Source organism: Ceratotherium simum, chromosome 7 (genome assembly GCF_057802395.1).
Source record: "Ceratotherium simum simum isolate JZ-2026a chromosome 7, ASM5780239v1, whole genome shotgun sequence".
In the NCBI taxonomy this organism is placed as follows: Eukaryota; Metazoa; Chordata; class Mammalia; order Perissodactyla; family Rhinocerotidae; genus Ceratotherium; species Ceratotherium simum.
Genome location: NC_141906.1, coordinates 40,877,692 through 40,938,639, shown reverse-complemented (window position 1 = coordinate 40,938,639; position 60,948 = coordinate 40,877,692). Strand labels below are relative to the sequence as shown.

The 60,948-nt window shown below is 38.8% G+C and overlaps 1 protein-coding gene across 1 annotated transcript; it reads right to left on the bottom strand.

Annotated features, from left to right (window-relative positions):
• Positions 1–3,154: 3,154 nt before the first annotated feature.
• On the bottom strand, positions 3,155–39,650 carry CCDC83 (coiled-coil domain containing 83). Its single transcript, XM_087433545.1, is given in 11 exon segments — positions 3,155–3,332; positions 3,334–3,435; positions 6,211–6,413; positions 6,937–7,016; positions 10,851–10,974; positions 14,876–14,942; positions 17,352–17,443; positions 23,657–23,824; positions 27,092–27,254; positions 33,086–33,170; positions 39,534–39,650. Coding segments are annotated over 11 exon segments (1,239 nt in total). The 5' UTR covers positions 39,629–39,650; the 3' UTR covers positions 3,155–3,272.
• Positions 39,651–60,948: the final 21,298 nt, after the last annotated feature.

Here is a 60,948-nt window from a genome sequence, read left to right as displayed (position 1 = left end):
CATCCTAGTCATTCCCCACCACAAAGGTAACCCCTATTCTGACTTTTGTCATCAAGATTAGTATGCTAGTCCTGTTTTTGAATATCGTGTAAATGGAATCATACTGTATGTGCTCTTTTGTGTCTACCTTCTTTCACTCAATATTATGTCTGTAAGATTGATCTATATAGCCAAATATGGCAGTTCATTCTTTTTCGTTGCTGTATAGTATTTCAGTGTGTGAATATAGCATAGTTTATTTATACATTCTGCTGATAGTCATTTGGATTGTTTTAAGGTTTTGGCTATTATCAGTAAAGCTGCAAGGAACATTCTAATCCATGCCTTCTGGTAAACATAAACACTCCTTTCTGTTTCTTATTAGGCCAGGAGTGGAATTGCTGGGTCATGACATACATATACTTTCAGCTTTAATAAATACTGCCAAACATATTCCAAAGTGTTTGTGTGAATTTTTACTCCCACCAACAAATATATGAGAGTTCAGGATGCTCTGTATCTTTGTCAATATTTACTATTTTCAAATTTTTAATTTTAGCCATTCTAGTGGGTGTATAAGGTATCTCATGGTTTTAATTTGCTTTTCCCTGATGAGTAATAATGTAGATTTCCTTTTTATGATTGTTAGTCATTTGGATATACTCTTTGGTGAAGTGCCTATTAAGTCTTTTGCCCATTTTTTCCCCTAAAAGGGATAGTCCTATTTCCTACTGATTTGTAGAAGTTCTTTATATATTTTGAATATGATTTTTTTGTTAGATACATGTATAGGAAATATATTCTCTGGTGTGCAGCTTGCCTTTTGACTCTCTTAATGGTGTCTTTTAATGAAGAGAGATCTTAATTTTAACAAACTCCTATTTATCAATCTTTTTATGGTTAGCGATTTTTATGGCATGTTTTTTTTCCAGGAAGATGGGCGACATAGGGAGCAGTAGGCTTGGGGGGTGAAGGTGTGTGTGTTGAACACTGCCAAATCTACATTGACCCATGTACCAGATGTAGTTTTTAATTTCGAGCATAGGCTTTGAGGATCTATTGGGTGTGCAGAGGGGGACATGAAGATATTCTCTTATATTTCCTCCTACAAGCTTTATTTTACCTTTCATATTTAGGACTCTGATCCACTTTGATTTTTGAATATGGTATGATGTAGGAGTCAAGGTTCATTTTTTTCCCATACAGATATGCAGTCGCCTCAGCATCATTTTTTATTAAAAGGACCATCCTCCCCCACCCCCACTGAATTATAGTGGCATCTTTGTCAGAAATCAAGAGACTGTATATGTGTGGGTTTGTTTTCGGACTCTTTATTCTGTTCCATTGGACTTTTTATTTATCCTTGGGCCAATACTGCACTGTCTTAATTACTGAAATGTTACATTAAGTCTTGCAATTTGGTAGTGTTAAGTTCTCTATTTTGTTGTTTTTATTCAAAATTGTCTCATCTATCATAGGCCTTTTGTCTAGATTATAAATTTCCATAATAATGTTAGAAATAGCTTGTTAATTTCTCCAAAAAACTGCTGGAATTTTGATTGGGATTGCAGTGAGTCTATAGGTCAATTTGGAAAGAACTGACATCTTAACTATTTTTAATCTTCCAATTTATGATGATAGTGTATCTCTCTGTTTATTCCACATATTTAAGTTGTCTTTAATTTCTCTCAACAATGTTTTGAAGTCTTCAGCATAGAAGTCTGCTCCTATTTCACCAGATGCATACTTTGATTTTGATGTTTTTGATGCTATTACAAATGATATTATTTTATTTTTTCCCAATTGTTTGTTGCTAGTATAAAGAAATATAATGGATCTTTGTTGATCTTGTACCCTGTGACTTTGCTAAATTCACTTACAAATTTTAATACTTTGTAGATATTACTTTGGATTATCTACATACAGAACCTTGACATTTAGAAGTAAGACAGTTTGCTTCTTCCTTTCTAATCTCTATGCTTTTCTTTTTCTTGCCTTTGTTGAACTGGCTAGAACCTCCAGTTCTATTTAGCACTGCTGAATAGAAGTGTGATAGTGAACATTAGTGTCTTGTTCCTGACCTCAGTGGGAAAGTGTGATGTCAGCTTAGGGTTTTTTTTTTTTTTTTTTAGATATTCCTTGTTTGCTAAAAGTTTTATCATACTGTTGAATTTTATCAAATGCTGCATCTATTGAGATGATCATATGAATTACCTCCTATGTTCTCTTCATTGTACCTCGATTTTTAAATTTTGAGATAATTATAGATTCACATGCAGTTGTACAAAATAATACAGACAGATCACATGTACTCTTTATCCAGTTTCCCTCAATAATAGCATTTTTCAAAATTATACTACAACATCACAACGAGGATATTGACATTGATATAATCCACAGATCTTGCTCATGTTTCCACTCTGATTTTTGAACATTAAACCAACCTGAATTCCCTATTCATGAAATATATATAGTGCTGGATTCAATAAGCTAATATTTTGTGAAAGATTTTGTTTGTCTATTCGTGAGAGATACTATCCCATAATTTTCTATTCTTGTAATGACTTGCCATGTTTTGGTATTAAGACTATATTGGTCTAGGGCCGGCCCCGTGGCTTAGCGGTTAAGTGCGCGCTCTCCGCTGCTGGCAGCCCGGGTTCGGATCCCGGGTGCGCACCGACGCACCGCTTCTCTGGCCGTGTCCCACATACAGCAACTAGAAGGATGTGCAGCTATGACATACAACTATCTACTGGGGCTTTGGGGGAAAAAAATAAATAAAATAAAATTAAAAAAAAAAAAAAGACTATATTGGTCTCATAGAATGATTGGGAAGTGTTTCTTTTTTCTCAGTTCTCTGAAAGACTTTGTGTATGTTTTGTATTATATCTTTTTGAAATGTTTTCCCTGAGAGGGAAAGATGCGTAGTCAGCACTATGCTAAATTTTTCTTAGAAAAATTTCTAATTGAACTATTTCATATTGGAATCATGGATTAATCAGTGAATTTTTAAGTGGTAAGGAACCTCAGAGACCATCTTGGGCTCACTATCTTGCCTCTGAATACTAAAATATGGAAACATAAAGTGTGCTTTCATTTTGGTCACTCATGCCATGCAGGTAAATGAATAGCTGAATACTTGGAACTTTGATTTTAAGTGTAATTATGACTTTATAAATAACAACTGGTTTAAAAATGGACCTAAGTGTAAATAAAATGGGCAACTGATATACTTTAGTTCCCAAAGAAAATTTATAAAGAAAAGTTGTTGTTTTACTTTGCAGCTTTCAGTCTTAGAGAAAAGACTTCCTAATTTTATACGTGATGTGGCTTTCTGGGCTCCTGACATCTTCACAGAAGTGTGACTGGATTTTCCTTCTCTTGAAAATGAATGGGCATTTTCTTGCCCTCCACACTCATGAGCTTCACTTCCAGGGGTCCCAACTTTACATAATCCTATGGTAAACAGACACAGAAGAGAACAGGAGAGGTTATTCAGCAAGTTACCAGCCTCAATAGATTAGGTTTTCTTTATTATGGTTGGCCTTTATCTGACAGATTTCATTGCCCTCCTAATTGCCTGAATGCTGTATAGCATGTGAAGTATGAGAGCTACTGTAAATAAAAAACCACTCAGTAAACTTATATACCCAGTGGGGCATGGTAGGCAAGATCTCCCAAAGAGCAGGCAGCAAGGCTGGCAGGCTTGTCTTTTGGGAGCTTGGGTGGGGGCACTAGCTGGAGTGGGGAGATATATCTCCTGCAAGCTCTTTGGTAAAAAAAAAAGTGTTGGCTGTATATATAGCAGCCTTCTGCTGGCCAGGATATAACCACAGCAGAGTTTTCTATATTATTCAGTGGAAAGGAAAAGATCTGCAAACATCACTTTGACTACAAATATTCTAATATTGAGCACATTCTCCACGAATTTTGTACTTTTCACAGGACCTCTGGCTACTGTATAGCTAAAACTTACCACATTCTGTTAAATTAACTATAGTTTAAGATATCAACAAACAGAATTAGAAGTCTAATTTATATGAAATCCCACAGCCAACCTCAAACTGAGTTGAAACAACTCAGGCCTTACCCAATGTGCCTTCCTCTTGGAAGCCTCCTCAAGTCATAATTCTCTCTATTGAATTCCTTCAACTCTTCAGCAAACCTCTTCTGAGTGCCCACTATGTGTCAGGCCCTGTACCAAGTGCTGGGGTGCAATGATAAGCTCACAGACTGGTCAGAGAGACAGATGCAGGGGTACATTCCTCTTGTACAGTAATTAACGATTTTCTTATCTGTCTTCTACTAGCATGTAAGCAATTTGAGGGTAGGGCCTGCCATGTAGGCATCTTTGACATTTCATTTCTTCCTGCTCTTCCCTTAAATTCCCAAGCATCTAACAAGCATGTTGTGGGGTTCTCAATAAACATTTATTAGAATTTAGGAGAATCAAAGAATGAAAAAGGAAGGAAATGCTTTATTTCTCAAAAATGCATATAATGGTATTTAGTTTTAAAAATATATAATTATAGAGCTACAATAAAGGTAATAGGAGAAAAACAAATCGATAGATGTCTACCACATATTTCAGAATCCTCTGGAGGAGACTTCTGAAGTAATACACTGTTATCAGTCTGTTCAAGCTGTCATAACAAAATACCATAGACTGAGTGGCTTAAACAACAGAAATTTATTTCTCACAGTTCTAGAGGCTGGGAAGTCCAAGACTAGGGTGCCTACATGATTGGGTTCTGGTGAGAGCTCTCTTCCTGGCTTGCAGATGGCTGCTTTCTCACTGTGTCCTCACAAGGCAGAGCCTCTTCTTATAAGGCCACAGTCCTATAAGATTAGAGCTCCATCTTTATGACCTCATTTAACCTTAATTAGCTCCTGAAGACCCTATCTCCAGATATACTCACATTGGGTATTAAGTCTTCAACATATAAATTTGGGGTAGAGGTAGACACAATTTAGTCCATAGCATACACAATGTCATTTCCACCACATCAAAAGCTTCCATGGAAAGTAAGAAGGTCTTTCATCCAACCAAATGGTATGTAGTTTTGGAATTCTGTAGACAATTGTCCATTAGCCTGAGGTCATCATAACATAACAAGTGTCATGATTCCAAGATACTATTGGGGGTGTTTGAATGCTATAGAGACTGGAACTTTAGTCTTTAAATTGTCACTTGATGGTAGCAGGAATGAGTTGTACTTAGTTAAAATGGTTTTTGTTGATTTATCAGTTTCTTCTGCTTTCTTACATCACTCTTTTTCCCACCAGACTTTAAGTTCTAGGAGAACTTTTAAAGGTATTGGTAGTACCAAGAAGGAAAATAAGAGGGGGTGGATGTGGGAGTAATTGCAATGTAACAAAAGGTTTTAAAATTCAAAGGCTTGATACCCTAGATTTCACCTAATAGTACATGTGGCAGTTTGTACTTTCCAAAGATGGCCACACTAATAGATATCCTATCCCACATGCTTTTCTTACAATGTGATACTCCTTCCTCTTTCAAGATGCAGGAGCTACATTCTCTCTCCTTGGACGGAACTATGTAACCACATCAACCAATAGAATTTGATGGAAGTGATGGTGCATGATCTCCAAGGCTGAGTCATACAAAACACTGCAGCTTTCATCTTGGTCTCTGGGATTGCTGTGCTCTGGGAGAAGCCAGATACCATAACAAAGGGACAATAAAGGTGCCCTGTGGAGAGGCCCATGTCAGGGGGAACTGAGGTCCCCAGCTTAGCCAGCATCAACTTGCCAGCCATGTGAGTGAGCCACTTGGAAGTGGATCCTCCTGCCCCAATCAAGCCTTCCAGTGACTGCAGCCCCAGCCAACATATGACTGCAACTGCCTGAGAGCCTGACTGAGAACTGCCCAGTGGAGCCCTTCCTGAATTCCTAACCAACAGATGCCCTGAAACAGAATACATGATTATTGTTATAAGCCACTAAGTTTGGGGATAATTTGTTATGTAGCATTAGATAACTTACATGGTATACTAGCAATGGAGGTCTATAAATGAATATATGTAGCAAATTGGGCAAGAGTAGGAGTGAAAATAGTATCCAATGAATATTATCCAGTGAATGGTGGGCAAATTTTACTAATAATTGCAAAGAGAATTTTTCAATATCCATATTTTAGATTAATTTTCTCCATTAATTAATAAAATAGCACTCTCTTAGTAGTCAAAATTTTTTTCTCATGAATCATACCTTGAAATCCAGCTCATCCTCATACAGTAAGTATTTCATATCAGAGGTCCCAAACTCTATACATGAGCTCTCTCCTTCATCTGTCTTCAGATACTGGCCGTATCCGATGCTATCCTCATGACTAAGATGTAGAGCACTGCTCCCAACTGATGAGATCATCGTGTCTCTACTTTTTACTTCTATGGGTTGTGATTTTGACTTTTCTGGGATGAATGCAAAGAAATTAATTATATATACATTTTGGACAGATAAAAATAAAACTACAATACATACCTTGTCACATTCTTAATTTGAAAGACCTTTATATCAGAAATGTAGAATCTATGTATTAAAGTGAGAGTCAGTCTCATTTTTAGAAACTCTAAGCTGTTATTTCCTTCTGTCAGCTAATCAACTGCAGTAATCATATGGGAACTCACTTGTGTGTTGTATTTTGGTTGGCCGGCTAAATTGGAACCCAAAACACGCCAGTGTAGACAACACTCTGTCCCTCTCCACCAGTATCTATTTAATTCACCGTGAAACATAGTGACTTTGATTTGAAAATAGGACTAGAGAAAGGAGATAGGTTAGGACAAGCACTGCAAGAAGAAGAGAAATACAGAGGAGCTGGCGTGTACCTATTCCCCGAATAGCTCTTGGATATGAGGTGCCTGTCTATAATAGATGCTCAATAAGCATTTGTCAAATTGAAAAAAATCCATCATCATTACAATAAAATAATACCTATATATGTTTCTGGTAACTCCAAAGGCATTTCTTCAGGTGGCACTTCCTGTCCAGCAGCTTGGGTAAGATATAGTCGCCTAAATGAACAAATAAGGAAAGCAGTCTGTCAGTCAACAAAGATTGTACTACCTGCTCTCTAGTGTCTACCTCGCTGCTAGGTGCTGGAGACACATAATTGAAAAATGAGACTTAGTTTCTACCCTTGAGGAACATAAGACCCAGCAAGGTGGCAGATAGGCTTACAGTATTTTAGGGTGATGGGGTGTACTATGATGGGTAATTAGCATTGTGTGAGAAGTGTTTTGGGGGGAGAGAGAAGAGGCATCTGATTAAGCTTTAGGAGATAAAGGAAAGTTTCCAGGAGGAGGTGAAACCTGAGCTGAGTCTTGAAGAATCAGGGGCTGTTTGCCAAGGAAGAACTTGGGGTGAGGGAAGGCCATTCCATGATAAGGGAATAACACATTTAAGTCCCAGAAATGAGAGTGACATGATACAAGTTAGGTTGCTGTTGTAGTAATCCAGGTGAGGAATTATAGTAGCCCGAATGGGATGGTTTTAAAATGAAGAGAGAAAGAAAGACAGCGAGCAGTAGGAATCCAAGATGACAACTAGGTTCAAGCTTTCACAGAGCAGCATGTTTTAGCTACAAGCCCGGTGAGTTGTATGTCTGCTGTTGCAGCTCTCGTGCATGTATTTAATTCTGTGCTCTGTTTTTTAGATGCCCCCTGAATTTTCAACTAGAAAATATGATGCCTTGAAAGCTCCATATGGCTTTCCCATGAAGTTTGCTTGAAGATAGCATGAAGCAATTGGACCTTTGCAGGTATGCAAACAACCCCTCATGCTTAGCAGATCAGCAACCAAAGTGAATCCCTTGGGTTACAGGCTGTCAATTATTTAAAGAACAAGCATGAAGCATTATTTAAAATGCTTACGCCTCCAGCAAATAATGTAACTACATACAATATTTATATTTGTAAAACTCTCTGAAGACTGAAGGTAGTAAAGGTTAGTTTCACAGGTAGCTCTGGTCTGCAGGTAGACATGTCTGAGACTGTAGAATTCTCTTCCTTCCTGGTTTTACCATTTTGAATAATTAAGATCTTATGCCATAAGCTTCATAAATCTGGCTTCTCTCTTAATTGTTATTGTCACTTTTGTACCACCCTACGGCAACAACTCTTGATATTTAATGATACAGAAAATATTTTAAAGAACATTATTATATGAAGTTAGTGTTAGGTAGATTTGTAGGTGTTGGCCCACCAGCCTCAGTTCTGGGGCACTGCCGTCCCTGGGCAGTCACCTCTGGATGACAGTTGCCTCATCTCAGGTATCAAGCAAATACTATGACGTTCTGTGTGATTTGTGAAGGGAAAGAGTTTGTGGCGCTCTGAATGGGAAATATAGTAACTCTGTTAGCTAGAATACTCCATTTTTCATTCAAATAGGAAAATAGAACTTTTAATATGTCCACTGGGGACAGTTCATGTCTATTTCTCATCACCTCACTAATATTAAACAGGACTGAATTCTCAACAAAGAGGTGGAAAGGGCAGTTACCCTTTAAATATATACAGTATGTATTATATTTCTTTGACTTGAAAATGGGTACAGTAAAAGCTCCTGAATACACTCAAAGTTATCCCTCTGGATAAGCAGTGTAACAGATAATTGAGGGTTTACATATGTCTTTGTTTCTTTACACAGATCTTTCTAAAATGTCCTTAACACTTGTCTCAAGGAGTTTACAATCTAGCAAGGAAGCAGACATTAAAGAAGTAATCATGAGTGTGATAAATGCTGGTTACAAAGGAAAAGTTCAGGCTCCCATGGAAGCCTACACCAGGGCACCAAACCCAGTTCTTATAAATGTCACCCATTTCTTTTCCCTTGGAGAGATTTTGATTTCATCTCTCCCAACTCTGAAGCAAGACTAAGCACTCATATCTCTCAACGAAGAAAACCACTCCAGGGGCTGGCCCCGTGGCATAGCAGTTAAGTGTGCGTGCTCCACTGCTGGCGGCCCGGGTTCAGATCCTGCTTGTCAGGCCATGCTGTGGTGGCGTCCCATATAAAGTGGAGGAAGATGGGCACAGATGTTAGCCCAGGGCCAATCTTCCTCAGCAAAAAGATGGAGGATTGGCATGGATGTTAGCTCAGGGCTGATCTTCCTTACATACCCACACAAAAAAAGAAAACCAATCCACAAAGCATTGATGAACAATGTGGATTTTACTGAAGATTTTTGTGGGGAAGACAGGATAGTGTTAAATTGCATATGGCACAGCAAACAACTTAATAAAAATCCCCATTAAAAGTTTCTCATCTCCCTTCCTGCCCTTGCCAAGCTCTCTCTGGCCAAGGAATTCCCTTTTGTTATAATTAGCACTTCACATCCATGTCAGCGCCAAATCAAATACAGCAGACTGCACTGACTGAAGCAGGAAGCAGAGTTGGCAGTTTAGAGGGTGGCTCTTTCCTAAAGTTTGGCCGGTTCAGAAAAGAGGAAAAGAGGTCAGGGAACAGCAGGTAGAGCAGTGGTTGAGGCCATAGCACCAGCAACAGCTGGCAGAGATCAGACATGATTACAAAGAAGGCAACAGCAGCAGCAGATGGCAAGGATTAGAGGCAGGACGGAATGTGGAAGCGGGAGACCTGATCATAAAAGGATGGCTGGCAAAAGACAATATTGCCTACTAGGGGGACAGTGGGACCCTCAAGGGCATCAGCTTAAGAGACTGGAAATACAGGAGTCCATTCAGCCTGATGATTCATTCAGCCTGAGCACCTACATCATCTACATCAGTATCTACTTCTCCAGGGCAGCACATGTAAATCGTGGAAGGGAGGGCAAGGCAGCCTCTTTCTCTATCCTGCCTCACCCAGCTTTCCGCCTATCAAGTAATTGCACTATTTCCCATTTTCTCCAATCTTGTATCTGACACCCATCACTTAACCCAGCAAACAAAAACCTCACAACTTACCTGTATCCACCCTTCTTGGAACACCTTAGAAAGCTTGTAAACAACAAATACTTTATAATGCCTCAAATAGTATTTTTCCATGCCACACAAGCAATAGGAAATACTTGGGTGCAAATTTTTTTCCGGTCCTTCCACCGTGTTGAACTTCTTTGCTTTAATTCCTAGACCCAGACATGTGTCTCCCATCTCACACATGTACACCCTACAATTGTGTGATTTGCTTTCTTTCTCTTCCTAAACACGCTATTTAGATTATTTCTTATTTCTGACTAGTTGTCCAAATTATGAATGCCACTTTGAGTTTTAATTCTATGTTCCAGGGTCCCAGTTTCCATCAAGATTAGTATATTGAGACTTCTTCTGTCAGATAAGAAAAAGAGATAATCTAAAATACAAAGCCACGTACACATTTGGTTTCTCTTGCGCAAGAATAAATGTGACTCAGAATGCCAGGCTATTTTCTCTGCCTATAAGGTAGTTCGACTCTTTCATTAACTACCAAAGGAAACAATTCTATAGTCCACAAGGTAACCAGAGGCCCAGAGCACCTCCAGGAAGCTACCACAAAGTTGACCACTTCCTCCTTTGTGCTAAGTCCGCCCTCAAACATCTTTGGTGGGACTGTTAATATTTTCATGCCCATTTCCCCTACGGCCTGGAGGCTTCTGAAGGTCAACAGTTGTGATGGTCATGTTAAGCATTTGCTATGATGACTACTGTGCATTGCTAGAAAAAGCAAGTCAAAGTTTGCACTGTACCAATGGTCAATTGTAATAATCTTATACCTTTACCATGACTATTTTGTGAGTTCCTTTCTTTTCAACTATTGCAATCTGGCTGGAGCATTAAAGAATTAAATCATCTTAAAAAACAACAACTTTTTACAGATATAAATGTTTACAAAATACTTTCTAGATATTTCACCTGGGTATTTTGAGATCCACAAGTCTACAGTTGAATAGTTGATCAATAAGCACCAAATTTTCTTCTTCCAGTTCATAAATAGCATTTTCCAATTCTTCAACTTCCTTCCTGTGATTTGCAATCTGTTTTCAGAGGAAGAGAATGGATGTTGGTACCTATGGACTTAGTTCTGTTTAGTCGTCTTTAGGAAATTCAACCCCTAAAAGTGCATTCGCCTGAGGGGAAGATCTATCCTGTATTATTTGTTACTGGGTTTGCTTTGTCCTCCTCTCTAAGAAGGAAGGGGTAGGACTCTTCTAGATCATTTGCAGAACTTGTTTGCATGGTTAGGCAGTTATTACTGAATGGCAGGAGTTGTCCTTCCTTACCCTTCAAAAAATCACTGGACTTGCATATGAGCTAGAGGCAGAGATAAATAAGAAAATAAAATTAATTAATTTATCAATGTGGTATATGAGGATCTACCTAAGGTTAACTGTAAACAACACAGAAAACTAATAAGACTGGAACAAATACTATATCACAGCATTTTTAAAAAGAGAAGTACAGGGGCTGGCCCAGTGGCGTAGTGATTAAGCTCACGCACTCTGCTTTGGCTGCGCGGGGTTCGTGGATTCAGATCCCAGGCGCAGAGCTATGCACCGCATATCAAGCCATGCGGTGGCAGGCGTCCCACATATAAAGTAGAGGAAGATGGGCACGGATGGTAGCCCAGGGCCAATCTTCCTCAGGAAAAAGAGGAGGATCGGCAACAGATGTTAGCTCAGGGCTAATCTTCCTTACCAAAAAAAAAAAAAAAAAAAACAGAAGTACAGGCCTAGTAGTCCTTTCTATCAGCCTCTATAATACAATTACATTTTCTTTGAGTGCTGGGGTGGTTCTGAGAAATATGTTCATTCATTCATTCAATCGTACTGCATGTCTATTATGTGCCAGAAACTACAGTACACTTTAGGAACAAAGGATCAATAAAATACAATAATCTTCAAGGATCTCTTAGCCTAGTGAGAAAGATGGGGATAAAAACAGAATACAGTGTGATAAAACTGTAACGGAAGCTGCTGTGGGAGGAGACAGAGGTTCACCCTGCGTCTGCCAGGTGTGAGGGGTAAGGGAGGATTAACAGAACAGATGATTTCGAAGGCCAAGTAGAGATTCTCTAGGCCGACAAGAGAGGATACATTCTAGGCAGAAGGGAAAGACAATTTAGTTAAAACTATTATAAGTCAGGGACCTAGGATCCTGAATTAAATATATGCTCTTGATTTTCCCCTGCCAGATCCAAGCTAGCTTTACGCCTCCCCACACTTGAAACTCTGATTGCTAACCTCTTTGAATCCTTTTGTCTAGTTTTTCTGGCTTTCCGTTTGTTAGGTTATTCTAAGTCATTTGGAAATTTCAATTTTCTTCATTTTCCTAATAAGCATGCTAAATAAAACCAGATAATGACAGTCATGTATAGGAGGTCTCACATCCTTCCCAGAGATCTAAGTTTTTAGTTATTGTTGAGAGATAGTTAAATGGAGAAATATTTTCAGGAGTTCCATTATTAAATATCCCTTGTTACTCATTCTAAACCTTCCTCAAAGAAATTAATTGACATACATTGTTCTATTTCCAGACAATTTTCAACTCTTGTGATAGTACTTATAACCAGAAATGGTTTTAATTAATTTTGTGAGAAAATTTAATAATGTTAAAATGAATATTTATTGAAATAAAAAGAAATTAAATCTATTGAATTTCCTTAAAACGATTTATCCTTTCTTACTAAGCTCCTCTTGCTGAAGATTCAATTAAACTTGACATTTTTTCTGTCTTTTATTTCCACTGAATTATGAGAAGTAAAAAATAAAACAAAACAAAACATAATTTATGGCTTTAGTGGGAAGGATCAAGGCACCAAAACAACATTTCTTATCAGTCAAATATAAATTTTTGTAGTCATTTTCTTGAAACCCAATATCTATGACAACTTACAAGATTTAAGATTTGAATTAAGTTATTATCGTTAGGATCATACTGTTGTATTTAATAAAAGCAAAAGAACAAAATTCCTCTCTAATATTCTTTAACTGTTAAGCTCACCTTGAGTTTCTTTTAATTAATACTTATTTTTTTAAATTGTGGATTCATCTTGATTAGTTTTTGGAAATAGTATGGACTCCTATCCGCCACAACTTTATAAAGGCAATTTAAAGATAATTGTCAATATCACAGAAAGCATATTAATTTTTAAATTCCTTGTTTTCTAGACTCACCAACTCGATTCAGTCAAATAGGGAGCAAGAAAAAAAGAAGAGGAGAAACTGACAGTGACGTTTTTATCTCAGGGATCTGAGCAGATTGTGAAAAAGGAAATGCAGGAAGAGAACATTTAAAGAGAAATTTAATGAGTTCTGCTTTAGGTATGCTGAGTTTGAAGAGCCTTTGGGACATCTATGTGGAAATACTGTCAGGCAAAGAAAAATACACCTCCAGAGCTAAAGACACACACAAGTTAGTGCTGAGGATGTACATTTGAGAATCACGTACAAATAACTTGCTAACAAGAGCAGTGTGTAGTTGAAGTGAATTCTCTCAAAAGATAGTTTTCTTTCTTGGATGGCATCTAAGCATAGGCTGGGTGGCTACTTGTCTGGATGTAAAAGGAATTTCAAAGTTGTGAGTTTTGCACATCCTCGGTAGCACTCTTGTAACATCTAGGCCAAAGATTATCTGCCTGTTTCATCCAACAACATGCTCTCACATCTTCACCCAACATCTAAGCTGTATATTTGATTCATCCCTCCAATGAATATATCTATACTCATAGACATTCTTTCATTCAATAGCTATTTAATGAACATAAATTATTCATTAGGTTTCATGGATATATACTCAAAAAGGCAGAGCATGCTCTGTGCAGTGAAGAGAAAGATGCAAAAACAGATAATTTCAACATATTTTAGCAAGAGTTACACTGAAACAAGACAGCACTGGGGAAAAAGCACTGAAGACTTCCTTGGGGGGGTTACAAAATGATTCCTCAAAAATTGATAAAGTCCGTGCCTGAAGGATGAGTTGGCATTTTCCAGGCAGATGTGGGTAAGGAGGTAAGGAGATAAGGGCAGAGGGACTAGTATGTACAATGTAAGGAAAACAGGCAGTACCTCATAACAAAGAAGGTCTAGAAGTCTTGCTGAAGCAAGAACAGTACTGCAGCACTGGTAGGGAGACAGGCGGACAGCTAAGTCTAAGGCAGCACAGGGGGTCCACTATTCCTGCATACTCTCCAGAAGGAGGTCTGAAGACAGCCTGAGGACCAAGCTGGGATGGGATGTAGAGACTGCAGTGGGCAGGGACATTTTGACCAGTGGCAAATGGCTGTAACTCTGGGTTTGATGTTGGCTGCAACACAATGTCCAAAAGGCCAGAGCAGTCCATTTCAGAAGTCACCAGTACAGGGACCAGACCAAAACACTTCTCCACAGCAGAAAGTGAGAGGGAGCCAGGATCCACAGGAGACCTCCTAGATCTGAGCCCTCTTTAGTAACATGCCCCACAAGAGGGCATGTACCCCTACCTCCCTATACACCAAAGGAACATCTTGGAGAAGAGCAAGGGGAGGAATGGAAATTTAGAAGATTAAACATTTATCCAAAGAAGACCACATCATTGCAAAAAGGCAACTTAAAACAGCAGAGAATAAGGTTAGAATGATACTTTAGCCTTGCTCCCACCATCCAGAAGGAAGTAGGGTCCTAAGAAAGGCCAGATCAGTTTTAGGGCATAAAGAAGCTTCATGTATTTGAGTATACCGTGTGAATTGTGACCCCAAAAATGATTTCTGGTTATTGTTGAAATTATTTATGGTATTCTTTGAGTAACAGCTTGCAATAAGATTAGGACTCCACTTGATTTTTATTTTACCTCAGTCAGTCACAGTTCCATGCTTTTCCCATGACTTCAGCTCACAAACAAAAGTCATTTCCAGCTCAAAAAAACAAGAAAGAAGAAATTGTTTTTAAAAATTCCACTTATCTCTTTCTTTAGCCAGTCATTCTCCCAGATCTCTCGACAGCTGCTCTTGTCAATGAATCTTACAGCATTCTAAAAGAAAGTTTCTGTATTAAGGAAGAGTTGTCACACGGTGATCCTCAATTTTATCAGTGCTGATGCACGATCAACTAATCTCATCATTCATTTTAAATTATGTTTTGCAATTACTTTGGAAACATACCTAAGAACTTTTGGTTCAGTTGTTCTTTCTTTACTATCCTACTTTATTGTTTTTGCTGATTTACACGCCTAATACAGGCAATTTAGAGACTAGACAATGGCTGTCCATTCAATCTGGCCTCTATTGTGACTGAGTCTGACTGCCATGGTGAAATCAATCACTAAGTTGATCTGCTCCACAATTAAGATGGCTAAACAGCAGTGCTCAAACATTCTTCAAGTTTATGGTCACAGACATAATCCAACATATAGCAAAAGCATGAGTAGATTATATTACTACATTTTTAATTTGAAAGATTTCTGCATGTCAGTGATAACAATATACATGTTACAAACCTAATAGCAAATAGTTTCAGGATAGCAGGCTGTAGCTAGACAGTCTCCTAGAAAAAGAAACTTTGACGAAGAAAACGGGAAAAGCCTTACTTTGTCAGAAGGCTCATAAAATGTAAATTCATTTTCAATTACTTGGATATTTACAGTTTCACCCAAAGGAAATTTATAGTGGATGACAGATCATATTTAACTGTGAGGTACATTTATGTGGATACCATGTTACAAATTCAATATTTAGTAACTGAAGCACACAACCAAATGAAGAGAAATTAGGAAAAATCTTCTAGATCATAAACATAGATAGAAATAATTTAAAAATATGTTAAGGGTAAATTTATCTAAGTCTTTCAAGTTGGAAGCCTTGCAATAACAACTCTTTTCTCTAAATCATGCTAATTAAACTAAGAGTGGACCCACATTTCCTAGGAACCAGGAACTTTTATATTCTAGCTACAACTGAGAATTCTCAAGTTTCCTCAAACACAGAATTTCATTTGAACAAAAGTTAAGAAGTTGCTCATAAATGAAGTTAGTTGGCTAATGGCTTAATTCACCAATAATGGAGCAGTGGTTTTCAACTTTGGCTACACATTAGAATCTCCTGGCCATTTTGAAAAATCCAGAAGCCCAGGCAACAGCTCAGGCCAATTACTTGAGCATCTCTGTAGGGGGGACCCAGGCACCACCTGGGTTAAACAAATTTCTCAGGTGACTGCAATGTACGGCCCAGGTTGCACAACAGTGGAATACAGGAAGTAAACTATATGCTAAAATAGCCAGATGAAATGAGGAAAATTCATTCACGCAAGTGTGTGTTCAGCCTTATGTAGAGAAAAGAAAATGTACAGTGTAATGATTAAGAACAAAGATCTGAAGGGGACATCTTGAATTGAACCTCTATTCTGCCACTTGCTCTGCACAAGTCACAAAATCTCTCTGTGCCCCAGTCTTCTCATCAGCGAGTCCTTATAGGATTGTTGAGCGACTTAAGTGTAAAATGCTAGGAACAGTATCTGGAACAGTCCTCACTATATATTGAATATGTATACTTGAAGCATATTTGACTACATATGCATTTTTAATCATCTTAACTATAGTCATATCACTTAATTGTTGGTTTCACCATTTAGTTATATTCAGTCACAAAGTGGCCACATTGCATGGGCAGACAAACCATTAGTCACTTCTCCATAATCCTCTATATTTGTGTAAATCAGTAAAAATCGTGTAATAGGATAGTAACACTGAAAGAACAACTGAACCAACAGAGAAGCAACGAAAAATAGCAACTGAAATTCAGTGAAGAACTTTAGAAAAGACCAGACACTTGTGATTCTGAAGAAGGGATGTTCCAGACAAAATCCCAGTGGGGACCTCACTGATTTAGAAGATAGTCTGGGGAGAGGGGAAGCACAGTGACAGGGAAAGAGACTCAGATATTTTGTGCAAAACAGAGACCAGAAAACATGTAAGATTGGAAATTTTATCTCAAACATTTTTTATATCCCCAATTTTTAAAGTTCTAGCAATGTAAACTGTACTCTCTTAGGTTTGGATATGTAAGAAAGTAATTTTTAGATAAATTATATTTCATTCATCTAAAACTTTTATGTAATAATTTGTTGTAGCCATTATTATTATACTTAAAAACAACTGAATAATAATTTACTGAGCTCTTGCTCCTTATGAGGCACTATGCTACCTAAATCACCTCATTCAATCCTCATACTATTCTTTAAAGGTTATTTAAAGGTTATTATTGTAGATTAGGAAACCGAAGCCCGGAAAAATAACAAATTCAGTCTATACACCCAGTAAGTGGTAGAGCTGTGATTTAAACTAAACTGCTTAACTTCAGAACCCAAGTTCTTAACCATTATAATATAACACAAGAAAAAATAGGGGAAAAAGTTCTGTTTTGTTTTTAAGAAAATTGAAATATACCTCTGTGGCCCACTCCTTCTTTTGGTCCAGTTGCAATAAAGTGTCTCTGATTATTCTCTTTCTAGCATCTTCCAGAGTGATTTTATACTGTTCTTTAAAAAGAAAATGAGAAGCTTTCACAAGGCTGATCCCAGGGAAAACTATGATGTTAGTAAATCTTATCTTCCAGGATCCTCACCTCTCCTTTCTACACATTTTTTTTTCCCTGAATTTTCAAGGCACATTTTTACTGAAGCATCTAGTACCTCCATTTAGAAGAAATGCACCCATAATTTACGAACACCTTAATGTGAATTAGTTTAAGATGATATCTCTCCCATGGATATTTGTATTTTCAAGGGATTGTCTCTCCAAAGGGAGACTTTCCAACACTGTAGTACTTGTGCGGCCGCCCACGCTTCATATCACACAACTTCTTTTTTTTTTTTTTATAATTTTTATTTATTTATTTTTTCCCCCAAAGCCCCAGTAGATAGTTGTATGTCATAGTTGCACATCCTTCTAGTTGCTGTATGTGGGACGCGGCCTCAGCATGGCCAGAGAAGCAGCGCGTGGGTGCACGCCCGGGATCCGAACCCGGGCCGCCAGTAGCGGAGCGCACGCACTTAACCGCTAAGCCACGGGGCTGGCCCTGTATCACACAACTTCTGATTCTACAACAGAAATATAAAGAAGATTTGATTGTCTGCTTGAATAGCATCCTATACATCTGGTTCCATCTAAGTAAATTTCCAATATTCTTGGCATGCGTTCCCTGGGTCAGGAAAGACAGAATGAGAAGAGCACAGAGTGGAGTAGGGGGCTGTGAAAGTCAGGTGACCTGGTTCCGAGTTGGGCTCAGAGCAAGAAGGAGGACAGAGATGAAGAAGAGCAGGATTCTCTGTCCTCTCCAGATTTCCTTAGGTTACAAATGTCAGAACTGAGAAGGCAAAGGATCATAAAAGTTTAGGTTTTGAAAGATGCTTAGAGATCATATAATCAACATCTCTGTTTAAGGAAAGCAAGGCGCAGTGACATTAAGGCTGCTTTAGAGAGTGGAGAGAAAAAGCTGGATAAAGGAGTCCAGTTTGTGCCTGCTTCTATTCAACAAATCATCATCAAGCTATTTTGACATGTATGACACTATTTAAGGCACTGGGAATCTTGCCTGCCCTTATGACATGAACATTCTAGAGGGGAAGCCATACAGTAAATAAGTAAATAAGCAAATAATATTTCAGGTGGTGATGTGATGAAGAAAAACTAAAATTCTCTATTTTAGATAGGGTGATCAGAAGTTGTTTTTTTTGAGGAGGTAAGATTTGAGCAAAGATTGAATAAAGTGGTCAGCCACGTGCAACAGGAGGAAACTGTACTACAAATGAGTTCACCCAAGAGTAATCCAAGTTAGCTGTGTTTTATGATAACATCTATGTTATATGTCCCCATTAGTTGTGTTTTATTTATACTATCTGAAGGATAATTATTTGGAAGTCAGAAAGTATTTCCCCATACAAATGATGCTGAAAATATGGTTGCTAGATATTTGGACTGGTCCACAGAGACCCATTTAACTTATTCTGTAACTAAACAATAGTGTTGTACTAGTAGTGCTGTGGAACATAACTGCTATTTAGAACACTGTTCCAAAGGGGAAATATTCCCCACAGAGCAAATCAACCAAAGCAGAACTCTAAGACATTAGGCTACAGGGGAGGAGATCACCTGGTCTGGTCTTTCAATAGACCGAAGCCAAGCCACAGCTCTGGAGAGGGGGCCAGGGAGTTAGAGAGGAGTTACTCAGCCCTCAGCTGTACTTTGCACCGGCAGAACTGCTCCCCTGTTAGATGAAAACTCTGAAAGCGGAGTGTAAACATTTCTCTTCCATATCTTTCTATTACTGAAGTCCCTGGGACACAAAAGATAATGAAAAATATTTTGAAGAAAATTAAATTTGGCAAACTCCAAATCTGGTGGGCAGTGATCTGAGGCTTCAGCACCAGGGTAGCAGCAGCAGATGATGGCGCTTCAGTGGCAACTTTGGTGAGGAGAGGAAGGGGGAGTAAAGAGAGAGAAGGGGAGAGCTCTCCCAAGTTGCGGAGCGGCCAGGAACGGGGCTGGGAGAGGTCAGTTTCCGCCCTAACAGAGTTGGAACAAGAGTGTCTGAGGGAGGCAGTGGTTTATAAACAAGAAATTTCACTAGGTTTGGGGAATAGCCTAACTTGACACCAGGAGAATAAGAACATGGAAGTCTTCATTATTTTAACCTGCATATGCTCATCTATATAACTGGTATTGTTCTTACTCTTATTCAAAGTAATCACTCGAATATTTTAATCATTCCAATCTCATTTCTGATGGAATTTCTTTTTCAATTCAGGACCTACTTCATGAGACAAATGCTGGCTATTTATCCGAAACTTCTACCCAACAAAACACAACAATCAATCTAAAAGTTGCAATGGATCAGGAGATTAGCTATAATGGATTTTACATTCTTAGCATCTGAAACCATAAAACCTGGAGTTTGATAACATTAACTATTAATGCTTTGCTGTAAATCATAAAAAATAGATTACCAAATATGCTCTGACTAAAGCTGTAGCTCTTTATTGCCATATTAACACTGCAAAAGCAAAAATAACATCCAACTCCATTCCAAATTCCATATAAAATTCTATGGACTCTTTCTTCTTAAAAGAAAAGTAACTGGCACAAGGGAAGATGTGAAAATCTCATTGTTTTCCTTTGTGATTGAGATGATGCTTTGAGTAACAACCATTAACCATTCATTTGTGAATATAGACGAAGAAACTGAGAGTATGTAAAAGTCTCCTTCTCATAAAAGTTTGCGACATTGCAAGTGGGAGTGTAAGAGATTATGACTTCCTGCCTTTAGACTCCTGGCTGCTCACATGCCGGGTCTAATGTGGTCACTTCTCAGAAGCCGACTGCAAAACCACGCTGGCTGGAGCTTGCTTTGCGTTGTTCTGCCTTCCCCGTTGTGTCTGGCTCTGCTCTGGTTTACTCCTCCACAGCTTTTTGGGGGTCTTGTCCACTCTTCACACTCTTCTGGGTGTCACACAGCTTCATCGTGCTGATCCTCTCCTGTGGTGTGGTCTCCTTTCAGCTTCCTCTGGAGAAAACTGAGCAGGTGCAGGTGGAAATACCGACCATGTAGCAATCTCTTCAGGCCCAGTGTGTGTTAGAGAGCCATCCCTAATTCATTGAATCACAGAGCGGATCAGGAGAATGGGGTAAGTTTATAGGAGATTGCTCGTCCTATTTTAAAAATGCAAAATGAAGAAATGCTGAATAAACTATTTTAAAAATTTTAAACATGCCAGAACAATAACTATTTTAAAAGTGTGGTACTGGTACACAAATACATAGACAGATCAATGGAACAGAACAGAGAGAGATCCAAACACACGTGGGAAATTAAAGTATGATAAAGTCAGCATTTCAAATCAGTAGGGTAAAAATGGATTATTTGATAAATGATGTTGGGATGACTAGAAAACCATCTGGCAAAAAATAAAGTTGGTTTCCTACCTCACAAAAAACCCCAAACAAATCAAAGATTTAAATAGAACAATGAAGCCATAAAAATCCTAGAAGAAAATATTGGAGAATTTATTTATAATCTTAGAAATCATAAAATCAAACACTGATAAACTACAAAATTTCCTCGTAACTACACCCCACAAGCAAAAGACTAAAGACAAAAGGGGAAAGTATTGCACCTTCCATCACAGTTAAAGAGCTAGTTTCCTTAAAATGCAAATAGCTCCACAATACAATAGAAAAATGGGCGAGGCATGTGAACAGATGGTTCACAGAAAAGGAAATTCATATGGTTCTTGAACTTATGAAGAGCTATTCACTATCGCTTATAATAAGAGAAATGGAAATTAAAGCTGCAATGAGATTCCATTTTCTACCTGTAAGTCGGGCAAAGAACAAAAAGTTGGATAGCATCCCCTGTTGTTGAAGACAGGAAAACAGGCATCCTCATGCACACAGGGGGACGCGAACTTGGTACAACCTCTATGGAGGGCCAGGCCTATCAAAGCAAAAATAAACGGGCTGTTTGGGCCAGCCATTCCTCTTTAGAGATTTACAGAAATACAAGGATACTCACTGAAGTAAAATGATATGTGTAAGGATATTCATTGGAGCATTATTTATAATAGTAAAAGACAGGAAACAAAATGCTGATGAGTATGGGACTTGTTAAAAAAATTATAGTACAACAAAACAAAGTAGCCATTGGAAGAATGAGGAAGTACTAATATGTACAGATCTATAAGGACGTCCATATTACTACACGAAAAAGCAAGTAAAAAATTGTATCTGGGGCTGGCCTGGTGGCGTACTCTGCTGTTTAAGTGTGCGCACTCTGCTGCGGTGGCCTGGGGTTCGGATCCCGGGCACGCACCTACGCACCGCTTGTCAAGCCATGCTGTGGTGGCATCCCATATAAAGTAAAGGAAGATGGGCACGGATGTCAGCCCAGGGCCAGTCTTCCTCAGCAAAAAGAGGAGGATTGGCGACAGATGTTAGCTCAGGGCTAATCTTCCTCACACACACACACACAAAAATTGTATTTGTAGCATGCTTTGTATATATTGATATATGCATAGATATTTCTGAAAGGCTACACAAGGAAGTGGTGATAGTGGTTTTATGTGGAGAGAGGATCTGAGTGGCTGGGGGATAGACAGGGGTAGTTGAGTGTCACTTTTATTCTCTCCTTTTCTTTTGGGGAGGAGAACATTTTGAAAAATTGGAACATCAAGCCCAGACTGATTTGGGGCCAAATTTACACTACCATTGTGGTACAGAGGCCCCGAGCTGAGAAACTTACACAAAAATTGGTCCAGAGGTGGGATGTCCAGACAGGGCCCCAGCAGGGGACAATGGGAATGACCCCACCTGAACCGCTCCACAACACAGGGCATCATCACCAGCTGGACTTAGAACTGTCACCCACCCACAGTGTTCTTTCGGGCCAGATTTCTCCCATTTATTCTGTCCTATGACTTTGCTGTCTCTGTGTTTCTGATGTTCTTTTAAGCCACTATGTTTGCCTCAGTGATAGGTGGCCTCACAGTTCCCAGATCTAGTCCTGGTAAGCTTCATCACGCCTGATGCCATCTTGCTCCACATCCTCTCTACTTCCCATCTCATGTTTGTTCTCCAGTTTTTTCTGACTACAATTTAGCATTTATTGGGCATTTCTCTATACAATAGTCCTTCCTTATCCAAGTTTCATTTTCCATGGTTTCAATTACCTGTGGCCCAAAAACATTAAATGGAAAATTCCAGAAATGAACAATTTATAAGTTTTAAATCGTGAGACTTCTGAGTAGGGTGATGAAATCTTGAGCCGTATTGCTTCATCCTGCCTGGGAAGTAAACCATCACTTTGTCCAGCGTATCCACACCATTTATGCTACACACCCGTTAGTCACTTAGTAGCCATCTCTGTTATGGGATCGACTGTCACGGTACTGCAATGCTTGTGTTCAAATAACCCTTGTTTTACTTAATAATGGCCCCAAAGTGCAAGAGTAGTGATGGTGGCAATTAGGATATGCCAAAGAGAAGCCATAAAGTGCTTCCTTTAAGTGAAAAGGTGAAAGTTCCAGACTTAATAAAGAAAGAAAATCATATGCTGAGGTTGCTAAGATCTGTGGTAACTTTTATCACAGTATATTGCTTCAATTGTTCTATTTTGTTATTAGTTATTGTTGTTAATCTCTTACGGTGGGTGCCTAATTCATAAGCTAAACTTTATCATAGGTAGGTATGTATAGGAAAAAATATAGTATATATAGGGTTCAGTACTATTCGCAGTTTCAGGCACCCACTGCGAGTCTTGGAACACATATCCCGCAGATAAGGGGGGACTACTGTAATGGTTGTTGAGCCTGGCTAAGTTGTCTTAGCTTGCCTCAGGTGAATTCCTTTTCTACTATAGCCCCGTCAGGACCCGCCTACTTCAGTGGAATTCCCCAGACCCAGGTGTGGGAGCATGCAGACACCACCAACTGAATGAAGCTTCTTTCTCAAAGTCCGTTGGTTGCAAGTCTTCTGCCCCTACCCCCGAGTCCCTTTACTTCCCTTTCTCAGTTTCACAGGTAGTCCTGGGATAGTTTCTCTACTTCCTCCTTCCAACCTTTACCCTTAGGATCATAGCTGCCTTGTGCTGACAGCAGAGAGTAACGAATGATTCAGGGAGTACTCATTTTTTTCTTCCACTAAATGTCTGCCCTCTAGAGATTTTTTACTGAACTTGAACTAGCTTTGTTGCAACTGACCTGACATTTTCTCTGCATTCTCTTTAACTGTATTGATGTCATTTTGTAAGGAGATAATGAGTTTAGCATGTTGTCCACTCCCTACATTCTTGTACTCTTCCCAATATTCCTTCTCACTGAGTTTCTCAAGAAATAGTTTCTCAGCATTACTTATTTGCATGCGCATATCTGTTGAAAGAAAACCAAGACACCATGTCATTTCAATTGTCCTTGCAACCATTAATTGTTGCAATCTGATTTTATGAAGTTAAGGTCTGATATTAATGTTAACTCATCAATATGATTTTATATCTACAATTTAAGGAAATTTAAACTATTCAAACTATCTATCCCTCGTGATTCAAAATCTAAGTAAAATTAAACTTCCAATTATAAAATAGATGTGTGGTTTTGGTCTGTGATTGAGAGCTATAATAGACAATTAACCTATATGCCTAAAAACCCACAAGTTTTAATTATTCCTGTGACAGCCTGATAAGGGTCCTATTTTGTACAATATATTATATTACATATACTTTTTATTAGTAAATTGTCATTTTTCTGGCCATTAAGTCTCTGGGCAAAGTGATTTCAACTTATATCCTTCTGTGGTTCTTGGCAACCATTTTTGTAAATAAGTTGTTTGATTCTATTATCTAAAGTTCATTTGTGTAGGCTTCCCTTGTGTGAAATGATAGCACATGATAGTCATAACGACATGTCTCGCCCCCCCCCCACTTAGTAAGACTTCAGAATGAAAGATAAGTTCCCCAGTTAAATATATACAAATATTGAGCTATCTTAACCATACAAACTTTCAGTTTGCCCTGGTGTATTTGCTAACTATGATATTCTACTCAATCTTTAGGCTGAGTATTATGCTGTTGAATATTTTGGAAAAGGAAGAATTACAAAGAGCCAGGTACAATGAACTTAATGGCTATTTGGCTCACTGCCACACACTATCTTGTTTGAGAACTTCTTGAGGGCAAGACCACGTCTTATTCATCTCTGTAAATCCAGCATGTAGCACAGAGTCTGGTAACTAGCTGATGCTCAATGAATGTTTATAGAATGACTGAAGCATTCCAATCAGGCCAGAGGAATGTTCTTCAGTCCAGAGGTCCAGAAGGATTCCAGACATGTCTTTTTCCAAAGATGTACATAAGATAACATATTTTTAAATCCCTTAATAAATGGCACTTGTTATTGTCATTAAACAATTAGTACTACTATAAGTCAGATGGTCAACTGTCCTCTTAATTGAGCAAACTGCTGCTGTTTCAGCCATGTGCCACATTCAGCTTAGGCAGGGAGGGTTGGTTGACCCCAGGGAAGACTCTGAAAGAGAGGTGGATGTAGTGGCTGTTGTCCTACTTTCCCAGAACCCCTCTCTCTTTCCTTCTAGTAACAAACTTCCCCTACCCTTTGTCAAATAAGTAGGCCAATTACAGTGGCCCCTTCTCTTGGCCATAGGGATTTGTCCAGGGGTGAGCATGTGCCCTAAGTTAGGCATATGGTCAGAGTTCTTCCCTAGAAATATTTTCACTGAAACTGGTGGAAAACATATCTCCTTTGCCTCCATTTTGAGGTTAAAAGAATGTAAAATCAGAGGTGTCTACGATCAGAATTCCAGACTCATTGGGACAACAGCCTCAGAAAAAGGAGCCATCTTTCAGAGGGAAGACAGCAAGAAGAAGAGGGGTAAGGGATGGGAGAGGACAGGTAACAGGGAGAGAGAGGGAGTGGGAGAGGGGACTAAAAAAATGAAGCTGAGATCTGACAGCATGTAAGGCTCTGGGTCCAGGTCAGCAGCACTCTGCCTTTTCTGTTTGGTTATATGAAAAAATTAACATCCTCTTTATGCTTTAGTCTAGTTTGAGTTTCATCCTTGGAACCGAAAGAATCCTAACTAAAAGTTGCAAGAAAGGAGTTACATCAGTACTCCCTAGGTATCCCCTAGGATCTTGTCAAAATGAGAGATTCTGTCTCAGTAGGTCTGGATGGACCTGAGATTCTGCGTTTTAACAAGCTGCCAAGGGAAGCTGTGGCTGCTGCTCCACAAACCAAACTGAGTTACAAGTGGCTACCTGGTACATAACATAACTGCCTCAGAAATCCCTTGCAGACACATCTTTCCCTCTCTTCCTCAGCATCTGTGGGCTTCTTTCTTCCTTGGACTACCATGCCTGCCCAGCCTTCCTCTACTGTGCTCAGTCACCCAGCTTGGCCCCAGTCTTATAACATATCCCAGCACTCAGCCCCAACTATAAAGGGGCACACCTCCACTAACTGGGCCCTTTCCCTTTAGCTCACTTTAGTGAGCACATCTGAGTATCCACTTTGGTTTCACTCCCATCTCAAGGGACTTATAAAGTATTTCTTTCAAACATAAGCAGAATTCTCCTGGAGAGGAGCCCTGCAAAATACAGTAGCTGCCACCTCATGACATCACTATTAGCTCATGACATCACCACAAAGAGACTTGAGTTGGAGGAGGTTTGGAGGAACAGTTTTGGAGACTCCTAAAAATGAAGTTTGCTGATTGATGTTTGGCCTTGGTGACTATTTCATTCAAAACAACACATATCTATGAATAGAGTGACTGCTCTATGCAAAGAGCTTGGGTAAGCAGGCTCTCTGAAATACTTGGAGAAATTCAGGAAAATCTAGTCCCTTGTTTGGCCTCTCAGCTTCTAATCCTGCTTCCTGATAGCACTCAAGTCTCTTTCCCATGTTTTCCAGATTCCTAGCAGAGATGATGTTTATGGAGATTCCGGCAAAAGCGGTTTTAGAAATCTTAGCAACAAGTTTAGAATGAAGCAATAGGAATTTTTTAAAAATATATGTGTTAGAACTGTGTGTGACTCACCCCCAGGATCACAGTACTGCCTAAGCCCATGGCAAGAGCATGTCCTGGGTCTTTTATCTTCCACACCTAGCATCAATTCTATCCATGTCCTCCAAACTTCCCCTTTTCCAACTGTAATCCCTTTTCCTCCATCTAAATGGGGGCTTAGCTCCCTTAAAGATATTGGGGGGAGAAAAGCTTCATGGTTATATTCACCTTATCATTCTCAAGTCTGAACTGAGGCTAAAGTCAATGAAGCCACCAAATGAGAGAATTTCCGAAAAGAAAGAACAAACTCCCACAGTGAGGAGTTCAGAGTGGTATCTAACAGGATCCTCTCTGGTGTTAAGAGTCAGGTGGTTCGGCCTGTCTTTGTTTTTGATCACTGCCCTTAACCCTCCTCCTCACTTGGTTTCAGTATCTCTGCCCACTTCGTTATCTCCCTCTCCTGTCCATTTACCTACATGTGTTTGTGGTCGTGGTGGTAATGATGTCACCCAAAATATGTTTACAGCATTTTGAACATATTGGGAGACAAAAGCATTAATACATTCAAGAAATAACTTGATACAGCTTTATGATAATTTTCTAAGTTCTTAAATCACCTTTCAAGTTTTGTTCCTTGTCTCTTTCGAACTTCCATTTTTCCTTCATTGCTTTTTCAACATCCTCTCTTGTTACAACTGGTAATCCCTCTGACTTCTCTTCACTCAGTTCCTTTAGTAGGTTCCGGATGTGCCAAACCTGTTCATCCTTTAAGCGTCTATTCTATCATGAAAATCAACAGTAGTTAACTACATCTTCTCAAGTATTTACATTTGATCTTCTTCAAAACAGAGTCACATACTGAGGCTTGCAAAGTGACAAAGAAACACTTAATGAAATAAGTTATACAATAATATCTCTAACAGCTTATGGAACATGGAAGACTCAAAATAAAATTAAACCCATCAACACAGTAACCACTGGATAGAAAGTCACATTTAAAAAATTATGTTATTAATCTACCAGTCTATCACTCTATCATAGGATCAATGAACATTAAAATTAGAACTTGGAGGTCAATTTATTCAATCTCTCACTGACACCGTTCTTCTCTAGCAATCATCATTCATATAGTCAATATTTATGGAGCATCTACCATGTGCCAGGTAGGCTTCTAGACACTAGGAATATATCAGTGAACAAAATAGAGAAAAAGTACTGCTCTTGTGGAATTTATATTACTCTTTACTTTTCTGACAAATGACCCTAATTGTTTTCTTTTAGGGTAATGGTTACTCACCATTCCAATACTTCACACTTGAAATCTGGACTGGGTTCCTCTTGTGGCTATCTCACCTATGTTCCTAAGCTTCTTATTTCATCTACCTATCTATCTATTTTTTTTTTACTATCAAAACTCAACAGTAAAAAAAAAAAAATCCAATTAGAAAATAGGCAAAAGACAAGAAGATAATTTCACCAAAGAGGATATATAGATGGCAAATAAGCACATGAAGAGATGCTCAACATCATCAGCCATTAGGGAAATTGTAAATTAAAACTACAATGAGATATCACTATTAGAATGGCTAAAACAAAATAGTGACATCACCAAATGCTGGCAAGGATGTGAACAGACTGGATCACTCATACATTGCTAGTGGGATTGTAAAATGGTACAGCTACTCTGTTAAAAGGGATGCCAGTTTTTTATAAAACTAAACATTAGCTTCCTATACAACTCAGCAACTGCACTACTGGGCATTTATCTCAGAGAAAAGAAAGCTTAGATTCATGTAAACACCTGTATATAAAAAGCTTCATTTGTCATAGCCAAATAATGGAAACAACTCATATGTAAATAGGTAAATGGTTTCAATAGGTAAATGGTTAAACAAACTGTGGTACATTCATATCATGGAATACTTCTCAGCAATAAAAAAGAACCAACTAATGATACATGCAACAACCAGGATGAATCTCCAGAGAATTATGCTGAAGGAAAAAAGCAAATCCCCAAAGACTACTTACCATATGATTCCATTTACATAACATTCTTGAAATGACAAAATTATAAATACGGAGAACAGATTAATGGCTGCCAGGAGTTAAGGAAGGGGTGGAATTAGAAGGGAAGTGAGTGGCTATAAAAGGACAAGAAAAGAGATGCTTGCATTAATGAAAATGTTCTATATCTTGATCACATCAATGACAATATTGTCAATGTTAATATCCTAGTTGTGATATTGTACTCAAGTTTTGTAATAGGAAACTAGGTAATGAGTACACAGGATCTCTCTGTATTATTTCTTAGAACTGCATGCCAATATATAATTATCTCAAAATAAAAAGTTTAATTTAAAAAAATGAAGGTCAATCAATATTAGTAACTGATAACCAATTTATTACTCTTTAATCAATTTTCAAATATTCCATTTTCTTTAATGAAATAGATTCGTGTTTTGTTTTCTTGTAAATAAACTGAATTATTTTGGCTTGACATAAGTTATTTTAAAATGAAATATTTTTAGAAACTTGAATAATAGCAATGGAAATATCCCTTGCCAAACTATTGCACTGCTGATATTTTTTCCAAATATGGACTTTTCCACTTATTTTTGTAGAAGTGGAAAATTCCTTTATCCAATATGATCTGAATACTAAATAAATCTTTATCTGATTTTAGTTAATTTTAGTAAGGCAACAATGGCCTCTAAATTCATTTCTAGCTCAAAAATATTTACTATAATACATAAGCAAAAAATTTCCAAACATACTGATAATTTAAAAACTATTATATGCAATTCATAAAGAAAGAATATGTAATATATAAAGAAATTTTCCTTTTACTTTCCATACTTAGCACAATATTTCTCAAAGTGAATCTAATCCTCTTAGATCAAATTTTTAACGCAATAACTATTCTTTTCAAACATGTGCTTTTTTCATTTGTAAATTAAAACAGCATCACATGTCCTAAAAATATACTTGAATGTTGCATAAACATTACTAAATCATATTTGGCATTATATATAAATTTAATAACATCTATATTAAACTTCCCAAATCCTGTATGAATTTCAGGTGAAAGGGAAATGTGTCTGACAACATGTTCAAAATTCACTATATCTGAAAAATTATTTTGAGTGATATACTGAAATAGAATTTAGTTAGATATATCCACCAATGTGCTTAAAAAAGACATTTATCCTACAAAGTAAAGTAAATGATTATTATTTGAGGTAAGAATAATTATCACATTATAAAATAGAAGAAAGTCAATTCAGTAAATAAGCAACAAAAAAAGGATTGATTTTGTTTTGTTATAAGGCCATCACACAGGCTTTTAACTTGTTAAGACTCACAAGAACAAGAACAAGAAGTTGCCAAAGTAGTACACAGAGTTTCCATCTACTATTCACCCAGCTTTCCCCAATGATGACATCTTATATAAACATAGCGCATTATCAAAACCAGGCAGTTGAGGTTGGTACAATGTTAACTTGGATTACACTAGTTTTTACATGTGCTCGTTTTTTAAATATATAGTATTAAGAAATTTTGTCACATATACATATGAGAATTATCACCATATAGATGGTATTTGTAGCTATGGCGTTAAGTAAGACCACCAGAGAGTTCTTAGTGAAAGAAAAGAGTTGAGATCAGAAACCTTGTAAATACCAGAATTAAAGAGTGGGTCCAGGAAAAGGCCAATGAATGAAAAACAAAAAGAAATGGTCAGAGAAGTAGGAGGAAAACTAAGGGAGAGTAATGTCCTGGAACCCAAAGGAAAAGAGAGTTTCAAGATGATGGGAGTGACTGCTGAAGGGATGAGGGGTAAAGGAAAGACTACAAAGAGCCCATTGGACCTGGCTAATTGGTCATTAATAACTTGCTAGAGCAGTTGTGGTGGAACAGTAGAGGCGAAAGAATGAATTGGGAGGTAAGGAAGTGGATACAGTGAACTATGTAATGTCTAATGATGTAAGTGGAGCAATAAATGCAAACAGAGAGAAAGAAAGATAAATGAGGTGATAGTCCACACAAAACTAAACACACACAGGAAGAGATGATGAGTGGGAAGGAAGAAGGGCATTTCTGATTTTGACATAACTGAAGAGAAAAATGTGTCTTGCTATTTGAGTCATGTTTAATTTAGCAATTTAAATAACTGTGACCTCAAAAATTTTTGCTTCCACTGGTGTTAGTGTGAATTTATTCAACAAGTATTTATTAAACAGCTACTCATGCCGGGTCCTTCCAGAGAAACAAAGATAACTTTTTAGTTACCTAGATTTGACTGCTGCTGCCTAAAGAGCTTTCAATTTAGTAATGGAGACATATTTTTACATAGCACTCCAGCTTAGATTAGGAGAATGAAAAGGAGCTAGCCAAGACAAGAGCATTCCAGAAAGAGGAAACAGCCTGGGTAAAGGTACAATAACAAGAAAGAGATTGAGTTTTCTAAGACTTAAAAGAAGCAGTGGTAAGCAAAAGGTGGAATGGCTGGAGACAAGGCTGGAGAGGTGAGTAGAGGTCAGATTTTGCAAGGCCTTGAAAACTTTAGTAAGGACTATGGATTTTATTTCCTGTATAATAGGAAGCCACTGCAAGGATTTAAGCACTGAAATGTTTACAGTATTCAAAGGGTAATTCTGGTGGCACTGTTGAAAATGTAGTGGACAGAGGAAGGATGGGTAAGAGACGATGGTGACTTAAATAGTGCCAGTATCAGCATAAATGGAAAGAAATAGATACATACCATTGGAGGTAGAGTTTGCCTCTCCATGCTCCTCTCTGCTGGGCCCACTAATGACTCCAAGAACAGATTTAGGCATATCCTATTCTTGAGCTAATCCTCATGGAAACAAGAACTTTGTTTCTGGCTCCAAATGATGGCCAATGGGAAAGTGATTCTCAGTCCTGATCTGTTACCCTTTCTGATACCAGCTCAAGACAAGGTTGACATAAGGGAAGCCATATTGTAGAAAAGAAACCCTATTGTAACTTTGAATGACCTCTGACAAACTAACCCAGCAGCATATGCACCCTCCAGGAGATCTAAATGCTATGTTGATTTTACAACCCCTGCTTCTGCATGTATCTCCCAGCTGTGATTAGATGATAACTTTGTTCTTTTCAGTTCCTTAGGAATGTGATGACCCCTGAACAGAGAATCTATGCTAATAGCCATCATCAATGAAAACTGAAAGATCTGGTGTGGCGACTCCCAGTCTGTAACATCAGAAGGTCAACATTCCTAAGCCCCTCCCCTATAACCCACCAGCCTATATAACTGCTGTAAGACTTTGTGCCCCTTAAAATGGTTTTTTTCAGACATTAGTCAGCCATCTTCCCTCTTGCTAGCAAGCTGTAATAAAAAAGTCCTTTTTCTCCTACCACCTTGCCTCTTTACTATTGGCATGTCTTGCAGCGAGCAGAAGGCCCCACGTTGGGTGGTAACATTTCCACAACCAAATGGAAGTACCAAAGCTGACCTAGGAGTCCCAGTGCTGACCACTGGGGGATGTGCATTGGTCCCTTGATGGCAGCTCACTCCTCTTACATGCTCTGGATCTCATCATGTGGAACTTGTATCTAAGCACCTAGGCCAAATTTCCCCTTTCCACTCTCATCCATAGACCTGAGTTTCTGTTTTAGTCCCTATTATAAGTGACTAGTCCTTGAGAGTCATGACAATGTCAAGGTCACAGTTATGTCATCACCAGGGCTTGTCTTGCCCAATAAATATTTGCTGAATGAATGAACAAATTAGCCCTATGGAGATGATAGGAATCCTCATTTTACAAGAGGGAAACTGAAGCTCATACCAGTTTTGGTCAAAATGACATCAGCAGTAAGTTGAATAGTCAGGATGCAGACTCAGTTCTCTGACTCCAGATTCTGTTAAAATTTGTAGATACAGTCTTTTTAGACAAAAGACATTTAAAACAGATAAGTGTGGAAGTTTCGGGGTCCATATAAAATAAATGTTTTTATAGGAGACACCCTCAGTATTTCCTTATTCATGAGACGCCTTAAGGGATAAATTGTGTTAATTATCATTTACTGCTTCCAAACTTTTTCTCTGTTGGTTTTTAGTCCTGATAGTTATATACAGCATCCCTTTGATATTTATTTTAATCTGATTTTATAAAAACAACATACTGTCCTAAACATTAAATGCCATTTTAACAACCAAGATTGTACTTTTCAAATAATATTTACATATGCACACTCTGAAAATCTAAAAGAAAACAGATACACAAATTAAAAATAGAGAACCAATGTTTTATAGTTTGGTTAAATAAGAAATTAAAAGATAAATGTGGTTTTGGAGCTTTAAAATTTTGAACATAAGACTCAATGTCCTCATGATCTAAATAACATAATTGAAGCTGACTTCCTTTGACATTATAATTAATGTAATAGGAACAGCAGTACACTCAACGCACGTGTACAAAAACACTTAAATAGATTGTAAATTAATCAATTCCAAGCACCAAAGAAGATAATTTCCTAGAGTACATTTCATTACAATTCACAATTTTTAAAAGCATTCATGTAAATATTTAATGACTAGATATAGATGCTTTAAACGTGATACTCACTCTTTCATGATACTTTTGGTTCTTTTCTCGAAGTTTCTTTATTTGTGCCATGTATCGTTCTACTGCATTTTCCTTTATCTGACAGCTGATAATAAACAAAGATAAGATGTGTTATAATTACTTATCTTAGGAAAAATTAATGAGACAAAATTTAAAAATTAAACTAAATTATTTGAAATGAAATAAAGTATTGAATATATTATAACACTCTTCAGGATAAGAACCTTTCTTAAGTGATTTTGTGTTTCTGAGTATATTTTACTCAGTAAAATATATATTGGAGAGATAACTTCAAGTTTTTTTTTTAAATCAATATCCATTTGTATTTCATAGTCATGATTTTAATACTTTCTAATTATCTATAAATAATTCAGTTTAAAGAGAACCTATGAAAGGGCACACAGAAAACATGCTTTCTAGAATTCTAAAAACATTCAGACAAAAATGACAAATGAAACAAAGACTTGATAAGGGCAAGCACATCCTCTTGAGAGAGTAAGATAAACTAGGCACAACCATTGGTTCACACTCATTAGCATACCTTCTCTTCTATAAATAATAAAATCTTCTTTCCTGACACAAAAACATTTTAACACCCAACAAGTATTTGTTGAGCATCTGTTAGGTATGAAAAAGAGATAGAAAAATGCAGAAAGACTTTGGTATAGGCCATTTGATAGCTATTGAAGTGTTAAACATATCTCTATTACCCAGTAAATCTTAACAGCTTGAAATCTGAGACCAAAATAAGGCAATGGAAATAGCTCTACGAAACCTCCTTGCCTCAATTAAAAAAACAAAACAAAAATACAGCACCTCCGTGGTGTGGTGAACTGAGGAGTGGTTGAAGAATGAAAAACTCTGGTTTTCAATCCTATCCCTGCCACTTCTTACCTATATGATATGAACTCAGGCAAGTCAATTCTCTGAGCCACAGTTTCCAAGCTGTCAGTGGAGATAATGATACCCAGCTCTACAAAGTTTTATAAGGATTAAAATAAGAAATATGTGAATGTTTCTAGCATAAAGTAAGCGCTTAGTAAATTTCAATTGAATTTGAATCCTACATCCTCAGCCTTCCCCCAAACATCATTTATATTTGTGACATTGTCTACTTAGTAGAGAGAAAAATAAGGCTCCTTCTTGCCAAATGATGAGAAAATGCAACATAAAAACAAAACAAGCAAATCTTTTAGTGGCAAAAAAGCTCCGTTTGGATACTGTGAAACTTGGATTTTAGGCCCGCTTCTTCACTAACTGCCTAAGGACCTATTTAGGCCTTGGCTTGCTCTTCTATAAGAGAGAATTGAAGGAGAGGAGCTCTATGGTTCCTTTTCGGTTCCAAAATTCTGCAATTTAAATTGATCAGTGTTCCCTTTCATGCAGTCACATATAACATAGATTTAATGAGTTGCTGCTATGTGCCCGGCATTGTTTTAGGCAGTGTACAGTGACAAACAAAATCTTCATGATCGTTGCCCTCAAAGAGCTTACGTTTTACTAGACAGTAAAGAAGTAAACACATAGACTTATTATTTACACATTCTGATAAACGCTATGGGGGAAGTAACAGGATATGAGAAGAACAGTAAATGGAAGGGATTACTATAGATAGGTTGGTCTCCACACAGTAGTAAAAAATAAGGCTATAGGTAAGTATAAACCATCCTTTACTTCTTACTAAAGTACAAGTGTGCAAAAATTTTAAAGGAGTGCCTTCTACACCTTTCATTTTTAAGGATAAAAATAAAAATATTACAAATGAAAATTATCCAAAAAGAGCTTATGCAAATATGTGCTAATTACTCACATAATTTCCACAATTATAAATATGGTAATCCTAATTCTCTGCATGGGTGGAGCAGGCAAATGAATCTCTAGTATGTGGTCTCCATTGGTTGGGACTGAGTCTTTGGGTGGGCTGGTTAACAGACTGACTCCCTGCCTTCCGCTGACAGCCTACCTTGGTGATGACTGAGCATGCAAAGATCAGACTGGAGACTATATCCAGCCCCAACCCCAGATATTGCATGGGACACACTTACACTAAAAAAATTATCTGTTGTTTATCTGAAATTCAAATGAAATTGGGCGTCCTGTATTTTTATTTGCTATATCTGGCAACCCTACACTTAAGCCTACCACTCCTCCCCTCAGAGCAGTGAGGAGCAAACAGCCTAGGGCTTTGTCTTGTGTTCCTTCTGCAGCAAGCGGTTCAGAAAGATCTGAGTGGCATCAGCAAGACTCAGGGGGAATTGTGAAATGCCCTAAAGGTTTTGGTGGCTTCATTGCCACCTGTCTGGATTATATGGTAGTTCCAGGTCTAACCTAGCCTAGCCTTTCCTGGGAATTCACTTGAATCTCCTCAGGCCTCGTAAAGAGATGGATTTACCAGGAAGCAGAGGAGGCTGAACTTGAGAACTCCACACTATCAGCCATTGTGGGAATTCAAGCTCTACTGTTCTCTAGATACTTTTTCCTTTTCATATCTCCCTCATCTACTCAGTGCTCTAGTAACCACATGTCACACTAAATGCTGAAGTGAGTGGGATGATAAAGCAACAAGGTACAATATACTAAAGTGGTTTGCAAAGGATATAGCACGATTCTAAAGCACAACGATATGAAATTCTTAGCAATACGTGTCACCTTTCCCCTTCCCTCCCTGTATTATTAAAATGTTAGTAATGTGTCAACTGTCTCCCTCCATGCACTTGCATTGAAAATTCTGAGAAGGAAAACAAATTTGGATTCTCCAAAAAAATCTATACTTTTATCTATTTTTTTAACCTATAATCATATCCACACCCATTTCTATATCTATATCCATACTCATTGTAGAAAACTGGGGGAAAAACAAGTACCAAGGAAAAAAAATAAAACCACCATTACCTAGAGATGATCACTTTACAGATTTAGCATTGGCAGTCTCAGCTTTTCATAAACAACCACAGAGGTTCATGACGTTATTTTCTTGGGATAGAGTTCCTATATACACAGGATTACCTGATTAAGGGGCAGGTCTGCTTTATAGTTATTGCTATTACTGTCAAAAGTTTGAGAATATTTGAACAATTTATACTTACCAGTGGGTACGAAAGTGCCTGTTTCCACATGAAAAGATGTTCAACATCACTAACTATTAGGGAAATGCAAATCAAAACTACAATGAGATGTTACCTCATACCTGTCAGAATGGCTATAGTTAACAAGACAGATGTTGGTGAGGATGTGGAAAAAAGGGAACCCTCATATACTGCTAGTGGGAAGGCAAACTGGTGCAGCCACTATGAAAAACAGTAGGGAGATTTCTCAAAAAATTAAAAATAGAAATACCATACAATTCAGGTATCCCACCACTGCATATTTATCCAAAGAACTTGAAATCAACAATTCAAAGAGACTTATGCACCCCTATATTCATTGCAGCATTATTCACAATAGCCAAGACTAGAAGCAACACAAGTGCCCATCAACTGATGAATGGATAAAGAAGATGTGATATATACATACAGTGGAATACTACTCAGCCTTAAAAAAAGACAAACTTATCCCATTTGCAACAACATGGATGGACCTTGAGGGTATGATGTTAAGTGAAATAAGCCAGACAGAGAAAGAGAAACACCACATGATTTCACTCATATGTGGAAGATAAACAAACACATGGATAAAGAGAACAGATTAGTGGTTACTAGAGGGGAAGGAGGTGGGGGGAGGGCGAAAGGGGTAAAGGGGCACATATGTATGGTGACAGGTAAAAATTAGACTATTGGTGGTGAGCGCAATGCACTCTATACGGAAACTGACAAATAATAATGTACACCTGAAATTACACAATGTTATAAACCAATATGACTTCAATAAAATAATTAAAAAAAGAAAAAAGAAAGTGCCTCTTTCACAGTAGGCATTTCATCACTGAGCATAGTACTTTAAAAAATTTATCTCCTATATTGATAGGCAAAAATATCTTTTTGCTTTCATGAGTGTGATTTGGGTCTCAGACAAGATCCAATATTATTTATTCAATGAAGAAACTCTGAGCTCACACTATACACCCGGCTGTGCAAGAGATACAAAGAGGAGTAAAATACAGTCTTCACGGAGTGCACAGTTTGTTTTGAGAAAGCCAAGCAGAAATTACTCTCCCTATTTTTTCCCCTACCTTAAATATTCCCAGTGCCTTACCCACATAAAAACACAAATCTCCAAACCACCCATCCAAGTAAATTTGACTTTCAAAAAATCTATACTTTTAATCTCTCTGTATTTTTACCCACAACCATATCCACGTCTATTTCTATATCTATATCCATACTCACTGTAAATACTGGGGGAAAAACAAATATAAAGGAGGAAATAAAAACCATCATTACTCAGAAATGATCACTATAGCTTTAACATTGGCAGTCTCAACTCTTCACAGACAGCCATAGAAGTTTATGACCTTATTTTCTTGGGATAGATTCAAAAAAAGTTCAGTTGTTCAGAAACCATTGACTACATACTATGTGCTCTCAGCTCTTTATTAGGAGCTCAGATTGTAGAAGAGAAATACAAGATGCTGCCTGGGGACCCTTGGACAATCCTTCCTCAGATGGTGAGGGGGGTGTCTTGGCTATTTGTCATGCGTCAAAAGTTCTGTCACCTGGGAACACATGGAATAAGTAAAGTGTCACCAGCAGAGCATTGTACAGCAAGGCCTTGGCTATTTCAGTCCATGAGATTATTTATTTAGTTTTTACAAAGGAAAGAGAACAAAAGCACGGGATGTTCAATTTATATCTTGCACTAGATCATGAGAATTTTTAAACGTTTGCTTCTTTGTAAACCTCTGGTAAAGAGGAGAAAGGCTGGCCTCTGGTTGACCCAGAAGAGAGAGAAACAGTTATAATTGGATGTCATCACTGTAAAACGTGGGAGCAAATTAGAGACCAGGTTGTACTCACAGAGCCTGACTTTTTGTCCAACTCTCCCAGGATGAGATTAGAGAAGTTTTCAGTTATGTTGAGAAACGCACGCAGGTAGTAACTTAATGTTATCTCAAGTAGAAAATAAAAGGGAACTTTGTTAAAAGTCTCTTCCTATGGATGTTTCTCTCAGTGTTCTGATCCTTTCACTCACTGCCTTCTAAAAAGAACATATGAATGGATTTGGAGTCTCTCAAGAAGGAGACGGATTTTCCTTGAATGTTGTTAAAATCAATTCTCTTAAACTAAGTCACCAGTATCACGGGCTCCTCACTTTCAACCTTGTCACCCTCCAATAAATGGTTTCTTATTCCCAAATCCCAAGTGTTCTACAGGGCTCTGCTTTTCTGACCCTTGCCTAAATCACCAGAGTCTGCTCTTGCCCTCTCTCCCTCACTCTGCCTTCTCTCAGTTCCTGGACTCTGATAAGCTCTTCATCCCTGCAGTGTCTTTTCCATAAGCCTCTCTCTCCACCACTCTATGTCTCCATAACACCTGTTCCTCTTCTAGAGATCAGGTCAAACATCCTTTCCTCAAACAAACTTTTCCTGATCCCTCTGACTATATCAAGTACTTTAGTTATATGGTTACACAGTACCCTACACTTCTCTTTCATAGCACCTTAATTATAGCTATGTAATTTTTTTAAAAAGTTTTAGTTGTTTAATGTCCATCTTTCATGCTTCATCAGGGCAGGGACCATGTGGTCCTGTTCACTGTTGTCCTGCAGTACCCAGCACTGGCCTTGCACTTGGTAAACATTCAAGTACTTGTTCAATAAATGCATAAATGAAGTACATTCTTATTTGGGAAAAGACTGACATGTTCATTCACTCCCTAAGAATTATACATTAAAACACCTACTCTGTGCCAAAAGTTGAGGTTCAAAAGCTCTCAAAGGGCTTACTCTCCATTAGTTGGATAAAAGACAAACACAGAATAGGTATCACCTCTAGTTTTGTCTCCAGCTCCTGGGAGTGAGACATTAAGAAAAATTCTTCTTATGAAAAGTAATTCTCTCTGAATCATTTGGTTTTGATCTGTAGCCCTTTGGGGATAACGCAAATTGGAATGTCTATAAATGAAAAGTTAAATAAAGAAGAGAAATTTCCTCTCTTATCCTTCTATAAATGCATGCTAACTATTCTGTTGTATTTTAAAAGGTAAGCCAGCAAGCTGTTGTGTATATACGCGAGAGTGATCAATAACACAAGGAAGGGAGGGAGGGAGCCAAAACCACATTAATGAGTGCTGTTTCATAGCTACCACTTGGACTATGTTATAGTTAAAGTTTCAAAAACTTTAAAAAATATGCACATAGCACAAGAGTACAGTTACGCCTCCAGTCCACTTCCCATCCAGTTCCCCTGACAGCTTTTGGGTGCATCATTTTCCTTTTGGAGTTATATGAGTCTTAACAATGATTGCCATTTACATATGGGAACTTTTGGATAATAATCATAATCTAAGCTTACTGATAGTCTAGAAGTGCTTCACTGGTAGGCAACTTGACTTCTTTTGGTGGCCCATTTTGAATATCCTTTTTATTTGCTTTCGCCGTGTTTTCCATTGAGTTGCTTAGCTAGTAAGACATAGACCTGTTCAGAAAAGAGACATAGGGAAAGTAAATAACTTCTGTCTTTGCCCCTCTACTTGTGTTTACCCAAGATAAGGCACTGCTGGGACTTAATTTAAAACTGGCTTTTCCGTCCAGACTGCTTCCATGTCCCTGGACCTAACACCCACCACATGCTGGGACATCATGCATCAACTGGAGCCCTGAGTCTGGTGAGTTCCATGTTTAGCCCAGGTACAGCATTCCCCCACCCAAACTTTCTAAGAGACTCACTCCCTTATGTTATCCATCCACATCTGTTGCCCCTATCAAGCTTCCTTTACAGCAAGGACTGAAGAATTTGACTCATTCTATTTCCCCATAGTGTACAGAGTGCACTGCATATAGCAGAAGGTCAATAAATGTCTCTTATTTTCTAAAAACTAAGACAAAACAAAAGCACAACTTTCTATGACCACCAAGAAACCAGGATCCAAAAGAATTAGGTTTGGCCAGGTTTGGTAGAAAGAGCAAATAAAAGCACATACTGAAGTGTGTTTTAAACAGTTAAGAGGTTTACAAATGCAAAATAATAATAATAATGTAGTATTATTAACAGTAACTGTTTACCAGCTATTAATTGCTTTTGCATCTAATAATAAAAAATTATCAAAAATAATATTTTTAAAGAGGAAAATCAGCCCCACTAGTCATAGATTTTTTTTCTTTCTTTATTTTTGGTGAGGAAGATTGGCCCTGAGCTAACATCTGCACCAATCTTCTATTTTGTATGTGCGTCACCGCCACAGCATGGCTTATTCACAGATTTTTACAGTAAGCAGGAATATTTCATGGATTTGATAATGGTACTAAAGTACTTCTTTTCAGATTACAGTCTTCCTCAACAGATTTTTATCTTTTAATTTCCACTAATCTCAAAAAAATAAGTGCTTAACCTTCTATCAACATAATAGCAGAGTGTGGTGGAAAGAACATAACCTTTGTAATTATTTGTTAAAACGGCTGGAAACTCCACGAGAGTGGGGATGATCTAATTCTTGTGCATTACTGTATTTCCCCACCTAGCACAATAGATGTACAATAAATCTCTGTCAAATGAATAAATGAGTGAATGGACAAACGAATCAGGCAGACGTGTTTTAATCCTACATCCACCACCAATTACCTATGTGACCTTGAATAGGTTACTTAATCTTTTTGAGCTTTAGTTTCAACATCTGTAAAGTGAGAACAAAAATCTTATTCTAAAAGCTGTTGTAAGGATTAAATAAGCTAATATTTAAGGTACCTGGCATAATGTCTGACGTATAGAAAGAGCTTAATAAGCATTATGCCCCTTTAGTTGTAGCTCCAGATCATGTTTCTTCAGATTGCAAGTGGCTGTAAAGCAGAGCACGTCTGCCTGCTGCTCAGTACGATGCTACGTGGAAAGACTAATCTACGTGGCTTGCTATTGTCAACCTTCATTACTGATTTGGATCACTGAGTTGGCAATCTACATAGATCATTTGGATTCACGTGGAAAAACTCTCTGAAAGAAAACATGCTTCTTCCCTGTAGACATGCTGCTTGCACACTCAGACCTCCAGCGAGGTGCAGTCTTTGTCTGAGATTTTTCTTTTCTAGCCAAGTGTGTTCATTTCTATATTCCAACAGATTTGAGTACATGTGAGTAAAAATAGACTACAATACTTTCCAACTGAAAACTATACAAGTGACACAACACAAAGATTTAGCACATTAAGACAGGGTAATATATTGAGTGATATCTTCTCAGATATGAAAGTATTGAGAATAATTCCACAAGCTACATACCGAAATGTGTCACTATACCATCACAGTTCACCGAATCTTATCAGCTAAGAAAAAAATTGCTTTCTTTGGTTTCAGATGCAGAGTTGAATTTTTATATTATTTTCTATTTTAGAATTAGAATTTTTAACTTGACTATTGTACAAAAAGACAGCATGCTGACAAGTGTTTCATTTTACAATAACTTATTATTTAACAATGATTTTTACTATAAAATATTTTATTTAAAAGTTAAAACGAATGTCAACATTAATCTCTCATTTTCTTTCTGAGTCATATGGGAGAGATCAAGTGTTACGGTTCCCACCTGCAGTACCCATCTGGTACTGGAGGAAAAAAGACCTCATCTCGCTCAATCACCTCAATTACCTGGCTCTTACGTTTTCAACTCTCTAATGTATAATCAGTTACCTAACTTCAGCTCATAGCAAAGGAATTTAATAAAATATGAGTGAAAATGTGGATCCATTAAGGACAAATGGTTTATGCATAAGCTATATATTAAGATTCATTGTTTCACACAGTTTCCAGAAAATTAGTAAGCCAATTGGATTGCCTGCTTAATAGTTGCATTTTCGCAATGAGCTAATGACATTACCTCAAAATGTACTTTTGCATTTGACAATGTCCTACAAACAATGGGGATTTTCATAAACATTTACAAGGTTTTACAGTTTCTGACCACCTAGAGGATTTCAATTTCAGTAAAGGGTGAGAATCCTAGAAAAATATTCACAAAGTAATGTAAGTATCTTCCAGGGAGGTTTCACTTAGAATAATTCCAGACAAATGGATACCTAATCTGTTCATCAATAACTTCAAACATTTGTTCAGTGCTGCTCTGTGCCTGGCACTTTATGTGGCCCTTGGTTATAAAATATAGAAGAAGCAAGACCTCTACTTAGACTGATAGGAAGATAGAAGCATACTCCAGCAGAGCTTTAAAAAATAATGAGCAACTGTAAAAGACTTGAGCAAAATCGTGCAGGTAACAAATGCTACAGAGATCTTCGCCCACAGTGTGACCTTTTGTGCCTGTCTGTTTTTCCTCTCCCAACTCTGTTTGGGCGTTCAATAACATACGTCATGGAGTGAGGGCAGGTGAGGAGGCTGGGTTTGAAAGACTCAGGTCTCCAGCCTTTTCAGAGTCTATTCCCCAATCACTTTCTGTCAGAAAATCTTTCAAAAAATATTCTCCAAATGCTTCTCAGTGGAAAGTAAGATTATTTAGTAAAAATGGACATAGAATAGCCATCTTCTTCAAATGTACTGTTATTCCATAACGCTTTACTTGATTCTGCAAAATTACCCAAAAAACAAAGAGTGTGTCCCTTCCTGCACAGTCTCAGGATCCTGGCTCAATATCTAGAAAGCTCCTAATGTCTTTTTTCATAATTTTGTGGAGCCACGAGAATCCAGAAGTCTCCTAATTATTCCTTTTGTAATTTTGTGGAGGGTGGGAGGGGTGGCAATTCTGGTCCAATACCTTTCTGGACATTTGGAATGGATCCTGATGTTCGTTACCTAATATTTTATATAAATGTAGAATAAAATGGAAGATATAGCATTAGTAATGACAAAAGTTCCGAGTAAGATTCCATCAGGGGTTGAGAGCATGATTTAGTTAAAAGATCTCTATATGCGTGTTGGAAGTCTTGAAGCCTAGTCCTGGCTCTGCCATTAACGAGCTATACACCCGTGTAAGTCTAATAATAATAATAATAATAACGCAGTACTCCCAAAAGCTTTTGCTAAAGAGCAATCTAACTTAAAAGGCACATATCTTACCTTAGTGTTAATTGCACTATATACTCGAAAACATTCATGGCACTCAGCTTCAACCAAATATAACTCCTTTAATCCTGAACAGCAACTACTTCAGTAAACCCTCATCTTTGGGAATTCAAAAACAGATGTTGGCACATAGGCCAGCATCTCCCATGGGCACAAAATAGATGTTCAATAAATGTCTGATTTAAACGACTGACTTGCAAATACTGCATGTTCACTTTCTTTACCACCGGCCCTATTTATTTGCTCATAACGTTGTATATATCCTGAATTTGGAAAGTGAAATCACTTTTCAACTCAAATTCTCACTTATGCTAGAAGAACATTTTTAATACAATTTTTAAATGTTTTAGAAATGATTTCGAGCATATGTCCAAAAAACCTGAATTCATTTAAAGCTTTTTAGTAGTGATAATTTCACCCAAAAGTTAGCTTAAAAAACTTCAGATGGGGGCCAGCCTGATGATGGCAGTAGCGGTTAAGTTCGTGAGTTCTGCTTCGGCGGCTGGGGGCCAGGGGTTTGCGGGTTTGGATCCTGGGCACGGACCTACACACTGCTCATCAAGCCATGCTGAGGTGGCATCCCACCTAGGGCAACTAGAAGGATGTACAACTATGACATACAACTATCCACTGGGGCTTTGGGGAGAAAAAAGGAAAAAAGGAGGAAGATTGGCAACAGATGTTAGCTCAGGGCCAATCTTCCTCAAAAAAAAAAAAAAATCAGATGTCGTTTTGTATAGGTTATATATATAAAACCCCAGCTTTAAAATGTGAAATACAGTCAGTTTGGAGATATGTTAAAGTCATATATTCAAATCAAGGTATTTAAAAATATCTGGATAAATGACGTTTTCAACTTTCACTTGCATGACTGATGATGTGTTTTATATTAGCATGTATTTTCTTTACCAATACAAATCCTTTGGTCAGTGGCACATTTTTGAACTGCAGTTCCCAAATTATACTGGACTCAGCTTAAAAATTGGTCTATCTTCTGATCCAGAATTACTAACAACAAATAGTTTGAAATGTAGTATATTACATTAACTCCTCTAACAAGCCGAACTACATTTTTTTCCAACTCCTGCTGTCCTTCAATTTCAGAAATGTCAAAAAAGAAAAGAAACATAATCATGAAAAGAATATTGTGAGGATAATGGAAATATATGCAGTACTTCCATACTCTGGTGGTGGAGAACAAAAAGGCTTCTCTCCATCTTCCAAGAGTAGTGGTGAATAGAAAAACGATCTCCTGGGGCCGGGTCTTAAGGGTGGTGGTAAGGAAATCCATGAGCAATTATCACACACAGTGGTAAATATCCAGTCATTACTTTCCTTCTCTACCTTCACAGAAATCTTTTTTATCTCAGATGAGACATCTTCTCCCACCTCCCAATCACTTCCTCAACTCTCTCTGCCCAGCAGAGTTAATTATGGGGTAAGAAGGGGAGTCAGGAAACAAACAAGGTACTATACAAATCTAACAAATTAATAAAAGAAAGAAACCAAGCATCCTGTCTAGAAGGATGTTGCAGCACCCAGGGCAAGGAGCTGAAACCAATTCGTGGATTGGGGTCGTGAGGATGCAAGACCATCAACAACGCAGGAGCGCTTATGAGGTACAGCAGTGGGAAGGGCTCTGTGCTGGTATTGAGAAGGATGCTGGTGTTGAGAAGGACAACCTCGGACAAGACTCTAAACCTCTCTGACCCTCAGATTCTCTTCCATCTTTCCTAGTTCATGTCGGGCTGAAAACTGTCAAGTGGTCAAGCCCCACACAAATGGAAGGCATTACTAGTTTACTGAGTATCCGCTGTGTGCTGGAGACTGTGAGGGCATCATGGAGGCTACAAACCTGAGTCAAATTCAGATCCTGTCCTCCAGGAGCAAAGGACAAATAAGCAACGAATCCAGGGGTTCTACTGCAAGGCAGAAAGAGAGAGGAGTGATCAAAAGATCTCCCTCTCTCTCCGTGTCCTGGGTGAAAAGGAGGGGTGGGTCTGTGAGAACCTCTCCTAGCGGCGCCTAACGGCCCAGGAACAGCGCCTGGTGGAGGACACCAGGAGGGCGCGACCTCAGGCTCATTTGGGGCAGAGCAAGCTCCAGGGCTGGTGGGGGTGGGGCGGAGATGCTCGTAAAGTCTTAAGGGTCAGAATGGAAGGAGTCAAGGGCCGAGAGAGAAGGCCAGCCAATCTCTCGACCTCCCCTCGACGGCTTTCAAGTGCGGACTCTCGGCACTGGGTCCGTAAGCAACACTCCTGGCCGGCCAGCCGCCCAGGCCCACCCACGCCGCCGCCGCCGCCCCGCCGCCCCGCCGCCCCGCCCTCCGTTTCCAAGGCGACCGGCGCGCCACGGCTTCCCTCTCCTACCATCCAGCACAGCCGCGAGCGGCGGGCCGGGCGCGCCACCTGGTGGCCGCAAGGGGAAGAGTCCAGGCCGAGGGGGCCCGTGCCTCCGCTTTCGCAGCCGCGGTCGCGCCCTCCCGCCTTCCTCCCCGCGTGATTTTCACCGCCACAACTCATCCTGCTGATTCCAGAAAACGCACAGGCACTCCTCGCCTCCCTCTGTTGGCAAACCGGGAAGTGACGAGTTGTGTAGAGACGTGACATCCGGGCTCTGTGCTGTGACCGTGAGCTGGTCACTTTCGTCTCTGTGTTTTTTCCGCTGTAAAATGAGACGTCAGGACGTCGGGGGTTTTCAAACAACTCGTACCCTGGGGAAAGGGGTGTGTGTGCGTGATGGCGGTTCTGCCCGCCTCTGCCCCATTCTGCCCCTTCTCCCGCGGCAGCTTTTCTTCTCTCTGCTTTTGTTTTGTGTAAGAGTTCTTTTGGGTTTAGCTCCAAATAGAATTGCAGACCCCTGGACTAAATGCTTGTCTGCTAACTTCCCCCTCTGAAAGTCCTTAATCCTGCCTATTTTCCTTCTCGCTTTGCTTTTCTGCTCCTAAACCTCAAGAAAACCAATATAGGTTCCGTCTTGCCCCTCTGTCTACTTTTTTGCTAATTCGAAGGAAAAAAATATCACACACCTACAACCTTTAAAGTTCCCCTTTTCCTCTCCTGTATTCTTATGCTCTGCATCAAGACAATTGCTTACATCCTGGGAGCACCTACTTCCATTAGTTACAGCCGAGTCAGTTATTTATCCTTCTGTCCCGGGAAGACAGAAGTGAGGCCCTCCCTTGGGCATCCACTCTCTTCATAAGCCACCTATTTGGCATTCTTGAATTTGATTTTTAAAAAATAGGTTATCATATGTTTTATGATTAATACTGTTCTATTAACATATTAAGAACTTCTTAGAGGAAGGGAACTGAACGGGTTAAAAATATTAATTAGCTATTGCTTAAGGGAGTTTTTCTCATCAGTAAAAAGTCGTCCAAAAATTAACCAGTTTGAGATCATTTGTGTTGCACCTCATTTGAACCTCTCTTTATTCTATCAGTGTTATGTATTTGTTAAGTGCCAGTAATTTGCTGTGATCTACAAATCCAATAAAGGTTTTTTGGTTTCTTGGTCTTCCCTAGAATAACAACAACAGGTGGGGTTATGAGTCAAATTATTAAATAGAGTGCAGATGCAGGAGAAAAAAAAGCTACCATGAAAATTTTTTAAAGTATGGAGATTTTTTTTTTCGTTAAATGGAAAAACAGTTTTGACATTCTTCAGCACTTTGAATTCATTCCCAAATCATTTCCTATAAATCTTAGGCCTGCTTCTTTTACGAGAGCCTGGGCCCATGGTCAAAAATGTACTTTTACCCTATCATTTATCTCCTGTGCAGTTTTCCTTATGGTGTTTGCCAGTTGGTGGTCAAACAGTGAAGCCAGATAAAAACCATTTGCCGAGTTCCCTCGTTTGACCTTGATTTTCTGTTAGTCTTGCCATGTTGAATGATGCAGAAATAGAGGTTGGAGAGTTTCTGAGAAAAAGCCAAAAATGTTGTCTGATTTTGGCAAAACTACAAAGAACCTGTTTGGTATGCACAGTTGCTAAACATTATATACTTTTTTTATTTTTCACCTATTTTCCCTGAGGATCTCTACCTCTGCAAATAAACCCTAAGGCATGTTTTTGGGATTTAGTGTTTTAATATTAAATCTCACAATAATTTTTAGAGACCTGAGCTAGTGATTAACCTATTGACTTTGCAAACCAGTTCAAACTTCTAGTAAATCAGAAATTTTACTGACAAAGTTCCTTTTGAGAAATAGAAAAGCCCTGCTATAGCTTCTTTGTTCCTGACAAATGTGAAACAACTAAATTGGTGTTTTGCAAAAAAATAGTCGTGAAGTAGAATATTCTCTTGAGAGGAGAAGGTTGCCCTACCTTTAAGCAGACATGGTGACATACTCATAGAGGGGATTATATTGTGACCCAACATCCGTTGGCGTGTTGCAATATTATAAAATGGGATTGTTTCCCACTTTATTTATAAGGGTTGCAGTTTTTCCTTTAGGCCGGAGGCACAGCTCAGCAATATACCCCCTTCTGTTTGTCTCTTCAAACCAAGTTTAACTTGAATGACCGGAACTCGGGCAAAAAGAGATCAGATCTTTTTCCCACTTATCTCCTCTGCCCAACTAATTTTTGAAATTACTTTTATGGTGTCTTTGTTCTCTCTGACGGAGAGGAGCCCAGGTTGGTAAGCTGGAGCCCGAGTGTCATGTCCTAGGAGCCTAAGCCAGGTGACATGGACTGTGCCTGAGGGCTTAGTGTGTGATGTCATTATAGCAATTCAGCTACAGTGAATTGCTACAAGCTTTTGGCAGTTTTAAAATATGACTACATAGGATAAACATACAAATCAATAGAACATGAAAAAAAATCTAGAAATATATATATATAGACTGTATATATATAGTCAATTTCTTCAGACAAATGTGCCAAGGTAATTAAATGAAGAAAGGACAGTATTTTCAACAAATGCTACTGTAACTATTGCATATTGTTTGGAAAAAAGTGAACCTTGACCTGACCGTATACCATATAAAAAATTAACTCATAATGAATCATAGATCTTAATATACCAGCTAAAACTGTAAAACTTCTAGAGTAAAACATAGGAGAAAATCTTTGTGACCTTGGGCAGGCAGAGATTTCTTATCTTTGTGTGTAGGACACAAAGAGCATGAATCAAAAAAAAGAAGAAAAATCGTAATTTGGACTTCATCAAAATTAAAAAATTCTCTTTAGTTAAGATGAAAAGGCAAACCACAGTTTGGGAGAAAATATTTGTAATACTTATACCTGACAAAAGGTTGGTGTCCATAATTTATAAACAACTCCTAAAGCTCAATAATGAGAAAATAAAACAACCAATTATAAATACCAAAAGATTTTAACAGACAATCTACAAAAGAAGATGTATCAATGGCCAATTAATACATGAAAAATGTGCTCAACATCATTTGTTATCAGGGCAATGCAAATTAAAACCCCAATGAGATACCACTACACACTCATTAGAATGGCTAAACTTAAAAAGACTGACAATACCATGTGTTGACAAGGATATAGAGCAACTAGAACTTTCATATATTTTTGGTGGAAAAATAAGATGGCACAACCATTTTGGAAAACAATTGGTAGTCTGTTATAAAGTTAAAAACTTCTACTGTATGACCCAGCAACCCCACTCCTAGTTATTTATTCAAGAGAAATGAAAATGATAGTTCATAGTAGCTTTATCATAATAATCTAAATCTGGAAATAACCCAGATATCCATCAACAAGTAACTGCATAAACAAAATGTTTATATCCATGCAATAGAAACTACTTAGCAATAGAAAAGTAAGGGACTATCAATACATGCAACAACATGATGGGTCTCAAAAGAATTTAGCTAAGGGAAAAAGCTAAGTGTGAAAAACTATATATGAAATTCTAGAAAAGCCTGAAAGCAGATCAGTGGTTTCCTAGTGCTGAGGGGGAGGGATGAGGGGATTGACTGTGAGGGGACAAGAGGGAACTTTTTGGGGTGAAGGAAATGTTCTATAATTTGATTGTGGTGGCGGTTACAAGCATGTTTGCATTTGTTAAAACTCATCAAATTGTGTGTTTAAATAGGTGTATTTTATTATATATAAATTATACCTTCATAAAGTTAATTCTTTTTAAACAGCTACACATTATTTGTACTCTTCCCATCAAGTGGTGGGGTCTCTGTTTCCTCTCCTTGAATCTGGGTGGTGGTATGACTGCTTCAACCAAGGAAGTATGGCAGAAATGACTATGTTACTTCTGAGGCTAGGTCATAAAAAGTCATGCAGCTTCTTCCTGGTTCTTATGGGGTACTTGCTCTGAGGGAAGCCAGCTGCCATGTAAAAAGTTCAGCTACTTTGAGACAACCATGATGGAGAGGCCAAGTGTAGGCTCTGTGGTCAATCATTCCAGCTGAGTCCTGCCTTCTGGGCCACAAAGTGCCAGCAGCTATCTTGGATCCTCCATCTGCTGAGTATTGCTGCCTGGATCTCAGTTGATGCCACAAGGAGCAAGAGATTGCCAATTGCTAACCTACAAAATCTGAGATATGGTTGTTGTTTTAAGCCACTAATGTTTGGGGTTTTTTTTTTTTTTTTGGGTGAGGAAGATTGGCCCTGAGCTAACATCTGTGCCCATCTTCCTCAATTTTGTATGTGGGACACTGCCACAGTATGGCTTGATGAGTGGTGTAGGTCTCCGCCCAGGAACTGAACCCCCGACCACCGAAGCAGAGCACACGAACTTAACCACTATGCCACCAGGTGGTCCCTAAGCCACTAAGTTTTGATAGTATATTAGTTATCCATTACTATATAACAAATTACCCCAAAATTTAGTGATTCAGGAGGACAATAATCACTTATTATCTCACAGTTTCTATGGATCAGGAATTTGGGAGCAACGACTGGGCAGCTCTAACTTGGCGTATCTCATGAGGGCAGATATTGGACAGATTCTGTCTCTGCCTGAAGGAGCTTTCAGTCTATGAGGAGGGAGGGGCAGACAAGTTAATAGGCAATTGCGACACAGTTGGATAACCCCTGGAGTAGGCGTAAAAGTAGAGTGCTAAGGGAAAACCTAGCCCAGTCTTGAGGGTCAGGGAAAAATTCCTAGAGGAAGTGAGGTCTAAATGGAGACTTGACAACAAGCAGGAATTAGTCAGTTTGGAGGGCTGGGTGTGTGAGGGGTTGGGGGATGGGCATGTACAAAGGCCTAGAGGTAAAAATCAAAATGATGTGTTTCTTATGGAGCCGAAAGAAATTGACTAATGGCTAGAGAATAGGGTCCCAGAGAGAGGAGAGGAGGGAGACAGGAGGCTGGTGAAGCAAGCAAGGACAGATCATGAAGGGTCCTCTGAACCGTGCTCTTTTATGGTGACGAAAGCTCACTGTGGCTACAGTGTGGAGGAGGATGGGAGAGGTCAAGACAGGGACAAGTTCCAGGGTGAACTCCACTGTTCCATTCTTTCTTCTGCCTAAGGGCCTCTCACTTAGGTCTAGTTTCTGGTCCAAGAAACATGTCTCAGTCTCTGCTCTTTGCAAGATTACAGTGACTAGAAAAAGAATGACCTCATCTCTCTGGCTCAAGTTAATCAGCTTGCCCAATCTCTGGAGTCTTCTATGACTCAGGTGAGATGCCCACCCCCACACCAGGAAGTAGTCTATGAAACTCTGCCTCCAACAAACGTATTAAAAGAGTTAGAACATATAGAGTAACACTACCTCACATCTGGAGAATGAGGCAATATAGATTCTAACTTCCACCTTTTAAGAACTGTATTTGCATAATTGTTTTCCAGTTGATTTCTTTTTATTGTGGTAAGAATACAACATGAAATCTGCCCTTTTAACAGAATTTTAGGTGTACAATACAGTATTTTTAACTATAGGCACTATATTTAACAGTAGATCTCTAAAATGTATGCATCTGGCATAACTGAAACTTTATACCCATTGGGCAGCAACTCCTCTTTTCCTCCTCTCGTGAGCCCCTGACAACCACCATTATACTCTCTGTTTTTATGAGTCTGGTTGTTTTAGGTATCTCATATAAGTGGAATCATGCAGTATTTGTCCTTTTGATACTGGCTTATTTCACTTAGTATAACGTCCTCCAGGTTCATCCATGATGTTGCAAATGGCAGGATTTTCTTCCTTTTTTAAGGCTAAATAATATGTCATTGTATGACTATATCACGTTTTCTCTATCTATTCGTACCTAATACCTAATGTCCATTCAAATGGACATTTAGGTTGTTTCCATATTTTGATTATTGTGCACAATGCTGCAGTGAACATGGGAGTGCAGCTATCTCCTCGAGATCCTGATTTCAATTCTTTTGGATAAATACCCAGAAATGGGATTGCTAGATCATATGGTAGTTCTATTTTTAATTTTTTGAAGAACCTCCATATTGTTTTCCAAAATTTTTATACACAATTCAATAGCTTTCCTGTCTATTGGAAACAACGATTTAGAATAGACCATTGGAAAATGTGCCATATAAAAACAGCACAAAACGTATAAAGAGTTTAACTACAATACTGATAGCATATGTTCAAAATCTAAATAATAATCTAAAAGAAAGTTCTCAAAACTTTGGACTTAACAGACTGGATTGGAAAGGAAATACTATGTACCTGAATAGAAAAATATATAATATTGAATATTGTCAATGTCAGTTCTTTCCAAATAAATGTATAAGTTTAATGTAGATCTATGAAAAAAAAGTATTTGTTTGCAGAAGGGAAAATAATTGGGACATTTTCAGGACTATATATCAACATTAGCAAATCCAAGGTAGTATGCTATATTTTTAATTTTATTTATTTTATCTTTTGCCCCCAAAGCCCCAGTAGATAGTTGTATGTCATAGCTGCACACCCTTCTAGTTGCTGTATGTGGGACTCGGCCCCAGGATGGACAGAGAAGTGGTGCCTCAATGCGCACCCGGGATCCGAACCCGGGCTGCCAGCATCGCAGCGCGCGCACTTAACCACCAAGCCACAGGGCCGGCCCGTATGCTATATTTTTAAATAAAAAGAAATAAGGAGGTTTTGAGTTACTCCCTGCACTTCGTATGGTGTTGAGGAAACGCTAAATATTTTACCTTTTATACAGCATACTAGCTAAGAAAATCATTGCAAAAGACCACATTATGTGATTCCATTTAAACAATATGTCCAGAAGAAGCAAATCTACAGAGACAGAAATTGAGACTTCGGCTAGCGCTGTACAGAATAGGGTCACCAGCAGGGGGACCACTTGGAGAGAGAGCTGTCCAAATGAGTGACGAGTGGCTGAGCAGGGTCCTGCAGAGAGAATAGTCTTTGGACGCTGAAATAGAAAGATCCTTCTAGTGAATGCACCTGACTTTGGGAATTGCTCATTGTGGAGTCTGGTGAGACTGAGAGACATAGGATACAGAACCACACTTTGTTGATGCTTATTTTCTTTAAGAACATGAAATTTGGAGTAAGATAGTGCAGAGTTTTTCTGAAGCTGCTTACCAGCTGTGTGGCTTAGGATAAGTTACTTCCCCTTTCTGCACCTCAATTTCATCACCTGTAATTGGAGATAATATTACATACCTCTCAGGGCTGTTCTGAAGATTAAATAAACATTTAGGGGGCCGGGCCGGTGGCATAAGAGGTTAAGTGCGCCCGCTCCGCTGTGGCGGCCCAGGGTTCTCTGGTTCGGATCCCTGGTGTGCACCGACGCACTGCTTGTCAAGCCATGCTATGGTGGCATCCCATATAAAGTAGAGGAAGATGGGCACGGATGTTAGCTCAGGGCCAATCTTCCTCAGCAAAAAGAGGAGCATTGGCATCAGATGTTAGCTTAGGGCTGATCTTCCTCACAAAAAAAACAAAAACAAAAACAAACAAACAAAAAATAAACACCTGGTACAATTCCTAGCGCATAGTAGGTTCTTAATAAATATAGTTGTCCCTTGTACTCCTTCTAAAATATTATTTTAGAGTGAATGCCAGAAAGTAGAAAAATGTGGAGCTCTTCTGGGCCACGTTTCCCACGTGACTGGAGAGGGCTTGCTCTGCTCATCTATCTCTGGTGGGACCCAAATCTGCATCTCTGACCCAGCTCCAAACCTGTACACTTACCTGCCCACCCAGCATCAATTAGATGTCTCACAGGCACATCATGCCCCAAACTCATTATGTCCTACCCCCTCCAACTTGCCCCTCTTCCTCGAGGCTGTGTTCCATATTCAGTAAATAGCACTAGCATCTACTTCAGCTTCAAGCCGGAAGACCAGGAGTCATTCTTGACTCTGTCCTTTGACTCAAATTCCAGATCTAATCAATCTTCAAGTCCTGTCAATCTACCTAGAGATTGGGTGGATTGGACCCATTCATTAATTTTCATCCAAAAATATTTGTTGAGCTACTGTGGACTAGGCACCATGACAAGCTCCATCCTCATTGCCTCCTTACTGGAACTAGTCACTAGATTCTCCTGATTTGACTGAGGAAATTGCTTCCCAACTAGTTGCCCTGAAAATACTTTTTACCTCCTCTAATCCTTTCTCCATGTTCTGCCAGAGATTCATTTCTTGGCTTAAGACCTCAGTGGCTTCCCACAGAGCCCTTAGGAAAGAAATCTTGACATAACTGGTAAGGCTCTCTGAAATCCAGGCCCACCAAGTCTAGGTCATTGGTTGAGTTCCCCCAGAAGCAAACCCTGGGATTGCATTTTGAGTACAAGTAGTAGCTTATTTGGGAGGTAGTGTCAGGAATCTCTGGTAGGAAGATGGGGAAATGAGGAAAGAAGAAAAAGAAGCCAACTCAGAGTGCATTAATGAACAAGTTACTGGGAGCTGGGTGTCTGGGGCTCAGTCTCACTGGGCAACTCTGGGAGACAGTATACGCTATGGATTGAATTGTGTTCTCCCCAAATTCATGTGTTGAAGGATTAACCCCCAATGTGACTGTATTTGGAGATAAGGCCTATAAGGAGATGATTAAAAATTAAGGAGGGTCTGTAATGAGATAATAAGGATGGGGCTTTGATACAATAGGATTAGTGTCTATAAGAAGAGATACCAGAGAGCTCCTGTGAGCGAGCTCTCTTTCTGAGAGAGCGCACAAAGAAGTCATATGAGCACATGGTGATGTGGCAGCCGCCCACAAGCCAGGAAGAGAGGCTTCACCAAAAACCAACCAGGCTGGCACCCTCATCTCAGCCGTGCAGCCTCCAGAACTGTGAGAAAATTAATTTCTGTTGTGTCAGCCACTCAGTCTTTGGCATTTTGTTATGGCAGCCCAAGATAAGACAACATAAAACCCACCCAGAGGGTGAGGAAGCTGGGTAGTTAATTCTCATTTGCCATTGGTGGAGGAATGCTCTTGAGGGCATTGGTTCCCCAGCACTATGGCTTTGCACCGTGCAGGGGCTGAGCATGCTCCTCCCCCCTGTGGGCCAGAGAAGTCCTCACTCAGCCAGAGACTCTCTTGCAGGAAGAAGCCTTCAGCTGGCCTGGTGAGTGCTGAGGCGTATGGCCAGGGCAGTAGTGTCCCCCACAGCTCCCAGAATGCACTGTACCTCCCCTTTGTAGCTCTCCTTACCCTGTAACGACTCATTCAGCTAGTCTGTTAGCTCTGTAAGGGTATAGACAATATCTATCCACTTCACCGATAGATTGCCAGGACCTAGCACAGTCTGACATGTAATAGGCGCTCAAGAGATATTTAGTGAATATTTGGACAAATGAATAAATGGTGATCTTTTTCAGAAAGTAACTCAGACACATCCTGCTGTGCATTTGACAAATAAATTACACATGCAGCATAAAACCTCTAAGTTATTGTTACATCTGACTTCCCACATTCACATAAATCACTGAAATTTCTTAACAATAGCTGATTAAGGGCCTTACTAAGCTTTCTAAAGCTTAGGGTGTAAATTTTTATCCTTTTGCAGCAAATACAGTCGTAATACCGTTTTTCTAGGTCAGGGCCACTCCACATGTTGTGCTGGGGCTCAGGAAGATGAAACACACACAGCCCGCCCGCGAAACAACAGCTGGGCTCAGCCCCCTGACTCTCTCCAGATGGCTCCCAGCTGCCCATCAGCACGAACGCAAACAGGTGGAGAACATGAAGCTGGCGTTATGGAGCTTGGACGTAATCCTGTGAGCACGGGCAAGCCGTGGAAAGTTTCTCAGCGTGCCGAAAGCAAGACTTCAGAACAATTAATGGAACAATGATATTTAGGCAGGAATGGGATGGGGAGAGACTGGATGCTGGGGGATGAGATGGGAGGGGAAGAGGCCTGAGACAACGTGGCTGATAGAAACTTTTGAGCTGTGTGAAACTTGCCGTTGTGGGTCACTAGACTGGTTGGGGACAGAGGAATCACTGCGGTGAATGAATCAAAGTGCACCCTTTCCTGTTACTTTATCTTTGAAGTTATTTCCTAAAGCACCAAAGGGGTGTTTGTAAGAAAAGTAATATGCAACCACCAGGATTCCCTGTCAAGAATCAAGAATGTGAGTTCCTACAGCTGTGTAAGTTTAAAAATGAGGTGAAGTGGTGTTGATTTTTGTGTGTTCAAGGGATAATGTATGAATGTTCCATGTGCACAGCACTTTCTCTGAAACAAATAAATTTTGTGCTTTTAATGGTAAAACTTTGCTTAAATTTAAAATATTCTGCTTAACATATTCTATATCTTGATTGTAGTGGTGATTACATGATGATATTCATATATCAAAACTCATAAAATTCTACATTTAAAACTAGTGACTTTGTATGTAAGTTATACCTCGATAAAGCTAATTTTTAAAATTGAATAAAGTTCAAATATATCCAGAGATGGATCCAGACAAATAAGAATACATAAGTATGATTCCATTTATATAAAACTCCAGAAAATGCAAACAAATCTATAGTGAGAGAAAGCAGATCAGTGGTTGCTTCGTTGGGAGTTGGGTAGAGGCAGGAGGCAGGAATTACGCAGGGTCATGAGGGTTGCGATAGATATATTTACTATACTGTGGTGTTGGTTTCAAAGGGGCGTAGATAAGTCAAAACTTATATTTCTATGAAATGGTAAATCTCTTTACCACTGGCTGTAAACTTTATGATGTTGGGAACCATGTCAATCACCTTCACTCCTATGTCTCCAACATCTAACTTAGGGCCTGGGGTATATTTGTCGAATAAATAAAAATGAATAAATTAGCAGTTTGGGAAATATTGCCATAGTAGAATAAATGAAGTTCCCAGCTCTGTCATGTTCTAGCTATGTAAATGTCTCTAAGTCTCAGTTTGCTCACTTGTAAAATAGAATTAATAATACCTCATAGGATTGTTGTGAGGGTTACAAATGATGTATCTAAAGAACTACAAAATGGACCTTGGCAATGATAGATGCTAAATAAGTGGTAGCTTTTATTACTATTTACCAGATATGCCTCATAAGTTATGGGAATTTGTGCCAACCAAAATAATTATTTTGCACATATGCATTTGGAGCATACTCCTATAGCCATTTCAAATAGGGAGTAATGTAAAGAGCTTTTAGCACATAATGAATACCTGCATAAATGTGATAATTAATGGATTATTCCAAAAATCAGATTTTAAAATGATATAGACTTAAAACTAGGTAAAATTGCTTTTAAAAATAAGGCAACATGATGGCTTCATGGGTGCATACGAATGTAAAAATTTATTAAGTTGTATACTTGAAATACGTGCAGTTTATTATATGTTAATTATACTGCAATGAGGCTATTTTTTAAAAGAAAAAAATCAAGCCACCAACAATGAGTGGAATGACATACACAAAATAGCTCTATTATTTAGGATGAAGTTTGATTCATTAAATTATTTTTTTAACCAAAAGTATCTGTCTTCATTATTTGGCTTCAATTTGAGGATAATTTGTTTCTCAGCTTGTTCTTTCTTTTTAATTGAGATTTGCACTGCAGTTTGACAAATGTTGATGCCATTATGGCTGAAGCTCCACTCCTCAAATGTAAATATTTGCTGAAGGTTAATCGTACTTTAACGGTATAAAAGGAAACTTATCTCCATTTGAGAATTGACAGATGCTTTTTATAGTGGTGCCCTGAAAAATATGCATAATGCCAGTCTTTTTAAACTGTCATCCTTCACAGATCTGATACTAATGAAGTTGGCCTCTCTCTGAAGAATGACTAAAGTATACAATTAATGAATCATGAGTATCCGTATGTGATTCAACAGTCTGTGTTTCTGCTACTAAGGCAGCAACAATCATTGTATTATTTGTTGGTTAACACCCATTGAGTACACCTAACTTATGTTAGCCAGCGCAAAGATCTGTGATAAAGCCCGGGGGCATAGGACTGCAAGGTGATCGAGAGCAATTGTGGGTCAGCTAGCAGGTGATGCTTCCACGAATTTGGTGAAGAACTTTGAGATAGTGTCTTAGCTCGTGTTCCTCCAAAAGCAGATTCTGAGAGAAGTACTGGATGCAGGGAGTTTATTTAGGAAGTGATCCCAGGAAGCACAATTGAAGAAGTAGGGGAAGTGGACAGGAAACGGAGAAATGCCAATCAAGGGTGCATTCATGCGCGAGTTACTGTTGTGGGAAACGGGGACTCAATCTCATTAGGGACTCTCTGAGGAGTCATTTGAACAAGCTTCAAAATTGTCCCACAGAGGGATAGGGAAGCTAGAGTAATTATCTGCAGATTCATGTCCTCATTGTTTGAAGGATGCCCTGGAAAGTGGGGGCATTAATTACACACACACACACACACACACACACACACCCGCTTGTGGACTGAGCAAGCTCTTGTTGGCTGAAGAAAGTCTTCAGACAGAGACACAAAGCAATGCCACCCATTGAGCTGGGAGGCTGGCAGTTGGCATGGAAACTGCTCACTGCCTTTGCAGATAAACTCAGAGGTTAGATGAGGGGATATGGGCGGGAACATCACATCATCTGCTCCATGGGTAGTTTTAGGTCTTTGATGTGATAGAATATCAATGCTAGGTGTTGAGGAATGTGTGGTGGCATGACTAAAGCAAGGAGTTTATAAATTCTGAAGGAGGAATTTCCCTTTACCATTTTCCCAGAATGAAATACAATTGATGAAATGTATCATTAGCTGGTCAATTCAGTTGACTCTTCAGTTGTTTAAATCTTGCAGACAAGTGGTTCTCAAAAAGTGGTCTCTGGCTCAGCAGCATCAGCAGCACATGGAATGCAAATTCTTGGGCCCCACCTCAGCCCTAGTGAATCAGAACCTCTGGACGTGGGGCCCAGAAATCTGTGACAAGCCCCCCAGGTGATCCTGGTGCACACAAAGGTTGGAGAATTTCAGATGTAGACAAAACACTGTACTGAGAGATTTAACTTTTACCCCAACCACAGGGTAGTGGACTGGGTACGGAGAAAACTATCTGGTTTCTAGTCTTAGTTGGGTGTGAACATGGACAAGTTACGTCATCTTTATGGGCCTTTTTCAATCTGTAAAATGAGAAGTTTGGATTAGTATACTGGAATTTCAAACTTTTTTTTAAAGCAGTGGAATACTCTCTTCCAAAGAAATTTTACTTGAAACACCAGTACATGAGACATAAAAACAGAGCTCTTTGGTTGGGATAGTAGCCAGTACCTATCCTCTCACTTTCCCTTTGTTGGCTTCCTAAGCATCGCTATGGACCTTTAGGGTTCTCAGAAATGTAGTTTGAGAACCACTGCACTAGAAGACCTTCAAGTTCCCCGTGCAATGTGATCTAAGACATCAGGCAGACTTAACTATAGTTTACCTAATGATGATAAAGCTGAGATAGACCTGAGATCGCAAAACTTGGGTTCAAGGCCTGGCTGAACCCCTACTGGCAGGGTGATCATGAACAAGTCACGTAGCTTCCATGGCTTCAGCATCCGCATTCATAAAATGAAGTTAACTCTAATTCTTGTTATACCTGCCTTACAAGGCTGTTAAGAGGATCAAATGAAATCATGTATGTGAACATGCTTTATAAATTGCTAAGTCCTGTACAATTGGAAGGGATTATTGTGGGAGAAATTATCCTTCCAGGTAGTTTTCCTTTGTAACTGGTGCCAAAGATAAGTAGAGATAGACAGAGAGTGTAGATAGTTAAATAGTCTGTAGTTTCTCCTTTATCTTCGAGGGATGCAAATATAATTTTCCTTTTTAATTTAAAACCTGTTTACCAGGAAGTGTCACTTTAAATAAAATGATGCTTAAGCAGAGACTTGAGTTAACCTGTTGAATCATTCTACCATGCTTGTAAAAGTAATGTTTGGGGTAATACTATCTAAAGAGATAATTAGTTTTTCTTAATAATTTACTGCACATATACTAATAGGGAGAGCCAATTCTGGAATATGTTGACTTAGCATTTATAGCTGCTTGCATATTCTGAAAAATTATAGTGCAGCATTAAATCATATTTATTTGCCTTTTTTTTTTTTTTTTTTTTTCTGTCAGATGGGTCTTCAGGAGAGAGTCATTCATCCACCACAGAGATGCTTGAGAAATACCGAACACTATATTTTATGGCTGTATTTTGTTATCAGGGAAGTCATGAATAATTCCTTGTGGAACTTTTGGAAGATTATCTACTAGGAATGTCAAATATGGTTACTGGGGTTCAAAGATAGTCAGACTTAAGACCTATTTATTTCCAAACTTTCAGGGTGGCAGAAGTTCAGGATGATGTCTGAAAACCGTCATCATAAGAAACAGATATCTGCCAATAACTCCCTATGAAGGCAGCTATCACGTGGACCTACCAACATTTTCTAAGTGTGTCTTACTTTGCATTTCCTAAACACATTTTTCCCATTACCTGGATCTTCAACCTAACAGTGTTGCACGCTAATCAGAACTCCCTGAGAAGGAATCAACACAGATTGCACAAAGATTTGCTCAAGACCACCCCATATTTGAGTGGAGGGGCTTTCAGCATTCCTGAACCTCGGAGCCAGCTACGGAGCCATGGAGAAAGTCTCCTGTAAGTGTTCTCATTCACTCAATCAAAAAAGAGATACGCAGCCCTTACTACTGATCAGACCCTGTGCTGGGCACAGTGAACAGAAAAGATAGGCCTCTGCTGAGATCTGCAGGTTATGAAGGAGGCAGGCAAGCAGGAGTGGGTTATAGTGTAAGCAAAAGGTTGTTGGGGGACTTTCCATCCATTTTTTCACAGAACTTTAAAATAGTCCCTGAAATGTCCACCCTCCTACCTTCACTGTTGTCTCTTTAAATCGGCAGGACAGAGAAACCTTCCAGCCTGCCTCATACCTGGCTTCAGAAGGAGCAAGTGCATCGTGATGCTGAGTCCCCATCAGACTACACACACAAGGCTATAAAGACACATCCACCTACACACTGAAGAGGGTGAGACTCAGAACAAGGAACAACCTTTCCTAAAATGAAGACTCACTCTCTATGTTATCCATAAGTGTCTCAGTAAGTATTGGTAGAATTGTCTGTTTTCTGTTTCTCCCATCTTCTTGTTCTCTAGACTCTGGCTCTCTAGACCAGAATAGCTTCTCTCGCACCTGAGTCCCCTGGACTTGATTTCTTGCCTCCTTGATCTCTAGATTTTGCCTTCGAGCCCAGGCTGAGGTGCTGAAACTCAACCTTTGCTCACATATCCTTGCAGTCTGCAGACTGCCCCTGCCCGGCCAGCAGAGGTTCTAGCTCCTCTGATGCAGAGCAGCGTGGCCATCTG